The sequence below is a fragment of the Oenanthe melanoleuca genome, chromosome 15 (genome assembly GCF_029582105.1).
Source record: "Oenanthe melanoleuca isolate GR-GAL-2019-014 chromosome 15, OMel1.0, whole genome shotgun sequence".
Lineage (NCBI taxonomy): Eukaryota > Metazoa > Chordata > Aves > Passeriformes > Muscicapidae > Oenanthe > Oenanthe melanoleuca.
The window spans coordinates 13,247,456-13,315,231 of NC_079349.1; the positions used below are offsets into that span (position 1 = coordinate 13,247,456).

Sequence of the window (67,776 nt, forward strand, 5' to 3'; positions counted from 1 at the left end):
CCTGCACCTGGTGGGAGTGCCCCTTTAATTTACTCACACGTGCTCTGGATCCTGAATTCAACATTTAAATCTGTATTGCCCCAAGTATCCTCCTCTCTGTCAGTGGCAATTCTAATTTCAAAAATATTTACAGTTAAAGCAGATGCATGGCAATGACCTTCTGATTTTACAAAAGATGCTACAAAATAAAATTATTTTTTCCATCCACAGATATCAGAAATAGGAAAATTAACTGGAAGGGACCTCAGAGAACTATTCCAGACAAAATAAACTTAATAAAAAGGTTTATCATCTAAAATGAGTAGGAAAGACTGTATTCTTTTATGGTTGAAACTGCACATTTCTAAGATGCTGTGCCTGCTGAAAGCAGCTTCAGGTGGGGCTACCTGACATGAATGCACAGAAGCTTTATAATTTCTTCCTAAGAATATTGATTTAAAAATGTGGCGTACTCCAGGGGAGACGACACAAAGGAAAACTTCTCAGCCCTGGAGGCAAGAGGTGTACGGACCCATTTACACATCTTCCCACAAGGAAGGAGATGATTCCAGTTCCTGGGCGCTTCAAAGCAGTCTGCTGGCAAATCCCCTCTGCTGGCCGATATCACATCTCATGCGGTGAGCCCTGGGCTCTGGTAGGTCCCCGAATTTCCAGCAGGGCAGGCTAGAAAGGCTCTTGTCGTATCCTTGAAGTGAAACTTGAGGGCGGGGCGGGGCTGCGGCGGGGAGCGCGGGCAGCGCCTCGGGGCCGCCGTTCCCTCCCGGTGCCGCCGTTCCCTCCCGGTGCTGCCATCCCCACCGTGCCCGCCTTTCCATCCCGGTGCTGCCGTCCCCACCGTGCCCGCCTTTCCATCCCGGTGCTGCCATCCCCACCGTGCCCGCCTTTCCATCCGCACCGTGCCCGCCGTTCCCTCCCGGTGCCGCCATCCTCACCTGACCCCCTTTGCCCTTAGTGCCGCTTTTCCCCGCCCCGTGCCCGCTTTTCCCCCCGGTGCTGCCATGCCGGGTCCGCCCTGCGGGTCCCTGCTCGACTACAAGACTGCCAAGTTCTCGGTGACGCGGAACCGGCGGGTGGGGCTGCTGCACCGGCTGCTGCAGCTGAGCGCGCTCGGCTACCTGCTGGGGTAGGGACTCGGTCCAGACCTGGGGTGTCCGGTCCGTGCTGGGGTCGGGACTCGCCCAGCCCTCGGGGTGACCGGTCCGTGCTGGGGTAGGGACTCGGTCCAACCCTCGGGTGATCGGTCCCCGCTGGGGTAGGGACTCGGTCCAGACCTGGGGTGTCCGGTCCGTGCTGGGGTAGGGACTCGCCCAGCCCTCGGGTGACCGGTCCGTGCTGGGGTCGGGACTCGGTCCAACCCTCGGGGTGACCGGTCCGTGCTGGGGTCGGGACTCGCCCAGCCCTCGGGGTGACCGGTCCGTGCTGGGGTCGGGACTCGGTCCAACCCTCGGGGTGACCGGTCCGTGCTGGGGTCGGGACTCGCCCAGCCCTCGGGGTGACCGGTCCGTGCTGGGGTCGGGACTCGGTCCAACCCTCGGGGTGACCGGTCCGTGCTGGGGTCGGGACTCGCCCAGCCCTCGGGGTGACCGGTCCGTGCTGGGGTCGGGACTCGCCCAGCCCTCGGGATGGCCGGTCCGTGCTGGGGTCGGGACTCGGTCCAGCCCTCGGGGTGATCGGTCCCTGCTGGGGTCGGGACTCGCCCCGGCCCTCGGGCCCGCCGGGGGTCCCTCAGAGCCCCCGCCCGTCGCAGGTGGGTGCTGCTGCTGCGGAAGGGGTACCAGGAGCGCGACGCGGCCCCACGCGTGGCCGTGGTCACCAAGGTGAAGGGGGCGGCGGCGGCCGAGGCCGCGGGCCGGCGGCTCTGGGATGCTGCGGATCTCACCTGGCCCCCGCAGGTAAGAGCCGGGCCCCGGGCGGGGAGGTGGCACAGGCGGGCGGTCACCTCGGCGAGGGGACGCCGCGGGTGCCTCCCGGGCCCTGGCGAGGCTGTCAGTGCCTGTTCCACCCCTGGTGTCCCCTGGATCCACCCTGCTCGGTCAGCCCTTGGCTGAAGGCGCCTCCTTTGCTTCCCAGGGAGAAAATGTGGTTTTCCTGGTGACCCATTTCACTGCCACAGTCCAGCAAGTCCAAGGCACCTGCCCTGAGGTGAGTGAATGGAGCTGCCCCTGCTCGGCCTCACTGGGGTGGGATTGGTCCTGATGCTCTGTGGAATCCGGTGGAAGACCAGAAGGAAAATGGATTTATATTCCCACAAAACCTGATTCCCTTCATTCTCACTGCTTCATAGTGCTCCCCTTGCTCTGTCAATGCCTTCAATGAGCCAAGATGTGTATCTGCATGCTCTACCACATCTGTTTGTGGTGGCCAGGACAGGGGACATGGGGCCTCTCCAGCTCTGAACTCTTTGTGTGGTGGCACTGTATGACCATTCCAGGTTTTCTGCTGCCCTTGAACAAGGGGATGCCTTGACACATGGGTATTTGTGTCATGTTTCCTTGCAGCAGGTCTAACGTCCATCTTAGTGTCCTGTTTTTAGGAGGAATGGAGCACAAGGTCTAGATGGTTTTCCAGCCAGCCAGCACTTAATGGTATATGTATAAATCTTCCCTGTGAGGCTGGAGTCAGGCCAGCTCCTCTGCTGCACTCTCCTATGCTGGCAAATGCCAGCAAATGTCCTTTATGCTGAACCACTGCTGGCACTTGTACCCAAGCCAATTGTCCTAATGGTCCCTGCAGCTCCTGCTGTGGCCAAGGGCTGCAGGGGAGGAGAAATGCTGGGTTTGGGTCAGGGAAAATGGCACCAGTTATCCACCTTTAAAATGCTGAGAACTCCTGAAGTCCCAACAGGAGGGAAGACTAGTGCTGTGGGGCATTTTGGGGTTCTCACAGGCAGCCACAGGCACCTCTAGATGCTGGGTTTGCAGTGTACAAGCCAAGGGCACACAGAGCTGAGGATTTCATTCTGTCCCAGGGCTGTGGGGTGTGTGGGTGCCTGTCCCAGCCTACACCCTGTGCTGGTCTCACAGAGTTCCTCAGTTCCTGCCATTGGGGCTGTAGATAACATTCATATTTGGGAAGCTTTGAATATTTTGGCTTTGCAGGGAGTTTGAGCTGTCTTAATGTTCTTGAGGAGCAGAGTATTTGGTGCTGGTGGATGAGTGTGTCTGTGGCCAGAGGCAGCCCTGAATGTGAGCCAAGCTGTTCCAGCAGCTGTACTTGCACTTAAAGTCTTTGCATCCCTTTATGTTCCAGTGTTGGTGCTCCTTTTTAGACTACCAAGTTCCTCCTTCCCATGCATTCTCTTCCTCCCCTGAATAACCCATTCCCTAAACACCTCGTGCGACCCCCAGATGTTCTCCTGCATCCCATAATGACTCCAGACCCCAAGGCAGACCCCACCCAGCCCAAAGATGCTGCTCCTCAGGTCGTGTTGGTTGGTTTTACAGCTGAATGGGAGGCTGAGGCTGTCCTGGGGCAGCCCAGGGAAGGCCTGAACAGACCCTTGCTGCCTTTGGGGCTCTGTGCCCCCAGAGCCTGGGGAGGTTTCTTCTGATGAGCTGAGGTGGTGACTCCTGTCATGGCCTGGAGAAGCTGAGGGAGGTGTTAGTGGTGTTTCCCCAGCTTGAATGAGAGGTTTTTACTGCTCCTGACAATCAGGTAGGTCCAGAGTAAGGGTGTCTCTTGTAAAACTTGTGTTGTGCTGGATTTAGGACCTACTAAGCTCTCCCCCAGGGAATTCATTGTGGTGCTTTACAAGGTGCTTAATGGGTTTAGTCATTAGGGCCCTCCTGGATCTGTCAGTACTGGTTCCAGTTCCATCTGAAAGGTCTGGGGTGGCTCCTGAGGCTTCCTCTGCCACGGAGCAGCAGGACACAAGTGCTCTGGGGAGGCAGGACTGCCCCTTGGACCTGCCTCTCTTCTGCCTGCCTGGAGGCTGGTGAATGTTCACCTCCAGCTGTTTGGGAAGCCGTGGGAGAAGCAGTGCAGCGGAGGGGCAGTGACAGCATGGCTCAGGGAGCAGTGACAGCATGCTCAGGGAGCAGTGACATTTCTCTCTGTCCCTCCCAGAGCCCCTCTGTCCTCGATGGGATGTGCACAGAAGATGCAGATTGTCCCGTGGGAAGCCCTGTGGTTCATGGCAACGGTACTGGCTGTTTGATAAAGAAACAGAATTCTAGAATGGTTTGGGTTAAAAAGGAGCTTAAAGCTCGTCCTGTTCCACCCCTGCCATGGGCAGGGACACCTCCCACTGTCCCAGGTTGCTGAGTCTTGTCCAGCCTGGCCTTGGGCACTGCCAGGGATCCAGGGGCAGCCACAGCTGCTCTGGGCACCTGTGCCAGTCCTGCCCACCCTCATAGCCAAGAACACCTTCCCAACATCCCCCCTAAATCTGCCTCTGGCAGTGGGCAGCCATACCCCCTTGTCCTTCCCCTCCTGTCCCAAGTTCTTGTCCAGCTCTCCTGGAACCCCTTTAGGCACTGGAAGGGACTCTAAGGTCCCCCAAAGTCTTCTCCAGGTGATCAGCACTAACTCTCTCAGCCTGTCTTATTTCTTGTTTCTAGGGATAAGAACTGGGAAATGTTTGATGTTCAATGCCACCCATTCCACCTGTGAAATCTATGGCTGGTGCCCCGTGGAGAATGACACCCTGCCCAGGTAATCACACCTGAGACAACAGCAGATATTGGGGGCTTTGTGTCCCTCCCTCTGTGTTACCAGAAGTCTGACCACACTCACCCAAGGGCAGCCAGGCTTAGGAGGATCTCTGACATTGACCTTCTGGCCAGTTAAACTCAGAGCTTTTCTTGCAGCTGTCCGTTGTAGCCAAAATCCTGGGGTTGCAGGAGAGGCTGCAGAGCTTGGAAGATGGGCCTTGGCCACTGTGCAAGGCTTGACTGTGTTGGTGGTTGTTTTTTAGGAAACCTCTTCTGGCTGAGGCAGAGAACTTCACTGTTTTTATTAAAAATACTGTCCACTTCACCAAATTTAACGTCTCCAAGTAAGTACAGTACTTGCCAGCTGGGCATGCACCAGCCTTGGCACTGCCCTGGGGTGGGGAGCTGGAGCACTCGAGGAGGCAGTGGCACCAGGGCTGGTGGTGCTGGCAGTGAGGGCAGGGCAGGGGTTGGGGTGAGTGCAGGTCACTTCAGCTGAGCTGGATGTGCAGCTCCAGGAGCAGAGAGAGGGACTGCAGTCCATCCCCTTGCTGGGCACTGCAGAGAGCTGGACAAGGCCATTCCCAAGCTCTGGTTTGGAAGTGAAACTAATATTTTTGTCTTTTAGGCCTTGCAAAGTGGTTTCACAGAGGGCCAGTAAAGAGCTGCACTGGCCCCACAGCTCCAGGCACACCGGCTGTGCTGCCTTACCATGGCAGGGGACCTGGCTTGACCTGTCCCTGCTTGTACCCCCAGTGGTGACTCCAGCTGGGTGCTGGAGGGAAGCCAAGGAGCACAGAGAGGCAGAAGGGAAGACCAGGCACATGCTATAGAGGATAACTCCATGTGGCATTCCTCTGGGCTGATTTTTCTGCACCCTCTCTCCATCTGGTGGGCCCAGTGCAGTGGGAGGGTCCCTTCTGTAGCCCCATAGCTGGCCCCATGACCTCCCACACCCCTACCCCTCTTTCCTGTCTCAGGTGCAACACTTTGCAGACCTCTGACCCCAGCTATTTCAAGAGCTGCACATATGACCCAGTCTCCCACCCCTTCTGCCCTGTGTTCCGTGTCCGTGACATGGTGGAGGCAGCTGGAAAGAACTTTGGAGACCTTGCACTCCTGGTACTTGTTTTTTATATAACTATGGAACCTGTCTCAAAATTCCCCAATGATGTGAGCAAAAAGCAGAGGGCTGACCTGAACTGCTAAATGTGATCTGGGCATGTCTGAACAGAACTCAGCCCATCTGATCCCATGCTGCTCCTGGAATAAAATGTGTTTTGCAGGGGGGAAGCATCAGAGTTGTTATCGAGTGGAACTGTGACCTGGACCACCCTGCTCCCCAGTGCCAGCCACAGTATTCCTTCAGGCTGCAGGACACCATGTACAATTTCAGGTGAAGGTGCTGGGGCAGTGGCCACAGGCAGTTGTTTGAGATTTCAGGTGTGGTGGATGCTCTGAAAGGAGCAGCAGGGACGGGCAGTTTGCCTCAGTCCCTTCACAGGTGACACTGAGCTGGGTGGGAGAGGAGCAGCTGGAGGGCAGGAAGCCCTGCAGAAGGATCTGCTGGATCCATGGGCCAAGGCCAGTGGTGTGAGTTCAGGGGGTCGAGTGCCAGGCCCTGTTCTGGGGTCAGAACAACGCTGTGGAATGCTCTAGGCTGGGGGCTGAGAGTCTGAAAGCTGCAGGCAGAAAAGGACCCGAAGGTGAACGTGAACCCAGGTGTGCCCAGGTGAGCAAGAAGCCAAGGGCACCTGATCTGTGCCAGCCCTGGGGTGGCAGCAGGAGCAGGGCAGGGCCCCTCCCCTGTGCTGGGGCAGCTCTGGAACCCTCCTGACAGCAGAGCCTGGAGGGGCTGCAGCGTGTCCAGGGCAGGGACAGAGCTGGGGAAGGGGCTGAGCCCCAGCAGAGGCTGAGGGAGCTGGGAAGGGGCTCAGCCTGGAGAAAAGGAGGCTCAGGGGCCCTTGTGGCTCTGCACAACTCCCTGCCAGGAGGGGACAGCCGGGGGGGTCGGGCTGTGGGAACAGGGAACAAGGAGCCTTGTTGGAGGGAACTGGCTGAAGTTGCACTAAGGCAGTGCTTAGAATGTTAGAAAAAAGCTTTTCACTGAGGAATGCTGAGGGATGCTGAGGGATGTGAGGGGTGCTGAGGGGTGCTGAGGGATGTGAGGGATGTGAGGGGTGCTGAGGGATGTGAGGGGTGCTGAGGGATGTGAGGGGTGCTGAGGGGTGCTGAGAGGTGCTGAGGGGTGCTGAGGGATGTGAGGGATGCTGAGAGATGCTGAGGGGTGCTGAGGGGTGCTGAGGGATGTGAGGGGTGCTGAGGGGTGCTGAGGGATGCTGATGCCCCTGTGAGCCATCGCTGCCTGCGTGTGCCCAGTTCCCAGCCTGGAGGACACCCAGGAGCCCCAGACCCAGCACTCCTCTGGCACTGAATCCTTCCCCTCCCTGCGTGTCCTGGAGCTGCCTTTCTGAGCCGTGTCTCCCACAGAACTGCCTCCTACTCGCGGGGCTCTGAGCAGCAGCTGTGCCGCACCCTGCTGAAGCTCTCCGGGATCCGCCTGCAGCTCTCCGTGCACGCCCAGGTACTGCCAGCCCCTCACTCCTCTGCTCCCCCTCTGCCCACTGCTTCCCCCCACCTGCTGAGCTCTTCACCTCCTTCCTGAGTTTTCTAAGCAGAGCAGCAGAAAACAGTCTCTCCCATCTGAAGAAAAACCTTTTGTTCGTGCCCCGACGAGGGAGGTTTCCTCTCTGAAGGGTGGGGCTGGGAAGTGTTCACAGGCACGGTGAGCTGATCTGGGCTGGTGGGTGACTCTCCCTGAGGGTCTTAATGCTGGTGCCACCCTGACAAAGATCAATCTTGACTCTACTACCCTGGACAATCAATCCCTTCTGGATTAAAAGTGCCCTCAGGGGGAAAAGGAGCAGCATGATCCAGGCTGAAGTGCCCCAGCCATGAGCACTGAGAGCCCAGAACCCTCCTGTGCCCTGGACTCATCCCCAGCACTGTGGGCAGCAGGTTAAGGGGGATTCTGCTCCTCTGCCCTGCTCAGTGCAGTGCTGCCTTCAGCTCTGGTGTCCCAAATACCACAGGGATTGGAAGCTGCTGGAGAGAGTCCAGAGGAGGCCACAGAGACACTCCCAGGGCTGGAGCCAGGCTGGGAGAGCTGGGGGTGCTCACCTGGAGAGGAGAAGGATCCAGGGAGAGCTCAGAGCCCCTGCCAGGGCCTGAAGGGGCTCCAGGAGAGCTGGAGAGGGACTGGGGACAAGGGATGGAGGGACAGGACAAGGGCAGGTTGGGATACTGGGAAGAAGATGGGATTTGGTGAAGAAATCCTTCCCTGGGAGGGTGGGCAGGGCTGGCACAGGTGCCCAGAGCAGCTGTGGCTGCCCCTGGATCCCTGGCAGTGCCCAAGGCCAGGCTGGACACTGGGGCTGGAGCAGCCTGGGACGGTGGGAGGTGCCCCTGCCCATGGCAGAGGGTGGGATGAGATGACTTTAAGGCCTCTTCCAACCCAAACTATTCCATGTTTCCATGGCTGACACTGCTCTGTGCAGCATCACTCACAAACTAAGTGCTTAGCTTTCCAAAGAGGGAGCCTGTGCTGAGAGCCCTTCCCAGACAGAGAGACATCCACAGCTGCTCTCTGATGCTCAGCAATGCCCTTTGTACCTGAAGAGGGTGAAGCACACAGTGCAGGACAGGGTGTACCACTTCTAGGCTGAGAGAGCTGGTCTAGAAGCTGTGGAGTAAGAGAGAACAGCCAGAAGAGAAACCACCATTCTCAATTTGTGAAGGGAGGGACACATCACATCAGGGTTGTGCTTGCTGGGATGTGGTTCCATGGGTGGCAGCTACAGCAAGAGGGTGGTTCCTGCAGGTGCCTGCAGGAGCAGCTGGGTCACAGGAACCTCTGCTGCTTCCAGGTCATCAGCCAAAGGGGGCAGAACAACACAGAACAGCACAACAGCACAACAGCAGTTCCTGCAAGTGGGCTGGGAAAGCATCCCTGGGTCCTTCCATCACTCCTGGCCTTGAGCATGCTGCCCCACAAAGCTCAGCCCACAACCTTCTCACCCTTCTGAGCACCCTCCACCCTCTCTCTTGTCCTCTGCTGTTTCTCATCAGGCTGGGAAGTTCAGCATTGTTCCCACTGCCGTGAGCCTCGGCACCAGCGTCGCCTTCTTTGGTGCTGTGAGTATCCAGACACTCTCCTGTGATCCATGGCTTGGGCTTTGCACTGCTCAGCTGCTTCCCTGCCTGCCTGGCACCAGGCTTCCTTGGTGCCAGCCAGCACACAGGGGACATGGTCTGTCCAGGTGGTAGCTCAGGTCTCCCTGTGCCCATTAGTGATGACACCACTGGATTGGGTCATGCCTCATGGATCCATCTGTTTTTGTGTGGATCCTGGGGCAGAGCATCACTGAGTACTGCTGGCAGGAGAGACCAGCTCCTCTCTGCTTCTCCTCCGACTCTGAAGGGACCCAGTGTCCTGTCACTGTGGTGGGGCAGTCCCTTTCCCAGCCCTTCTGTGGCTCTTCCCTTCCTTCCCTCTTGCTCCCCCTTCCTCCCTGACGTGCCCATCCCCGTCCACATGTGACTGTGAGGGTGCAGGGACAGCCCTCCCTGTCCATCCACTGCACTCTGGGATGTTGTCTGAGCTCCTGTGCAGCTCCTGGGCTGGGCTGGGTCAGAGAGGAGCCAGTGGAGCTGGCTGGAGGCAGGGCTGGCTCACTGCCCACAGCTGGCTGCAGGGCTCAGTGTGGGGGAGCCAGGAGGGAAGGCCAGGCATTCCTGTGGGAAGTTTCCCCTTTCACTGTTTGTCTGTCTCCAGGCTACAATGGTCTGTGACCTGGTTCTGCTCTACCTGGATGCAAAGGCTGACCTTTATTGGAAGGAGAAGTTTGAGGAGGTAAGAATAGGGTCGCATGGGAGAGAGAAGGTTTTGAAGTGAATCATTCTGGATTTAATGATTTGCTGCCCTTTGCTTAAAACTCAGTTCCCCAGATCAAGGAAAAACCTGGTGGAACAGCTCTTAGTCTCCAACTTTTGGGCTTGGTTGCTAGTCTGAACTGGGAGAGGGATCCAGCAGGCAAAGTTGCCCCATGAGCTCAGCTGGATGTCAGAACATCCATCAGTGGGTCACCATGGGGATCCTACCTGGAAAACTGACCCAGCTCTGTGCTTTTCACCCTCTTCCAAATGGAATCTGCTGGGACTCAATGGAGATGGAGGCCAGCTCTTCAGCACACATCCTGTTCTGTGGTACACTGACAGGTTTACGAGCCAAGCATGATTCCACTGTGGGAATTCACTGCCCTGGGAGTCCCAGGGAGGCCCCTCCAGGCAGGAGAGCTGGCAGCCCTGCCTCAGGTCATCTCCAGCCTTGTCTGACCAAGTCTGGAGCCTCTGAGCACTGAGCTCCCCACTCCTGTTGAGCTGTCCCAAAGCTGCACCATTCTGTGGGGAGGGGGCTGGGGGAGGAAAGGTCCCTATTGCCTGATGCAGAGCAGAGTGGGGGTCCTGCACAGTGAACTGGTTCCATGGAGCCAAGCACAGTTGCCCTGGGCTGCCTGCATGCCAGCTCATACTGATGTTCCTTTTGCAGGCAATACCCCCTAAAGGCGAGCCCAAGGCCACAGCTTAGGGACATCAGGAGTGCTCCACCACAAACATCCCTCCCTCCAGAGACACCTCCAGGATGTGATGGGCACATGGCTGCAGCCCTGGTGGAGGTGGGCCAGTCCTGGGCACTGCTGGGGTTGGGATCTGCCTTTCCTGGAGAGGCACTGGCAGCAGTTCTGGGCTCTTGGAGCACAAAGCCATACCAGGGGCAGCTGCCAGCACTGACAGCTGATGCCAGAGCAGAGCTGCCTGCAGGGCTGGCCAGAACCAGCGTTCTGGGGGGCAGCTGGTGCTGCTTGGCACAAGAGGCTTAAAACATTTTGCATTTCTCCATGTTCCAGTGGTCATGGGTCTTGATTTCCCTTGAAAAACAGGGATGCAATGGAATAAAGCTGTTCTGGGACTGGGAGGAGGCTCTGCTGGGTCTCTGGCCCTGGAGGGACTGTAAGTTGTGGGGTGTAGCTCTTGTACCTCGTGGCACCCTGCATGCTTCCAGCAGGGGTGGCTTCATGTGGGTTCTCAGAAGCTCCCTGGGAGGCTCAGGGAGGGTTTGGGAGCTGATCTGAAGGTTCCAGCCCTGGACTGGTACTTCCTAGGGGTGTGCAGTGGCTCCTGCACCCTGGTTCCTGCCTCCTGCTAGGGCTGATGCTCAGCAAGGACAGGCACAGGCCTGGGGTGGGCTGGAACGTTTCAGAGGTGCTGACCACTCACTCCCACTGTTCCCAGGCTGTGTTGGCTGGTGCAAGGCAGGGATGAGCTGGGCTGTGCCAGGCTCTGCTCGGGGGGCTCCACAAAGCTCAGGAACAGTGTCTGTGGGTTTGAGCACTGTTTAATGCTCCCTGCCAGCAGCAGCTGTGCAGGGTGGAGGATCATCCCATGCAGCATCCCCCATCTCAGCTGCCTGTCACCCTGTGCCCCCCAGCCCGAGCTGGCCCCTCCCAGCCTCCTGCAGCTGTCTCAGGTAGAACTGTGCTGCCAGCTGCTTGGCCATGCTCCTCAGGGCCAGGAAGGCAGCCACGACCTCCAGGAGGAGGAAGGCCAAGAAGAAGCTGTGCATGGGCACCTCCAGCGGCAGGTGGATGACCTGGCTGTCTGTCAGCAGGAACAGCAGGAGGGGCAGCTGGATCAGGAAGGAGAGGAGCAGGAAGCCAGCCAGCTCGGGCACCTGCAGGATCAGAGCCTGCTGAGGTAGGGCAAGGAAGCAGGGGTGGGCTGGGGGGACCTCTGTGCCCCTGAAGCTTCCTGCATCAGCCTCTGGCCTCGGCACTGGCAGTGTCCCTGCCACGTGGAACTGTGCAGGTGCTGTCAAACCCCACCAGTGCTGAAGGGTTACACAGCAGAGACAGCAGCAGGGCAAGTGGGTCCCCTCCATTCCCCCCAAGTCAGGCCTGCACCCACAACTCTCTTCTGGGACAGCCCCAGGTAGAAGTCCAGAGGAAGGGCAGTGATGGGCACTCGGTCCCAAGTGAGGGGACAGGCAGCTTCCCCAGCTGGGCTGATCCTCTCTGGGCACAGAGGGCTTTGTGGCCAGGCAGACGGTGCTTACCTTCTCCTGGAGGTTCCCCAGGTAGCCCAGGTAGAGGCGGCAGCCCTCAGCCAGAGAGAGGATGAGGAAGGCTGTGACCAGCAGGAACTGGTAGTGCCAAGGCAGCAGGTGGTACTGTAATGGGGGCACAGCCTTGTCCCAGCCCAGCTGGCCATGCCCAGTTTCCCTTCCCCTGGGCACCATCCCCTGCTCCCTGTATCCTCCTCCCCATTCCCAGCTCTCCATGCTCTGCCAGCTCTCACCGTGCTGCTGCCCAGCTCTGCCTACTCTCCCCCCATTTTAACCATTCCTGCCTGGAAAGTTCATGGTGTCCATCTCTAGCAGAGAGAGATGAGCAATCTTTTCTCATGGGAGTCAGAGCATTTTGGGGTGCATTAATTCTGAAGAGGCTCCTCTGTTCCCTGCCCGCTTTGTCCCCCACCCAAACCCAGGGAGAGCAGCTCCTGCAATCCCTGTGTGCCCCATGGGACGGTACCTTCAGGTGCAGCATGATGCCCTCAGCCAGGCACCACACTGGGAAGTAGTAGACGTTGAAGTAGAGCATCACCTGGAGGGGCAGGCTGGACAGCACCTGGTGAGCTGGGCAGGACAGGCAGGGATGGGCAGGCTGCTCCGCACTCCAGGGCCCCCTTGCCCGGAGGGAACCCCCCTCACCGCTTGCAGGAGGCAGCAGCTGGCTGCCACAAGCAGCTGGCTGCAGCAAATGTTGTTATTCTTGCTGCCCGCCTTGGGTGCTGCTGCCTCAGAGGCTGAGCAGGGTGCAGTGCAGCTCCTGCCCCCTGTCAGAGCCCTGGTGCCCGTACCTGGCTGGTAGGAGGGGGCAGTGCCGCTGTCCCTCGTCCTGTTGCTGATGAAGAGGGAGCTGCTGACGGCCCCCAGGCCCCGGCGCAGGACGGGGGGCAGCGGGGTGGGCGCAGCCATGGGCAGCGCTGAGCTCAGCCCGCCCCGCTCTCGGATCAGCGCGATCACAGCCGGGATAATGCCCGGGGCCACGCAGCCATTGGCTCCCTGGGGCAGGGCAGCTGGGCTGGGACGGGCCAGGAAGGAGAATTCCTGCCCTGGAGCAGCCAGCCCACACAGCAATCACAGCGTGGAGTCGCAGGAAATCACACCCAGAGCGTCTCCCCTCCGCAGCACTTGAGGGGTGGCGGCAGGTTGTGCCTGTCACCGTGACCTGCAGCAGCCACACCCTCTGCCAGCCGGGCTCCACCAACACAAATACTGCTCAAACACCCCTGACAGACGAGGACGGGAAGGGTGCCAGGCATGGCCCAGAATCTGAGGAGCTGGTGGAGAGCTCAGATCTGGGGGCATCAGGTCTGCATGGGCAGGCGAGGTGGAGCAACCAAGGAGACACCTGGGCAGTCTGGTGAAGGTAACTGAGATGGGCAGTGCAGGGGAGTCACTGCCTGTGCCCCACCTGGGCCTCATTCCTCATGGCAACAGCCAGTTCCTTAAGAGGTGGAAACTTTCTGTACTGGGTGAGAGGTTGCAAGATGTGCCTGGAAAGGTGGCAGAGAACACAACCCAGCGTTGCCCGGTTCTAGGACAGACTTGCCATGGGAAGCATTTGGCAAGACACTGTATAAGGGGTTCAACAGCACCCACACCTGGGCAGAAGAGCAATACCCGTCAGAGCCAGCAGTGCCCATGACCTGGCACGTGTTCCAAGGAAAGCACAGTGCTGATTGTGGTGATCCCCAGTGGGATTTCTCGTGCCAAAGGTGATATTACCAGCCCTGGTTGAAACAACTCCTCTGTAAAAAGCAGAGAACGGGACTTGTTCCCCCCACTGCAGCTGTAGGTGACCCAAAGTCTTGGAATAAATCAGAAATGACCCAGACCCCAAGACTAGTATTGCTTTAATTCATAGGGTGTGAATCAAATTAAAAATATAAATCCTCTTGTTTGGGGCTCAGGGTAGAACACTGACTGCTGGGGAAGGAGTCACCCCCAGAATAAAGCACTGGAGTGTCTCCAAGGGGGGACCCTGAACCTGCTGGGCTGGTGGACACCGGGCTGTGGCTGGCCAGGTGCACTCCTGCGCTGGGGACACGGGGCAGGAAACAGGAGAGCAGAGCACTGGCATGGTGGGGTGGGAAATGCAGCCTTGTCACTATGCCAAGTGCTAGAGAATGGACAGTCAGAAATGCTTCCCCAGCCACTTTTCCTCAAATAACACCCTAGCAACAGCACTGATCCCATGAGAGCATTAAGGAGAGATCTTTCAAGGCTGGCTGGAAGGGTGGCCCAGCCCAGGGCTGCAGCTGAGCCATCACAGCTCTCAGGTACCCCTGCTACACACCCCAGAACAGGCCAAGAGCTGCCAGTGCCCCAGCCCAAACTGAGCCCTGGGAGGCAGGGAACACAGCCCAGCCCTTGGCTGCCCCAGGACAGGAGATGCAGGGATGGGAACTGATGAGCTCAGCACGGACAGCGACCCAGCTCTGCCGGGGGGGCTGCGCAGGAGCAGCTGCACAACACAAGCAGCAGCTGCACAGAGACCACCCAGCCTAAGCCCATCTCCTGGCCCACCCAGGTGCCCTCTGGGGTGGGTGGGCACAGGGAGAGCTGAGCAAACGCTGCAGCCATGCAGGAAGGGAGCAGGTGTCGGCTCCGCAGGGATGCACACTGGAAATCTGTAGGAAGCCAGGAGAATTTGGAAAGGAGCATCATGCATGAAAGCACAATATCTACCAAAGGCACTCATGCTGCTTGTTGGGGTGAGGGACATGCGTGGGGCAGACCCATCTGGGGACCCTCAGCCCGGTGGCAGCATCTGGAGCCATGTGGCACCCGTGCCCACTGCCCCTGTGGGCTGCTTTTCCAGCATTCCTTGGCAACTGCAACAGCAGGCACAGGGCAGAGGAGCTGTGTGAGATCCTCCTGGGAAGGTCAGTGCTCAATGCCAGGTTCATCCAGGTCTCAGAGGGAAATGGCTGAGCCATGGGGTTCCCACCAGCCCGTGGAGCTGCTGTCCCCTCTCCCCACGGCAAGTGCAGCATCAGGAGGGCTCAGCCATCAGTGGTGTTAGGAACCTTTCCCTGTCAGCCAGGACATGTCTCCAGTTCTAAAAAAGAGAAAAATCAAAGGGGTTTCTCAATGTGTGCAGGCAAATGCTCTTGGTGTGCCTCAGTGCTAATCCAGTACTTGGTGCCCACCCTAGCACCCTCCTCTCCACCACCTGTCACTAAACTGTCCAAAAAGTCACCTGCAGATCCTCAATTCTGTGTAAAACTGTGTTCAAACATTTTATCTATTTATACTTAAAAGTAGCCCTCCAGCTGAAAATGCATGGAAATGCACCAACCCCAGCAAAGCAAGGTCCCAGCCAGCAGGATTCGTGCCTGAGGTGGCTCCTGGCAGCCCCAGCCCTGCCCCCCGTGTGAGTGGATGCAAAACAAGGACACCCCTCATGTAAGCAGTGTCCCCACATGGGAATCAGGGACATGGCCCAGTCAGGAGGGCAGCTGTCTCTCCTGCCAGCCCCTCACACCCAGCACACTCAGGACCCCAACCCAACGTACTTGCCATGGCGAACAAACAGCCTAAAGTTGTGAGAGCAGCAGGAGACAAAGAGAGAAAAGACATTCAGATTTAATCTGAGCCCCACCACAGGGCCAGCAGCTCCTCCCCACCCCTGAGATGCCTACAAGATACCACCTCCCTGCCAGCCACAAAGTGGGACACCAGCAACCATTTCCTGAGGTGCTGGGGTGGTGGCACAAGAAATTCTTCCCCGTGAGGGTGGTGAGACCCTGGCACAGGCTGCCCAGAGAATCTCTGCCTCCCCATCCCTGGAAGTGTCCAAGACCTGACTGGATGGGGCTTGGAGCAACCTGGGATAGTGGGGGGAAAGGGTGCAGGGGGTGGAACAGGATGGGCTTTAAGGTCCCTTCCAACCCAAACTGTTCTGTCATTTTTAAAAGCCTGTCTCAGCTGGGGGGGAAGGAGGGGCAACATGCACCCCATCCCAGGGGTGCCCAGGGAGTCTGAGCTGGCCCAGAGCTACCTGGTTGGGAGTGCTCCTCTCCCTGAGCTTGTGAAAAGATCTGGTTTTATTCCAGATGTGGAAACACCCTGGGACAGGGACCCACATTCCCTCAGCAGCTCTGATTCCCACTCTATCACCTCCCTGGCATTTGCCTTCCAGCACCCACCCTCAGCACAAAGCTGGGCTCTTTCCACTGCACAGTCTTACAAACAAAGTGGAGGGAGAAAAATGCCCTTTGCCTATGAGCTCCACTCCAAGGAACCATGGGTGAGAAACCACCAGTTCTCTGAGCTGGGCTGTGCATGTGGGGTTTTGCACTGGCTACAGTCCCTCTCTGCAGTTCTTGACTGATTGGCTATCCAGGTGCACTCCAGCACAAGGCATTGCTTCCTTGATGATGTGCCAGTGCCCAAGGCAGGGATATCACCATCCCATCCTGTCTGTGCAAGGATTTGGGTCCTGGTGTTTAAGACAAACCCCACGTGTGGTGGATGCCACACCTGAGGGCAGCACAGGGGGAATGAAGCAAGCAGAAGAGGGAGGGAGGTGCAGGAAGGGTATGGAGAGGGGTCAGTGGGAAAGGCCCAGCTCTGGCCAGCACCCCAGAGCTGTGCTCAGCTGCTGGCTGGCCCTGCCACTCCCAGTGCCTGTACTTACTCCACGTCCCGCTTGCGGATGGTCCTGCCAGCAGCCAGCACCTCGGCCACCTTGGACACTATGGGGTCGTAGTTCATGCTGGCCACAGCCACCACCTCGTCACTCCTAGGGCCAGGCAGAGCACAGCAGTTACAGGGCAGTCTGGATGGCTCCACCACCCAAAACCCACCACGATGGAGAGAGGAGAGAGGCAAAGAGGAACAACCCAGAGCCAGGCCTGACCCCAAGGTATGAGCACCACAGGCATTGTGGCTGGAACAAGGACCAGGAGAGGGTACAGAGTGGCACAGCAGGCCCCATGGTCCCACTGATGTTCACAAGGATGTGGTGAGCATCACTAGGTGCCTAGGAGATGGAGACAGCTCTGGCACCCTGACATCTGTGGGAAAACACCGCCAAAGGCAGATCTGATGGTGGATAAAAACATGGACACCACCAAAGATGCCCAGCTGTGGTGCCTGCACTGCTGCCCTGTGCTGAGGGAGTGGAGAGGCAGGTGGTCAGGATCTCCTGTGGAACACTCAGCTGGGATACTCTACATCCCTTTCCTGATGCCCACCTCCAGCCAGCAGAGTGCCCCACTCTGAGCAGCTCCATAGGCACTGTGACAGCTGGGTGCCCAACCACAGCTCCAGCAAGGAAGGCCCCATGTGTATGGAATGTCCAGGCTGGCTGGCTGCTCCCCTAGCAGGATCCCAATGCAGCTTCAAAGGGTGAGTGGAAAACAAATGAAGAGGAAGGAAGAGGATGTAAAACTGCTGGAGGAACTTTGGCCAAGGTCATAGGCAAACAAGAAGGGGTTTCTCATTCGGGGCTTGCTGAGGTCAATCCAAGAGTAAACCTTCAAAGCCTAACTCATGGAGATAACTGAATGCACAGTGTGAGATCAGGGATGTAGGTAAGATTTTAAACTCTGGTGATATTGTTGAATAAACAGAAGAGTAGAAGCACCCCCTAAACCAAGATCTGCTGTTATATCTACTGCCAAAGAGCTCTGGGATTAACAGAGCAAAGAGCAGCTGGGGTGGGAGGGATGTGTTTGTAATTGACAGGACAAGGAGAGCAAAGCCACGTTTCAGAGGACACCTCAGCCCTGTGCAGCCATGGGAGCTAAAGCCATCTCTGGTATTTGTCTACAAAGCCATGGGGCAGCTCCACCACAGACTGCTTCACAAAACTCCCACTCCTAAATCAGCTCATGGCAAATAAAGGGAAGCAGTTTCCTTAGCAGAGCCAGCTCCCAGCTGGGAAACACAAAGTTGGAAAGAGCTGTCCATCAAAACCAGGGGGAGTTGTGCTGTTCCAAGCAATAAATAACCAAAAAATGTACTCCCACTGGCTCAGCCTCAAAGCCAGACAGTGCCCACAGGGGCCAGCAGGTGCAGCCCAAACATTTCTGTCAGCAGGACATGGGGCAGCTGCTCCTTTTGCCAAATAACTCATGGGGTGCTGGTGAGCTGGAAGCACACTGCATCAGAGTGCCTGCTCAACACTTGGTCAGGCAGGTGGGCAAACCAGGAGGAATCTCTCTGTTTCAGAAGATCTTCAAAGGCAAGGAGAATTCCCAGCCTGAACCTGGGATTTGGAGCAATCAGGAGTCTTTGATGAAGACTGAGGGAAGAGGGATGCACAGTCTGCATGTTCCCTTCCTCTGCAGGGTTCAGTGGGGAACAGTGAAGAAATCAGCCACAGCCACTCCCTGGTCTTCAAGAGCTCAGGGCAGGAGGACATCAGCCTGCTGTGAAGGGAGTGTCCCATCTGCAGAGTGCTGTCCCCTCCACCTCCCTGCACAGGGCCTTTCACTGGCCTCTACACAGCTCTGACAAAACAGCTTTCCTCTTCAAACCCTGGGGCAAAAGAAACCTCATGGTGAAAGGCAATGCTGAGGAAGAACCACCTGCAACAACTAGGGAGGATGAGGAGGAGAAGAGTCCAAACCACAGGGTGGGCACAGCAGAAGGAGGCAGGAGGACATGGTCAGCTTCACACTACCCTCAGTCCAAAAGCACTAGCCACAACTAAAAGAGCCACCACCAAAAAAGAGAAAGAAATGCTCCAGCGGCCTCTCACGGACAGGGAGCAGGGGACACACTGGCTGAGCCCCTTCCCAGTACCTCTCAGCATGGAATGCCATCCTGGTACCCACAAGGCATCTCTGGGACACCCTCCTGAGTGGCAGAACAACACAGTGCTCAGCAGGGACCCCAGTGCTGCCCACCAAGCCCAGCTCCCCTGGCAGCCCTTGTCTCCTGCAGCCACCATGGCACAGGGAGCAGGGCCTGGCATGGAGCAGGGATCCTGCATCCTTTGAACAGCCTCCTCAGATGTTTAATTAAAGCAACCTGACATTTCCTTTCCAATTAGGGTTGGGATTAAGAGATGGAAAAGCTGCAGGAGGGGAACATCCCCACAGCAGCTCTCCCCAGCACAGGTGGTGGCTTGGCACAAACCCAGCCCTTCAGGCAATTTCCACCAAGGTTCCAGCACACTCTGAGCTGCATCCAGGGTGCCAAGGCCCCTGGGTGCCAGCTGGAGCCCAATCCCTGCAGCAGGTGTTTCCCCAAGGTGAGCAGGTAGCAGGGGCAGGAGGGTGAGCACTGGGGATCCCCAGGGTGATGCACTGAGCCCCAAACCTCTTCAAGCCCAGTGTACACATCCAACCCCCCAGGCTCCATTCTGGAGCAACATGGGCAAGTGGCCACCCTCAGGGAGAGAAAAGGCATGGGGTGCCCTGGAGATGGGACAGGGGGGCAGTGAGATGGGGTCTGCAGAGCCAGAGCTGGCTCCTGATCCCTGCCTCCATGCTGCTGCCAAGTGGTTTGATGGCTGAACTGGGCAGCCCCTTCCTTCCCTGGTTTCCCTCTCCTCATCCTTTATATCAGAAAGCACTTGGAGAAACCTCTCTGGTTCCAGCATCAGCATGTTCTGTGGCTACTGGTTTCAGACTGGAATGGGAAAAGGTAACAGAACAAAAAACAGCAGCAAATATTTTTGGAATAAATTCATGGTGCAGTGACTTTCAAGTCTTAATAGCCAGCATGGCTCCAGAACAGCTGAGGCAGCAAATCCCAGCTGCCAACATGTCCCGAGAATGCATTCCCAGGTGGGCTCCCAGCCTAGGGGAGAGCTGCTTTTCACCACAGATGTAACAAAGTTCCTGAGTTCCTTCAAACCTTCACAGCTTGTGATAGACAGAAGAGTTTTTTGAGCTCAATTTGTCAAGCCAGAAGCAGAAAGAGTTATGCTTGAGCACTCTGTCCAGGAGTGGTCACAAATCATTAACATGGTGATGAGATGGGAAGGAAATATTTGATAGGAATTGCCAGTAGAAGCCATCATCTTCTCACAGAGACTGTGAGGACTAAGGGCAAAGACATCAAGTCTAAAGACTAGTTTGACTTGTTGTACAATCAGAACATCATTTCTCCAGGGCCTTGCACAAGTGTCCCACAAGCTCAGGGTGCAGAGGTGAAAAAAAACAACTGACAGAAGCTCTGGCAGAACTATTTTCCAGTCTATCAGAGTAATCTCAGATAAATGTCTTTGTAGGAACATGGATAAGATAAACACTTACTTGGTGTAAAATGCCACAAACTTCAGTTCATCTAAATCTCCCTGAATGACAACATCATCAAATCCTTCCCCATGGCCTGGAAAGCAAAGAAGAAGTGTATTCAGCAGCAATTCCTCCAGATACACCTCTAAGACAGGGTGTTTCATTCCAGCACTACATGGAAAACATCCTGCAGTGACCAAGAAACCAGCACCAGGAAATGCAGGTCCAAAAACCACGAATCACAGGAGAGTTTTGCGTTGGAAGAGGCCTTGAAAAAACATCTTGTTCCCACCCTCCACCATGGGCAGGGACACCTTTCACCATACCACGTTGCTCCAAGCTCTGTCCAGCCTGCTCTTAAACACTTCCAGGGATGAGGCACCCTGTGCCAGGGCCTCAAAGGGAAGAACTTCTTCCCAGTCTGTAATGGAAATCAATCCTCCATCCTGTTTAGAGGAGGGCACTTTGTGGCAGATGGTTTCAGAGGAGACACTGAACCCCTGGGGAGCCGGGCAGGGGAGCAGCCCTGTGGCAGAGCTGGTGGGGAGGGCTCCCAGGGCAGGAGTGTCTGTGCCAGGACAGCTCCAGCAGCAGCAGCACGAGCTCTCAGCAGCCCAGGGGGCTCCTCACCTGCGTATCGGATGCTCCTGCCGAACATGGCTGTCCACAGGTAGGGCACGGTGCTGATCTCCGAGCCGTGCGCCAGCATGTTCAGCGCGGCCACGCGCCCTGCGAGAGAGCACAGGGGTGGAGGGCCTGAGGCAGGGAAATGCTGGGCCTGGGTCACAGCACCAACAGTCACAGAGCACAGGGATGGAGGGCCTGAGGCAGGGAAATGCTGGGCCTGGGTCACAGCATCAACAATCACAGAGCACAGGGATGGAGGGCCTGAGGCAGGGAAATGCTGGGCCTGGGTCACAGCACCAACAGTCGCAGAGCACAGGGGTGGAGGGCCTGAGGCAGGGAAATGCTGGGCCTGGGTCACAGCACCAACAGTCACAGAGCACATGGATGGAGGGCCTGAGGCAGGGAAATGCTGGGCCTGGGTCACAGCACCAACAGTCACAGAGCACAGGGATGGGAGTGCCTGAGGCAGGGAAATGCTGGGCCTGGGTCACAGCACCAACAGTCACAGAGCACAGGGATGGAGGGCCTGAGGCAGGGAAATGCTGGGCCTGGGTCACAGCACCAACAGTCACAGAGCACAGGGATGGAGGGCCTGAGGCAGGGGAAATGCTGTGCCCTGGGTCACAGCATCAGCATCATCAGTCACAGAGCACAGGGATGGAGGGCCTGAGGCAGGGAAATGCTGGGCCTGGGTCACAGCACCAACAGTCACAGAGCACAGGGATGGGAGTGCCCTGCAGCAGGGGAAATGCTGGGCCTGGGTCACAGCACCAACAGTCACAGAGCACAGGGGTGGAGGGCCTGAGGCAGGGGAAATGCTGGGCCTGGGTCACAGCACCAACAGTCACAGAGCACAGGGATGGGACTGCCATGCTCTGCCCTGGATCACAGCATCAGCACCAGTCACAGAGCACAGGGATGGGACTGCCCCTGCAGCAGGGCCATGCTGGGCCCTGGGTCACAGCATCAACAGTCACAGAGCACAGGGATGGGAGTGCCCTGCAGCAGGGGAAATGCTGGGCCCTGGGTCACAGCATCAACAGTTACAGAGCACAGGGATGGGACTGAACTGCAGCAGGGCCATGCTGTGCCCTGGATCACAGCATCAGCACCAGCCACAGAGCACAGGGGTCACAGCATCAGCACCAGTTACAGAGTGCAGGGAAACCAAGAACTGCTGCTGAGAAAACTCACACAGCAACAAAGACAAACCCAAGGATGGGCTGAGATTCCTTCCCAAGGTGCAGCTCTTACTCACCTCCACTGCCCTGAGCCATGTGTCCATGAGACTCTCTCCCCCCAAAGTCAACTGGGCAACAGTGGCAGGGCTGAGAGTGTCTGAGCTCCTGCCCAGGTGGGGACAGGATGGACAAACCCCTGGAGGGCAGGGAGACTGCTGGGGTACACTCCCTGCTGCAGAAGTGTATCTGGACATGAGGGAGGTGTCCCCAGGCAGAATTTGAAGCTGTGCTTCCGAAACCTCCCACCCAGCACACAGAAAACCTCCTCGAGGGACTGGGGCCGTCACACAGGGGTTCAGGCTGACAAGAGGCCAGAAGGGTCAGAGCTCTGCTGGACACTCCTGGGCAAGGCTGGCAGGTGGGAAGCCCAGCTGGGAGCCTCAGCCCATGCTGGCATTAGGATGGGAGCTCCCAAGTGTCCCGAGGCAAGGAGGGGAGCAGGCTCCCTCAGCAGTGCCAGGGAGCAAAGGGAAGAGGGGAAAGCCTATCCCTGGGCCCCTCTGTGCTGGTGGTGAGGCACTGTTAGGCACAGCTTGGCAAGAATGCTGACAGATAAAGGCACAGATCAAAATGTTCAATACAACCACCCAGTCTCTCTGTTGGCAGTTATCTGGAGAGTTTGGAAATTTCCTAAAAATCTGGAAAAGGCTCTTTTCTGCAAAGTACCTACCATGCATGTGGGCCATCTGCCAGTGGGGTACATTCACCTTCTTGTTATTCCTCAAGGCCAATGGAAATGTGACAGCATCTCCAGCAGCAAAGACCCCGGGGATGTTGGTCTGCATCATCTGCAGGGGAACAGAGGTGGGCATTAGTGAGGTTTGCACCCTACATTAACAAACTCCAGAGCTGGAGGGGTCCAGAGCTGCCACAGTCCCTCAGAACAAAGGGAAAACCTCTGCCTGGCTGTGGGACCCCCAGGGGAAATTTCACTCAGCCTTCTTCACTTTCAAATGAGCACACACATGCAGGGACCTACAGTATCTCTTGGCCAGCAGGTTATCCAGTAAAAAGACACAGGGACTGGTGTTGTGGAGCCCCTCTCAGAAGTCTGGGGTTTGTAGGTGTTTGAAAGTAGAGCCCAGCTTATTGCAGGGATGAGCACTCATGGCACTGAGCCCCAGGCTCCTGACATGCTCCTTTCCCCAAGGCTCCAACACTGCTCCCATTGCAGTCACTGCTGCTGGGGAGAAAGGATGAGATCCTTTAGGATCCTTGAAAACATGGATCTATCTAATTGTTTTCCCCTCTAAATATCCATACCACTCCAGAACAGCTCAGAGCCAGAGCACCCAGGTCTGGGGTTTGCACACCCCCACTTGCACAGGGGGGTCCCTCCCATCCATTCTGGGATGCTCTGGAATCTCAGCATCTCACAGAATATCCTAAGATGTAGGGCAACCACAAGGGTCATTGGGCTGAATTCCTGGCCCTGCACAGCCCAACCCAAGGAATTCCAGTTCTGCCAATCTTGGCAGATAAAAGGCCATGAAAAGCCCCTGTGGCAGCATTTGGGAGCCCCAGGGAGGCTCACCCATCAGAAGTGACCCAGCTCCTCCTGCTCTCCTGCAGGGCTGCCCTGGGCTCACCTTGTTGACCACAATGAAGCCCTTGGAGTCAATGTTGATGCCACTCTGCTTGAGGAAGCCTGTTGCTGGGACTGCACCTGGGGGGAAAGCCAGAGGTTGCTGCTGCAGTGTCCAGTGTTCCACAGCCCTGGGGGCTGATCCTGAGGCCTTCCCCCTGCCAGGACAGTGGGGCTGTCCCCAGGGACAGGCAGCAGCTGTTCTGGGAGTGTGGAGCACAGCCAGATACCCTACAGAGCCCCCACTGCATCAGCCTCTGGATCCCTGTGCTGCCCAAGCCATCAATAACCTGCCCACTGCCCTTTTCTAGTGCTTGGAGATAATTTTCAATTTCATTTTCTGTAGATATTTTGAAAAAAATTATATTTAAAAGGGAACCTTTGAGTTTCCAGCCAGGGCTCCTCAGCCTCCCCTGTACATTTCTTTCACCTTCCTTCTCCTTTTGTCATTTTTTGTTACCTCCAGCCTTTTCACAAATCAGAGTAGTCAATAAAAACAAAAAAGACAGAATTAAATTAATTCTGTGATTCTTCAAGTCCACAGTATTTTGAAGAAGGAAGGAAAAGGAAATTTTTCCCCCTACATGTAAAAAATATAATGTTCTATGGGGTCTTTTATTTTATAGTATAGGGTACATTTTTAATGCTGACAGCAGCAATTAGAAAAAAAAAACACACTAAAAATTTGGTTTGGGAAGCTTTAATAAAAGCCAGCTTGAGAGTATGAAACTGCTTGAAACGTTTGTCTTTTCTACAAAAAAAATTATTACTTTTGAAACACATTTTCAGTTGCATTTTGCAGCGGGGGCTCCAGAAACACCTTTTTAGACATGCAGACTCACGTGTGGCAGCCCAGCACTGCCAGTAGCCCTGGCCAGCCAGCGCAGGATGATGATGCTGACACATCCCCCAGGTGCTGACACATCCCCCAGGTGCTGGCACATCCCCCAGGTGCTGACACATCCCCTCCAAGCTCCCCCTGCCCTCCCTCCTGGCTCTGCAGGCACACAGCCCTTACCAACACCCACGACACAGACGTCAGCTCGCAGGACCTTCCCGCTCTTCAGCACGACCTCCTTCAGCTGCAGGGACACAGGGCACACAGAGTTACTCCAGGGACAAAGCCCCAGCAGCAGGAAGCCAAGCTGGAGCTCACCTCCTTTGTGAAATGCTCAGAAAAGGAGAGCAGGTGAGCAGGAGCAGTGAAGCCACACACACCACACTGGCACTCATTTGTCCCTGGGGCCAAACCCAGGAGTGTGAATTTCAGCAGGCAGGAAAGAGGGGAGAGCAGAACCCCACTAGCAAAGAGAAGGGTGGCTCTGGGGGACACCAGAGTGTGGGAGACTCTGTGTCAGGATAGACACGGTCAGGGACAAAACTCATTCACTCTGTATAAACTAAAAGTTGCTGTTGCATTTATTGTAAGAGTGAAAGTACAGAGAGTCCTACTGAGTGTTGCCAGCTGCAGCACAGAGTAAGACAAGGAGTGAGAGGGGGTTAGAGAAAGAGCAATGGGATAAGAGGGTGAGGGGGTGAGAGAAGAAGGGAGAGAGAGCAAGAGGGAGGTAAGAGAGGGGTGGTAGCAGTAAGAGCAAGAGAAGAGAGTAAAGAGTAAAAGCAAGAGGGAGAGAGCAAGAGGGAGAGAGCAAGAGGAGTGAGAGAAAGGAGCAAGAGAGCGATTTCCCATTTACAATACAATAAATTTTCTTCTATGGTGAATATTCTAATTTCCACTAACCAATGTAATACAAGATACAAATTCTATAACATTTACATACGGCCTATAGGAATCCTTACATTACCATAGTGTGTTACACTTTAAACTCTAAAAAATTCTCTTTGGACCTAGCAGGGTCTTCTCTGACCTTTGGACTTGCTCTCCAGCAGAAGACATTGTTCTATCAAGAGGGGATCACCCCTAGCTGGCTATCCCTTTGTTTTATAGTTATTCAGTCACTGAGGCTTTCCTGTTTCATCTTCCCCAACACCAGAGCAGCTCTGCCAGGGAGCCCCTGCCCAGCACTTACCTTCCCCTCCTGCTCCCGCAGCTCCGACACCTCTGTCTGCATGTAAAACTTCACCCTGTTGTTCTCAAACATCTGCAGGGGGACAAGGGACAGAGCAGGGGACATCAGGACCCTGAGCCACCTGCTCCTGATGTCCTGCTGCCCCCACCCTGCAGGCTTGTTTCGACCTGCACAGCTCAGGGGGTCAGCATCCCCACATCCCAACACAGCTCTGGAAGAAGGTGCTCCACAGCACATGGAGCATACCAGGGAAAACACAGCACATGGACCATACCAGGGAATACACAGCACATGGAGCATAACAGAGAAAACACAGCACATGGAGCATACCAGGGCAAACACAGCACATGGACCATACCAGGGAATACACAGCACATGGAGCATAACAGAGAAAACACAGCACATGGAGCATACCAGGGCAAACACAGCACATGGACCATACCAGGGAAAACACAGCACATGGAGCATAACAGAGAAAACACAGCACATGGAGCACACCAGGGAAAACACAGCACATGGAGCACACCAGGGCAAACACAGCACATGGAGCATACCAGGGAAAACACAGCACATGGACCATAACAGAGAAAACACAGCACATGGAGCACACCAGGGAATACACAGCACATGGAGCATAACAGAGAAAACACAGCACATGGAGCACACCAGGGAAAACCAGCACATGGAGCATACCAGGGAAAACACAGCACATGGAGCACACCAGGGCAAACACAGCACATGGACCATAACAGAGAAAACACAGCACATGGAGCACACCAGGGAAAACCAGCACATGGACCATAACAGAGAAAACACAGCACATGGAGCATACCAGGGAAAACACAGCACATGGAGCATACCAGGGCAAACACAGCACATGGAGCACACCAGGGAAAACACAGCACATGGACCAGGGAAAACACAGCACATGGACCATAACAGAGAAAACACAGCACATGGACCACACCAGGGAATACACTGCACATGGAGCATACCAGGGAAAACACAGCACATGGAGCATAACAGAGAAAACACAGCACATGGACCATACCAGGGAAAACACAGCACATGGACCATAACAGAGAAAACACAGCACATGGAGCATACCAGGGAAAACACAGCACATGGACCATAACAGAGAAAACACAGCACATGGACCATACCAGGGAAAACACAGCACATGGACCATACCAGGGAAAACACAGCCCCTTCTCACCAACTGCTGCCATCACAGCTCTGTCAATAAATTAACTAGTGCTGTGGAAGCATGGTAAGGACAGACAGAAGGGAATTCTCTCCATGAATTACAGCTGCACTGAGTACCAAGGAATGGAAACAGCCTTGCCAAGGAGGATGGGTGTTTTTGGGTTAGCTGAGTTGGAGTCTGCTGGCCGTGCAGGGAGAAGGAAGGGTCATGTGTGCAAGGGACAGACAGGTTAGATGGCCATGCAAGGGGCAGGACTGAGTTAGCCAGTCATGCAGAAGGGAGAAGGAGGGGAGGAATCAGTGCTGTGTGGGAAGCTCACAGAGAGAAGGCACGAGGAGCTTTGAGGATAGCAAGGGACTGACACTGGTGTCAGTCATGTCTCCCCTGTCATAGTGCAATAAGAGAAACAAGCAAAACCAACCCCCCAGATGGGAAAGCAAGGTCACCTTCATGACAGCACGGCCAACCCTCTCCCCAAAGAACTTCTTGAAGGGGACGTGCTCCAGCTCCACCAGGGACACAGAGTGGGCCCTGTCGGCGAGGTAGGCGGCCACCTCCATCCCTGGGGAGAGGCAGAGCCATCAGCCACAGAACCAGCCAGCCCTGCAGGCGAGGAGCAGCCACACCCACCCTGACCAGGGAGGCTGAGCTGCACTCCTGGGAGAGCTGGGGAGCCACCAGACACCGGGGGTCACACCAGTTCTGGTGGTCCTAGATGGAGGTTTTAAAGACCAAAGGGAGGAACTGGACATGAAATCCCAAAGTGCCCTGAGAAAAATATGTAACAAGGGACCTCAGCCAAGGGAAACCTGCCTCCTATGGCTGGGACAACCTCAGCTGTAGTCTGGAAACAGTTCTGGGAGTAGCTGTTTTCTTCCATCAGAATAGTAGAATTTTGGTGCTGGGAATTGCATGGGAACTCCACCAAGGCATTTTCTGTCTGTGGGGGTTATTAGAAAGGAGCCTTTTTGATGACCTACAATTTGCAATTGGTCCCCCACACCACATGCTTTTCTATAGATCATATTGATTAAACCATTTTACAAGTTTATTTTTTACAAAGAAGAAAAACAAATAATGAACTTTTTATATAAATTCCGTGACTAATAAGCATTTAAGGCTTGCAGGACCCACTCTTATTTTGTTAGGACCCACAATAATTTTGTTGGAACCATATCAAGCAAAAATAAGAGCCATCAAAGAAACTACAAGATTTTTCCTGCATATTTAAAAAATTCACCACACTGCTAAAATGTAAAAGGGAATAAGCCCACAGGTTCCCAGCCACCAACAGGATTCTCCTGACCGAAGCCAACTCTTGGCACACCAGATTTAGACCCACATGAGCACCAGCACTTGTCTTGCCATGTGCTTTTCAGACTGGCACAGCAATATCTGTGCCCATGCCAACCCAGCCTCTGTGAAAAATCAATTTCTTTGGCATGGGAATGTCCTTACACACACCTGGGGCTGGAGGCTGGACTACCCCAGCTCCAGTTTTGTGAGGGTGTTAATTCTCACTGGGCAGTGACAGGACTTTACCCCTCTGCAGGCAGAGTGGAGAGCTGGGCAGGGACATGGCCAGGCAGGCTCTCACCCAGGAAGGAGCTCCCAGGGACATGGGCAGGCAGGCTCTCACCCTGGAAGGAGCTCCCAGGGACATGGGCAGGCTCTCACCCAGGAAGGAGCTCCCAGGGACATGGCCAGGCTCTCACCCAGGAAGGAGCTCCCAGGGACATGGGCAGGCAGGCTCTCACCCTGGAAGGAGCTCCCAGGGACATGGGCAGGCAGGCTCTCACCCTGGAAGGAGCTCCCAGGGACATGGGCAGGCAGGCTCTCACCCAGGAAGGAGCTCCCAGGGACATGGGCAGGCTCTCACCCAGGAAGGAGGCTCCCACAATCACCACGTTCCTGCTGGTGGCCAGCTTCACCACTCGGTTGGCATCCTCAGGCGTCCGGATGTTGAACACGTTCTCCATCTCCTTGCCCTTGCAGCTGAGAGTTTTGGGCCTGAAAAACACTGAGAGTGAAGCAGCTGCTTCTCTCAGCTCTGTGTGCTTCAGTGCCCAGTCGGGGCTGCAGAACATTAAGAACATTGAAGAACATTTAAGAACATTTAAGAACATTACCAACTTTCCCTTTTCCACCCTTCTCTTGCCTGAAGACACAACATGGAAAAACCTAGATGCTGGTGGCCAGTGGTGGAGCAGGGGATGCTGAGCAGCCACCCCAGACCCCACTGTGGACTGGTGGACACACAGGTCAAGGGGAGCTCCTTCCTGGAGCTCCCTACTGCACAGGACAGGCAGTGCTTTACACCAGGTTAGGTCGGGCTTTGTCACAGAGAACACAGTAATGTGGCCCCTCTTGCATGGTGCAAAAAAGAGTGATTCATTGAGGAAAACCACTGCTTTAAATAAGAGAGCTGATGCAAAACAAAATACAGAGGATTCATTGGTCAGAGAAAGAAACACCCCTTGTCCCAGGCTTTCTCACAGGTGTTAATCTTTTGTTATAATTCAAATTCTTACAGAATTATAGAGAGAGAAAGGTCTCTAGCTTGGGAAAAACCCTAGCTGAGCCTGAGAAAGCTGGACTGGAAAAATCCTTTAAGTTTTTCCCTGGGCCTGTAATGGCCACAGGGCTTGGAGAAACTTGGTCTAGTGGAAAGCATTCTCAGGGGTGGATGTATATTCATCACATACAGAGTGAATTTCAAGTTCCCTTCCAACAGAACCCATTCTGTGAGTCTATAATATATGATGTAGATATATATGAAAGAGATAGATGATGATATATAGATGTAGATACATACAGACATTCCCATTATCTTTCCCACACTCAGACAAATTCAGTGTTCAAGTTCACCTGCCACATTTCATCCCTTATCCCCAGGCACAAGCTCCTCACATTCTCAGATAAAACAGTTTATCTTGATCTTTAAGATGTTTGTCTTACATGTTTCCCGTTGCTATCAGCAGCTTGTTGTATTCCATCTTAAACCCATCCTTGAACACAGCTATCTTGCTCTTGACATCCACAGCCGCCACCTAAAATTATTCCTAAATAATGTTAAGGGAAGAAATCCCAGATTTTCACCCAGGTCCCAGCCCAATCAACTTATCTGTCAGATTTTGGTCTTCCATGTTAGTTTTAGTTTGTTATATAGTTGCTTTTAGTTAGTCTGTTAGTTTTAGTCCCCCCTATCCACAGCTTGGCTAACCCACACCTTGAATATTCCTAGTTGCCTTTTCACAAATCCTTGAAGATCTCCCAATAGAAATAAAATAATGGGGAGAAATATTTAAGCCATCATTGTCTGCACTGTCTGAAGGCTGATTGTTCTTACCAGATGGTGCCTGGCTCCCCAGATTGACAAGAGGAATGGCAGTAGCACATGATGGTCACCACAGGTGGCCACACCATGGCCATGCCCATGGTGCCCTTCCTGCCACAGGAGCATTGCACCAGCTGTGCTTGTACAGCACCAGGCAGCCTCTGCTCTGGGGCAAGAACAGGAGGCTGGGAGAGACCCAGCACTCTCACAGTGCCATCCAGTGAGCCAAACCAGAGAGGGCAGCCACATTCCCTAGACACAGCCTTTGCATGCCAGCACTTTCCTCAGGCACACACGGGGCTCTCCCCACCTGCATTTCAGTCAGGACCTCGATGTCGTAGGTGCAGAAGAACTCCTTGGGGCGCAGGGCGATCTGCTCAGGGTGGGAATCCATCGACTGCAAAGAAAACAAACATTGTTCTGTCTGCTGCTGTGGGCTGAACAGTGAGGGGAGAAACAGCTGCTACCACTGTCGAATGGGTTAAGAGGATGGTTCAGCAAGGCTGGAATGACAGCCTGTTCAAGTGGGAGTCGTAACAAGAGGCTGCTCTGAGCTCTGGTGCCTTCTCTGCCAGCTTGGCATGGGGCTAGTGTGGTGGCTCAAGCAGGATCATAGCAAGTGCCCTGGAGTGCCAGCAAAGCAGAACTGCAGCCCCTCCCAGCACATACAGCTTCACAGGAGCAAGAGAAAAGGCTCATTTCACACCACGGGTGGCCAGGCCCTGGAACAGGCTGCTCAGGGAAGCAAGCCCCATCCCTGGAAGTGCTGGGCTGCAGCAAAACCCAGTCTAGGAAAAGGAGTGCCTGCCCACTGCAGGGGGAAAGATATTGGGAATGTCTGTATGTATCTACATCTATATATCATCATCTATCTATTTCATATATAACTATAGCACAGGGTGCCCTTTAGAAGTCCCTTCCAACCCAAATCATTCTATGATTATTTGGAAAATAGCCAGTTACCAGGGCAAATGGAAGCTAAAGAGCAGTAAGAACAAGCAGCATTAACACACAAGGATACACTTTCAGAAGCACCCAAGTTATGCTGCACAGGCTCTATCTGATGCTGAAGAAATGGGGTGTGGCCCATATCTGTACATCTTCAGCTACAAGATAAAGGTTCTTGCTTTTCCCAGCCTTCCCTAATCACTGGGGTGAGATGTACATCTTCTTTACACAAAGGGTTGAGCCCGAGCTCATCTGTCCCCCTGACTGTCAGCACAAGCTCAGGCTCAGGCTAAGGACAAGCTGAGCATCAAGTGAGCTGCTGGGTGTGCAGGCTGCTCCCTGCTTGTGCACTGCCTGCAGCACAGCAGAAACAGGCACAGGTGCCCTGGCCAAGCCCTGCTGCAGACCAGCACACTGCCCAGCAGCAGTGCTCGTGCCAGGCAGTGATGCTGTTTGGGCTTGGCCCAGGAGCCGCAAGGGATTCAGGAGTCAAGGGCTCTCCTATTCACCATGGAGATGGATGTGCAAGACCCTTCTCCCTGCTCAGGGGCTGGAAGGAGCCCAACCAGACACTCCCTTACTCTGACTTCAGAGTAAGAATGCACTGCTCTGGAGAGACTGCTGTCACAGGGCTCGGGGCAGGGACACACAGGTTTTATTGAAATTCTTTGAATTCTCCACATTTACAGAGAGAAACAGCTGAACCTCTGTGACAGTGTGCAGGGAGGGCAGAACAGAAGACTTGACAACCATCACAACTTTTGCTGTTGCTTGTCTGGGGACAGTAACAGAGCTGTGGCAACACAGAGAGCACAGGTCATGGTCCAAAGGGGACAAAGAAAACAGCCTGGCAGGACCTGGGGACAGAACAAGCTTTCAGCAGGGCAGAGGAAGGGCAGTGCTGTAGTGCCAGGGAGCAAAAGCTCTGCTGCTTACAGAGTTAGCACTCCTTCCCCAGTGGCTTGCACAGGTTTAGTCCCACTCACAGCAGTTAAGAAAAATTCCATCTTTTCCTACCCTCTTCCCAAAAATTCTGCCTTCTCTTTCATGGGCTTTGTGCACCTTCTAAATGCAACTACAGCCAGAAGTGTTTAGTGGAGGATTTAACAAACCATATCCAACATCTCTGGCATGTGAAATGTTATTAGTATTTAACAGAGAGAAGAAGAGCCAGTCTAACACTCACACAACTGACTAAGTGCTCAGAAAAGCTGGGACAGGGACTCTCAGATTCTCTGAGCTGCCCAGAGCAATCCCTGTGAAGACTGGATGCAGGCACCAGGCAGCTGCTCCTCACCCCACACAGGACTCACAGAAGCACAGAAATGGCCTGAATGCTCCCAAACAGCCATGGACATGCCTGCCTGTCTTTGAAAATACTTTTTCTGGGTGCCAAAGCAGAGTTAAATGCTGTGATTGTAGCAGGCTCCAAGAGTAAGCATTTTCTGACATGAGCATGAACACATAATTCACCTTACGTTATCTCCAAGCTCCAAGGTCAAATGGTGCTGTCCAACTTGAGCTGCCATCTGACATCAAAGAAGGCTCAGGAATCAGCAGCAAGAAAATCTGATTAAAGATCATCCTGTGTCTATAAACCAGAATGCAAAATGGGATGTGTGCCAGAGAAAGTGACTTTTGCACTCCCATCAAGTTATCAACTTGTGATGATGGCTGAGAATCATCATCATTAAGGCACAGAGCATTCCTGGGCAGCAAGAAACAGGCACTAATAAAAACCCCCAGCACCATTTTTTCACATATTCCATTTCATTGCCTTAAAGATTTTGATACAGAAATACTTTAAGAAGACCCATCCAGGTAGAAGCTGGCTATGACAGCTGCCATTAGATCTGTGAAGAATCATCACATGAATTGTGGAATGGTTTAGGGTGCAAGGGACTAAAGGCTCATCTCATTTCAATCTGCAGGGATACCTTCCACTAGACCAGGTTCCTGCAAACCCTGTCCAACCTGGCCTCAGACACTTCCAGGGATCCAGGGGCTGCCACAGCTTCTCTGGGCAACCTGTGCCAGGGCCTGCCCACCCACACAAGAAAGAATGCCCTTGTTTTCCTGCTGGAATACTCTCAATTCAATCTGAACAACTAATTTTTTTGTATTTCATATTTCAGCCACAATGAGGAAAGAAAATTCAAGGGAAACAGAGGCAGGATGACTAAGGAAACAGAACCTTGATGCTGCAATGAATAACAGTGGGGAAAGGTGCTAGAGTAAATTTTGAAAGTGGGGAGGAATGTGGCATAAGCAGAGTGGTACAAACCTTGCTGAGCTTTGGTCTGTCATAGGGCAGGTGTCTGTCCAAGGTGCACATCACGATGCGGTCAGAGAAACCCTCCTGGCGCAAGGTCTCTGCACAGACCAGCCCAGCTGCCCCTGGGGGAGGAGAGCAGTGACAGCCATGGGTGTGGGAGCTCTGTGCCCTTCACTGCAGAACTTGGGGCTGGCTCCAAACCACCCCCTGCCCCAGCCCTCTGTAACCCAAACAGCTCCCACGGGGTGGAGATGACAAGGCACGGGAAGGGATGCTCTGCCCATGGCCCATGACATAAATCCTCTGGTGTGTCCCTAAACTGTCACAAACCCCAAAGAGCACACCTGAGGAGTGCTGCTGCTGCCTACACATCTCTCACAAACTCCAGAGCACGAGCTCAGACCCTTGGACTTCTTCAGTCAAGGAAGGGTCTGCACAAGCTGCTCCTGGTGAATATATGGCCAATTTGTGGCCAAGCACAGAGAGCAGGGAGTCCTCCCTTCTCCATGGCCAAGGTGTTGGTTGTGTGACTCACTGCAGAGCATTCTCCATGCTATTTCTTTAATGGTTTTTTGTTCACTTGTTTCAATCAGAAGGAATTAAAAAAAAAAAAAAAAAAAAAAGGTTAAATCGAACAAAAAGAACAAAAAGCTGCCTTGAGACATGCCCACTGCAGAACTGGTGAGATTAGAGAGCTCAGGTGAGAAGTGTCTTCTCAGCCAAAGAAACCTCATTCCTTGATAAGTGTTTTTAGGGCCACAAATTCTGTAACACCACTGAGAGATGATGGACCTGGACCATATCATGGTTTGCTCCATCAACGAGACACTCCACTGATGGAGCTGGGGGACAGTGGAAGAAGAGACAGGAGGGTGGACATCCTGTGTGTGCTGCCAAGAGCATCCTGAGGCAGGGATGATGCTGTACTGGAGAGGAGAGGAGAGGAGAGGAGAGGAGAGGAGAGGAGAGGAGAGGAGAGGAGAGGAGAGGAGAGGAGAGGAGAGGAGAGGAGAGGAGAGGAGAGGAGAGGAGAGGAGAGGAGAGGAGAGGAGAGGAGAGGAGAGGAGAGGAGAGGAGAGGAGAGGAGAGGAGAGGAGAGGAGAGGAGAGGAGAGGAGAGGAGAGGAGAGGAGAGGAGAGGAGAGGAGAGGAGAGGAGAGGAGAGGAGAGGAGAGGAGAGGAGAGGAGGTGTATATCAACACCACAAGGTCCTGAAAAGACTTTACACTCATCATCTGTTGGAATCAGGGGTTGCTGATGCAACTAGGAAGGCAGTAGCAGGAAGAGGATTTGGGGTTCACTCCAAAGCATGGCAACAGGGAACTACAAAGCTCCACAGATTGGAACAGAGGGCATCTTTGGATCCTTAGCATGTAGGACAAAAAGGCTCTCTGGTGTGACAGGCAGGAGACACACACAGTGGTCCCACCTTGTGCCACCCTTACCTGCACCAATGATCAGCACGTTGGTGCTGCTCAGGTTGTAGTTGCTCAAGGAGATGCACTTTGCCATCACCTTTGTTCTCCTCTGTGTCTGAAGAGCCTGTGTCACCACCAAAAAGAAAAAGAAAAGCAATTATCTTTACTCAGCATTACCCTGGGCAGCCGGGCAGGGATGGGGACAACTGCAACAGTGTCATAAACCAGCCTGGATAGAAGGGACAGCCACACCCGTGTACTGAACAAGAACTCCAAACCCTGCTCATCCAAATGCCATTCCAACGTCCAGTGCACTACAAGGTACAAAAGACAAATAAATCCATCATCTTCTGCAAACCATGCAGCTACTCAGAGCTGGAGTGGTGGTGGAGCAGGAGAAAAGGCAGGTGTGTCCTTGTGCAATTCTGCACTAAGGGTGAGACAAGAATGAAGAAGATCTGTCAGGAATTTTATCCTGAACCTGAGCAGGGCTTGTAAACCTAATATCCAAATCTGATGGACTTGTCCAGCTCACCAGAGCACAGGCATGGACCTGTGCCAGTGTAGTAGAGCCAAAATCTGTTCCTAGTAGAGCAAATAGACTCAATTTCCCCTCATCACATCCCCAAATCACTGAAGTGCTGCCATTGAGGGGACATCTCTGGATCTAACCCAAGTGTTCTAAGGGCCCACTGGGGCTCTGAGCCACTGGATTTGCAATGTGCACATACACCATGTATCCAAAGAAGGCTTTTCATGGAAAGAAAGATGATAGTGGTCAGAGTGGGCTTCATTCTGTATCCCATCAGGGCAGGAGAGCCCTTTCTACCCCAGCATCAGGTTCCTCTCCAGCAGGAGCTGAGGGGTGAAGAGCCCTCTGCCTTGCCATATTCAGACAAGGCCGAAAGGCAGAAGAGGCCTCTTTCTATGGGCCAGCTAAATTAAAAGTTTCTCTGAGCTTAAGGAAACATAGGACAAGTGCAGGACAAACACCTGTAAGGCCTGAAAGAATGGACAGCCCAGGCCAGGTGTCCTGCAGCTGCAGGAGGCCGGATGGGAAGGGACCCCACAGCTCTGTCCTGCTCCACCTGTACCTCCAAACTGGATACTCACACATCCCTCTGCCCAGGCCTGAGGACCAGAGATAAGCATTTCCCTCCACCCCCATTCACATACAGCAAAAAATGGAAGCATTGGCCTTGATTTTTGGATGTCAGTGGTCCCTCACCTGCTTGCTTGCTCGGATGTACACCTTCTCCTTCTCAATCTTCACCTGAGGGTGACAGAACAGTCACTTTGCTGGTTTGCAAAGCAGCAAGGGCTCCCTCTGGGCAGAGCTAAGGAGGGGTGGTGTCAGCAGGTAACCTGCAGGAGCAGCTCAGGCCATGGCAGGGCTCACCCCAGGGCTCATCCCAGGGCTCACTCCAGGGCAAATCCCAGGGCTCATCCCAAGGCTCACCCCAGGGCTCACCACAGAGCTCATCCCAGGGCTCATCCCAGGGCTCACCCCAGGGCTCATCCCAAGGCTCATCCCAAGGCTCATCCCAGGGCTCATCCCAAGGCTCATCCCAAAGCTCATCCCAGGGCTCATCCCAAGGCTCATCCCAAAGCTCATCCCAAGGCTCATCCCAGGGCTCATCCCAGGGCTCACCCAGGGCTCATCCCAAGGCTCATCCCAAAGCTCATCCCAGGGCTAATCCCAAAGCTCATCCCAAAACTCATCCCAAGGCTCATCCCAGGGCTCATCCCAGGGCTCACCCTGGGCTCTTCCCAAGGCTCATCCCAGCTCAAGGCTCTGGGAACTCCTGCCTCCCATCAACCACACGCCCACGCTCGCTGTACAACCTGATTTCCACCCCAAGTTTACACATTCCCACCCCTCCTGCTCCAGACACCTCCCAGACCGGGCACTCCCAGGCTCCCAGGAGGTGTCTGGTGCCCGTGGGTGGGCACAGGGAGCTGCAGAGAGGAAGGAGCTGGATGAGCAGCTGCTCTCTGCTGGCTACACCAGAACATCTCTGGAAAGTATTTGGTCCAAGCCATACAGAATGTTGCTTATCCCAATAAAAAGAGTCATTTTGTGGGTGACACCAAACTGAGTGGTGTGGTTGATGCTCTAGAGGGAAGGGATCCATACAGAGGAATGTGGCCAAATGGGAATCTCATGAAGCTCAATAAGGGAAAATGCAAGCTGCTGCACCTGGATGTGAGCAATTCACTTCATCACTCCAGGCTGGGGGAAGAAGGAATTGAGAGCACCCCTGAGGAGGACTGGTATTGTTCAGCCAGGAGAAGAGAAGACTCCAGGAAGACTCAGGAGCACTTCCAGTGCCTTAAGGGGCTCCAAGAGAGCAGGAGAGGGACTTTGGACAAGGGCCTGCAGTGACAGGACAAGGACAGGACCAGGGGATGGCTCCCACTGCCAGAGGGCAGGGTTAGGTGGGATATTGGGATTCCCTATGACATTGGGGAAGCCCTGGCACAGGCAGCCCAGAGAAGCTGTGACTGCCCCTGGATCTCTGAAAGGGCTCCAGGCCAGGCTGGAGTGGGCTTGGAGCAACCTGGGAGCCCATGGCAGGGGGTGGAATGACATGGGCTTTAAGGTCCCTTCCAACCCAAGTCATCCCATGGTTCTGTGGTTTTTGCTGCAGGGAGAAGGGTCTCACCTGGAACCTGGGTAAGCTGTCCAAGCCAGGGAAGTCCTCGATGTCGCCTGTGCTGATATTGAAGCAGGCTCCGTGCCAGGGACAGCGGACTCTTCCTTTGGACAAAACCCCTGCAGGAACACGGCAGAGCAGGGCTGGTGCTGCCCCACAGCTGCTCCACCCTGTGAGGTGGCACCTCTCCTAGAGGACACGTGGCAGCTGAGTGGCGTTTTCTCACCATGCACACTGGGATGTTTGGGACCAGCTGGGATCCTCCATGAGCAATTCCTTCTAAAATGCCCTGGATGGAGGATCCTCCAGTACCTCTGGGCACAGTTCAAAGCTGTCTGCTCTGAGATATAACCCTGCTCTCCAGCCAGGACGGGGCTGCCATCCCCAGAGGCTCATGGTCATCCTCACAAGCCCCAGTACTACCCAAAACAAGTGGTGCCTCCAGCAGAGCATCACTGATTTAGAGTACATGTGTTCCAGAGCAGAGCCTGGCACAGCAAGGCACCTACACACACTTGGGAGGCACAGGCATGTTCAGTGTTCATTTCTGCAGCTGCTGGCTCATAGGCTGCTGCCTTGGACTTGATTTTTCCCTGCTGCAACACTGGGGCAGAGCACAGGCTGGTCTTGAGCTGGTGTCTGCTTGCTGAGGCACAGAGTGCCACATCCCATCACCACCACGTGTGGGGTGCAGGGGCAGCCCCCCCACACCTGTGGCTGCAGCAAAGTGCCTGGAGAGATCCCTGTGTGACAGCCAGTCTGAGGAGTACACCACAGGGCTCTGAGAGGGCAGTGAGCTCTCACCTCCAGGGCACTGTGGGGCTCCTCTGCCCTGCTCAGCACCCAGGGGAGTGGCTGAGAGCATGGCTGCTACACCCAGCACGACTGCTGGCCAGCAATGCCCAGAAGACACTCAGAAGGATCTTCCCCAGGATCCCACCTCCAGAAAAGTGCCCTCCCAACCCCAGTTTTGGAGATGCACATCAGCACACAGCCTGCTGCCACTGCTTAGGCTCAGGGCAGAGACCTGCCTGAAGCCTGTGCTGACAAAGTGCCAGGATGCATCATTTTAGGTGCCAAGATGGGAAACCAATCCACCTCATCCCACTTCAGTCAGTAACAAGAGAAACATTCATCCCAAAGAGAGTGCTCTTCCTCCTCCACGAGAAGAAGCCCCAGCCCTGTGATCAGCTAGAGCTGACAGAGTGCTCTGGGGAGTTTTTGCAGCTCTAGCTTGCTGCCCTCCCCAGCCAGGAGATGCCCAGGTGATGCTGGGTGTGCAGTGCATGCTTGGCAGCAGTGCAGGGGCTGGCCCTGCCCTGTGATGCCCTTGGCTCTCTCCAGAACACGGTGCAGGCTGACCTTTGACCAGAGGAGCCCCGTAGTGGGGACACTTGTGTCCCACGGCGTGGAACTCGCCGCTCTCCTTGATGAGCAGAGCCTTCCCACAGCCCAGGTCCACTTCCCGCATCCTGGGGAGGAGGAACATGCAAACAGATGGCACAGCATCCCCCTCACAGAGAGGCCAACACTCCACCCTGCACTTCAGCCCCAGTCCCACCAGGCTCCACTTCTCCAGCCTCTCACTGCTGGCCCCAGGTGACTACAGATGTGGCTCATTCCTTGTCACCCAGCCAGTTCTGCAGGTGGCTCTGCTGTCCCAGCCTGGGCCACATCCAAGCTGGGCCATTGAGTGCCAGCATCTAATTTATCCCTCACTGTGCCAAGAGGAGGCTCAAAGCACCTTCCCAGCTGCTGGGGGAGCTGATGATGGGAGCAAGAAACCAAACTGGTTTTACTTTGACATCAGTTCCCACCCTGGCCCCAGCAGCTCAGCAGGCCCCTGCCAAGCTTGTGTTCAGTTTTTCAAACCAAACACAACTTCTCCCAGAGCTGAAAACCAGGAGAGGTGATTCTGACCTCAGGGTCTGCCTCCAACACCTCAGGGGTTTTTGCTCTGATCCTGGCCATGTCCCAGGGTCAGTTTTCCTGATAAATCCCTCAGGACAGGGCCTGTGTGTGACCTTCTTGATGTTTTCCTCAGCTGTTTGTGCAGAGTGGAGTTCACACAGTGAGCTCCTGCTGGCATCAGGCTCCTGGCCCATCTCTGCTGGGTTCAGCTCTGCTCTGCAGAGGAGCCAGCAAACTTCAAGCCATTCCTTTGGAGGGGTTCAGGTTCTCTCTGAAATCTCTCCCAGTTGCTCACAGAACAAGGAGGAATGGTCTTAAACTAAAAGAGGATCCCTTTAGATTACAGATAAGAAAGAAGTTTTTACAATGAGAGTGGCATTTTAGCAGGATGCTTTGCCTGAGTAAGATCTTTTTGTCTAATCATTTACGATAAGAAATCATTCATTTTTATGCAAATATATCTGTTTTGCCATCCTTATCCCTGCAGGACAAAGTTGTACAAAGGTTCAATCACACATTTGTAGTTCCTTAGATTTAAAACTTGGCAGGGATCCAGCTACACCAAGGCTTCTCTTGGAGAAGGAATTTAAAAAGCCAGGGGGTCCTTTCTGCACCTCCTGACTCAGCAACAGCTTCTCCCACAAACTTGGTCTGAAACTCCCACTCCACCCAAAACAAATTGACATGGTGAGTAGGATGGCAAATAATTCTGAGAAAGAGACAAAAGGCTTAATAGAATATTTACAGCAGCACAGGACACATATTAACACTTACAATCTTTGGTCAGTGAACAATTGATATGAGTGGGAAAGGATACAAGGGAAATTAAATAAAAAGAGGGATCACTGGAAGATTAAAAAAAGGAGGTATCATGTGTCATGTACTGGGATTTTACTTAAAGATATTTCTGCAGCTTTGCAGGGGAGTACCCAAGCACTGCTGAGTGACACTGATGTTGTTCTGCACTGAGCAGACATTTACCCTCTGCCCTCTCACTGTGCCTCCCTCCACCAGGTCTGCCAGACCTTCCTCTCAGCACATCCAGTCTCTTCTCACATCTCAGATGTTCCCTTTCCAACCAATGGTTCTGATACATTCTGTGCACTCCATGGTCTGCCTGAGGCTCTGAACCTCCTTCCAATACAACTTTCAGCAGATGCTTCCTCAGAGGAGAGTCCTCCAGAGAACCATGGAGGAGAGTACGAGTTGAGGAGAGAGCCCTCACTTTGTACAGAGCTGGACAGGGACACAGAGGTGCTGCTCCCTGGAGACTTCTCCTCTTCCAGCCAGAAAGCCTCTCCCTACACAGCTTGATGTTTGTCTGGAAATCCTGGTTGCTCCCCCTGCATGGAGAGGACTATCCCTACAGCTATCCCAGCACACTGCCTTTGGGGTGCCAAACACTTCACTGTGGCCATAGCAAACCCCACCTGCTCAAAGAAGTCACTGTGATTCCAGAATGCCATTCATGCACACCAGGTGCCAGGGTCTCAGAAGAATGGGACAGACTTGGCATGCTCATTCCTTCTCAAATAACATCCCAGCCCAACCCCATTACTTGCCCTCAGGCTACAGAAACACTTGCCCCACTCTGCTTTGAAGCCATAAAGATGAGAACAGGCTCAACCCACCAACACTTCTCTTCCACCCTCAAACCCACTTCAAGCCAGACTCTGGGCAAGTGCTTCACCTGCATCAACTGCTCAATGACAAATGCTCACTTTACCAATTTCCTTGGGTGAAAAGCAGCAGGGCTCACCACACCTGCCCTTTGCCCCATGAATTCAGCCACCTTGCTCCTCAGATCCAGCTCTGCTCTCCCCAGGCTGGGCACTCAGCACTTGGAGCTCTTCCCTCTGCACAAGGGGAACGGAGCAGTACGAGTCCTTCTGCATTCCTCAGCTGATAAAACCTGCTCAATGGCAACCATAACTCCCTGGGAAGATATGATAAGATAAGTTAAAGAATTTACAGCTTGCCCAAGAAGATGTGTGAGCTGAGAGAGTCAAAAACAAGACCTGGTCTCTTCAAGACAGCACACAGCTACCTGCAAGGTTCCCACCCTGCATCACTCCAGACTAATCCAGAGAATGATTTACACTGCCCTGCACCCTGCCAAGCTGTTTACTCAGTTAGGAATTTGTCCTGTTGTCCTACCCTCTTCCCCACCTGGGAAGCAGCTCTGGTCTGCAAAGGACCTTTGCTCGAGAGCTGTGAGAGGATTGGGGGCTGTTTTCTGTCCTTCCAGTTCCTGCTGGGTTTATCCTCCAGTATCTTTCTGCATCTCAGTTCTGCTGAGACTGTGCTGGTAGCAGAAAACACAAAGGTTGGGCAGGAAGCAGACTCTGTGCTTGCAGACTCCACCAAAGCAGGGCAGCAGTGCCCAAAGCCTCATGCCCAAAGCACCCTGCACTGCTGCCATGCCCAGCACACTCCTTGGGAGAATCATCCCTGAAAACCCCTCTGGGTGCCAGCATGAGGAGGTTCCTTTGGCTTGCCCTACTGCTCACATGAGTTGTGGGACCCTCTCACAGCACTCACCTGCACTCAGCCTGCTGGAAAACAGCTTTTCTCAGCCCAAACTGTCTGGTGTTGGCAGGTCTGCTGTCACATTCGTAGCACGTGGCAGCAGCTGATGCACACGGGACCAGCTCCCAGATCACTGCCAGCTCCTAGCCCTGGCTTCAGCTGAGGAGCTCCCTGCTATGGCCACCTGCACTCAAGTATGTTCTCACAGGCTGCAGCCAGAAGAGCTCTCCATATCTTCTCATCTATCATACTCTCTACTCCCCAGTCAATCTAGCTATTCACAGAATCACAAGGTGGCTTGTGTGGAAAAGGACCTTAATGACCCTCTCATTCTACCCCCTGCTATGGGCAGGGACATCTACAGACCAGGTGAGGCTGCACTCGACCCTGGAGTAGAACCCTCCCTGTGCAACCAGTATTTCCCAGGACAGACTCCCCCTTTTCCTTCACTCTGCCATCAAGGCAATTCTGGCTGCTGTCTGTGCTCTGCCCTGCTCCTCTCCAGCCCTGCTGCCACTGCTCACCTGCACAGATGCAGTAGGTCACCCACACCTCCACATGTCAAATCTCCTTGAGGGATACTCTGCATCACCCACCAAAGGCACCCACATCCTTGAGCAAAAACAATCCCACAGATGGGTTTGTCTTTTCTTGAGGTGGAATGGATCCAAACTCACCTCCTTAACACCTTCTTCACATGCACCACAGGGACTTTATCCCCTTCTACAGTACAGGTTTTGATTGGGCAGGGCCAGCCCCACTGGGGGACCCTCTGGTGCTGACTGACAATGTGGTCTTCACTAAATATAGATGCCAGTGTCTGAGGGCTCCACCACCCTTTGATTGCAATGTAGTTTTTAACAGTGCATTGCACCATTCCACTTTCCCAGGGGCTGGTGCATGACAGGGAATGGGGTACACCCACTCACTACCTTGTTCAGTCCAGAACCTTTAACAGAGCCCAGGTGTTTGTAAGGAATTTTGGAATTAGTCCCATTGTCTGACTCCATTCTTCCAGTGCTGCAGTGTTGCCACAGGATTTGTTTTCCAAGAGTCACAGTGGTGCTCCAGACAGTGGTACAAGGCATGGGCTGTGTCTCCAGCTATCCAGCCATGCCTCCTACCACTGTCAGCACCTAATGCTTGCCTTGGCAGCAGGTTTGCAGCAGTGTGATGGAATCCATCTGCCAGGCCTCTCCATGCTCACATTGACTACCCTCCCTCCCTATCTGTGGGTGGCTGGAGAAGAACTGGAGTCACAAAAGGCAAAGATCACAGGCTGAGATAACAATTTACTGGAAACAGCAAAGAGATAAGAAAACCAACAATATCAGCAAGAACATTAATAATACAAGTGTACAAAAGAGAGAGAGAGCCACATGCCAAAATGCTCACCCAGAGCTGAGAGCTCACTACCCCACTCCCTGTGGCTTGGAACCAGCATTACCCCCCTTCCTGTGCACCTCTGTCCCCCACACTTACTCAACCAGAAGGAACCACTTCTGCCCACAAAAGCTCCCTTCCCTTGCCCTGGCAATGAGATGAGGCTGTGTAGAATAACCTCCAGGTTCTGGCCATGCACCTCCTGGCTACTGCAAAAATTAACCTTGTCCTGGTTGGAACCAGGATACAAGCCAAGCAGCCTCAACTGCTCCACATCATGTGAAGATTTAATTCAACAGAATCCAGTCCTTTGTAGAGTGGTATAATGCATAAATTCCCATTGCAATGAAAAAAACCAAAAAAACAAAAATGTTTATTCCTGGATGAACTTACATAAGAAAATGAATTTATGGCCCATGAAGCCCCTTAAGTTTAGCACAAATAGTCCATAGTCCATGGATTGTTCTTGGATACTATCACAGGCAATACTTCAATTTAAAGCAAACAGCTGCCAGACTCCTGCTGTGTCCCACACACCTTTTGTTGCTGCCTCACTGGAACAAAAGCTGTTCCAAACTATTTTCTTTTACAGATGGAGCCCTCTGAGATATCAATGGAACTTGTACTTCTGTCCCAGAAAAGAGGCACCTGTAAAGCACAGTGACTGGGACAGGCACTCTTTAGACTTCAAAAATTAAATCAGGGCACTGAATGTGCCCAGCTGAAATGTGCTCTTATTTGCAAAAGGATCTGAAAAGCTGCATCCTTACTGAAAGAGCAGATTGATGAGCTCAGCTGGAAGAGCCAAGCACTGCAGGCAGGATAGAGCACATGACCCCCCCCCATCAGCTCCACCCTTGTGCTTCTCCTGTTGTTTTGTAAAATCACTAAAACTGTAAATTTATTTTAAAAAGTCTAGGTTGGTTAACACAAGTTGAGCAAAGCCTCCTGAGAAATTCTTCCACAGAGCATCACCTCTTTCTGAGACAAGTCCCAGTCCAGATCATGCAGGGAACAGCAGACCTCCTGGTAAAAACAGTTGTTACTTGCCCATGATATGAAAAAGCTTACAAAGCTAAATTATCATCTCCAATAACTCTAAAGAACAAGAGAGGTTAGGTTAGAAGGTCTCTCAAGTTTTACCTGCAAAATCTTTGAGTACTTACTGCCCATTCTCCAGGTCCTTGACGTGGCACACGGATGCCTCTACCACGTCCTTTGGGTTGTGGTAGGGGTTGCTGGCAATTGGGTGCTCCTCAAGGTGGTAGTGCCTTGCAGTCCCATTGACTTTGTAGATCAGAGGGCTGGCTTTCCCATTGGGTGACATCTCTTCCTTGCTCCTCTCCTTTTCAGGTATCACAACTTCAATTTTCACTTCAACTGCAGGAACAAGCCAAAGCCTTTGTTAAAATGAAGCCAGAGGTTTTGCTGCTCTTCACTGTTCTATCCTTCCCTGAACTTGGAAACAGACATCAAAACAGAGATTTTTGTTAGCTTGGCTTGGAAGATAAAACATTTAACATCAAGCTTGGCTTCATTACCTGAGCCCATTATTCCTCTGTTCTTTCTGCACTGGGCACTTTGCACTCATGAAATATATATTCTTGAAAGCAGACACGAGTCATTGGTGCAAAACAACCTCTCAGGTACAGTTCTTATCCTGTTTAGTGGAAAACAGCTTCAGGCAGCTCCATATGAGGCATGCCAAGGTCTCTGGAGCTCAGACAGACTTCAAAAACCCCCTTAATTCTTTGTAGGTAATGTTAACTGAAAGAGAAAGCCAACACTGCATGGTGCATAAAGCTGTTTCATTAGATGGAGACCAATTAATAAGGAACTAGAAATATCTGCAATTATTTCCAATGAGGTTTTGAGTGTAGAGTGACCCTACAGCAATAGGTGAGACAAGCAAGTGTGGTCCATGGGAGCAAAGTGCTCCCTTCAACCACCCAGGTGAGGACAGGCAGAAGCTCCTGTGAGGGGGGTGAGGCCTGGGCAGCTCTGCTCAGAGCAGCTGTGGCTGTCCCATCCCTGGAAGTGCCCAATCTGTGTAGAAGATGGAGTTCACAAACTAAACATGTTAAGGAAAGGCAGAGGAAAGGTAAACACAAGCCCTTCAGCAAGGCTTGTTAACGACAGGGATGCTGGTCCTTCCCAGCTTCATCTGCTGTCCCAAACCTTTTATTGCAAGAATAATGAGAGAACAGTGGAAGAACAAGTCTGGGAGAAGGATTGTGAAAGGCAGAAAAGCAAGTGGCCATGGCCATGCAGGCCCCAGAGGCAGGCAGCTACCTCACAAGTCCTGCACACTTCTGCTGTTTGTGCGTGCTCAGCAAGGCAAGGGGTGCACAGCTTTCTGCCAAAGTGCCAGATCCCTGTGCTCACCCAGGCAGGATTCACCAAGGGCAGTGACAGACAGATCCAGGAAAGTGATTTTCTGTGTATGAGCACTGAATCAACAGAAAACATCACCTTCTGCTGTGCTCTTGCAGCTGCAGGAGTCAATGCAAATGAACAGGCCCAGAACCATGCATTAAAAACCCCACATTGCTATGAGCAAATCTGTTCCTGAGCTCTAGGGAAGCAGCCCAGCTGCTGCAGGCACCCAGGGAAGAGGCTGCTCTCCATAAGCACTGCTTTCCTAGGGCACTGGGAGAAGAAGATAAGGATTTTCCAGGACAGAGTTTGGAAGTATAATGAATGCCCATTTATGCCAGTCCCAGTGAAATATTTTTGGCTCAAGAAACAGGAGGCTGATATCATATGGTTTCACAGTCAATCTGCAGAAAATGTGGCTGTGCATCCTTGGAGCCAGACTGCAGAGCCAGACCGTGTCACAGGATGAGAAAAAGGTTGGACAAAGCTGGTGGCTCTGAACCCTGATGGTGAGGGGGACTGGATATCAGTGAATCCATCCTGCAGGAAACAACTCCCATCTCTCACCTGGCTGATGCCCCAGGACTTTGTTTTCCAGAGAGTTTGGGTCAGGTGAGCACATGGAGTGCCCACTGATTCTCAGGCAAATGAACCTGCAGAGATGAAGATGGAAATGTAGCTCTAAGCTTTTCCCTTCTTCCTCAGTTAGGAAAACATATGCAGGAAGCAGCAGGTCTCTGGCACTCAGCCATCCCCACTTGGCACCTACCAACACTGCTGGACAAATGTCCAGAGGAAAAGAAAAAGGATTATAAAATCTTCCCTCTGCTATTTTGGGCCACACACTTCACTGCTTGCCTCTGTGAGGGGCAAATCCCACTTGCCTCCCAGCAACCCTTTGTACCCCTATGCCCTCCTCTTCCTCATGCCCCTCAGCTCCTCATGGGGTGTCCATGTGGCCTGAAACCTGCATTCCTGAGGGATGATCCCTCCAGGAATCCAGGACTAAGCAGCACCTGAGCTGATCCAGCAAACTGGTTCAGTTGCCAAGAGGGAAAATGACATTTAAATGAAATACTTATAAACCAAAGTTTATTCTGAAATCTGATTGGTACAATGGGGCTGGGGTTAGTGTGTTCCAGCTGTTTGACAGGTATCTATAGCTGCTAGAAGAGGGTCTGGACCTTAAAGCAAACTGTTTGGAAAGTTTTAGGCATGTTACTACAAATCTAGACAGTAGGCAACTCCTCAAGAATATAGGTAGAGATATGGATATTCCTACACAGGTATGGGCATAAAGAGATGATACAGATTAAAATATAAATAGAGATTTATATATGTATAGATGATATAGATAGATATAGATATAGATATAGATATAGATATAGATATAGATATAGATATAGATATAGATATAGATATAGATATAGATATAGATATAGATATAGATAGATATAGATATAGATATAGATATAGATATAGATATAGATATAGATATAGATATAGATATAGATATAGATATAGATATAGATATAGATATAGATATAGATAGATATAGATAGATATAGCTCTGTCAGCAAGTGGAACAGTCCAAAAGCAGGAGGTAGGACTTACCAGCCAAGGCTGGGGACAAGCTCAGAGCCAAGCTCAGGTCTCAGAGCCAGTGGCACTCCTCCAGCAGTGGTGGGTGGGAAGGGAGCACATTTCCTGCTAAATGCATCCTCCAAGCAAGGCAAAGCCCAGCCCAGACACCCCATGTGCTGGGAAGCAACTGCTCTGCCATCAAACACTGAGCCCAGCAGAAGAAGAATGACAATTTATAGGTTTTGAAACCACTCTACCACACCCAGCACAAGAGACTGAGCTGCTACAGCTCCCACAGCTGGCACATGATGCTTCCTGTCACACACTCTCCTGAGCTGGCTGTGCTGTGGAAGCACAGGATACCACCCAGGCTGCCAGCTGGGCAGCTCATCCCCAGTGCATCACACACCTGAGACAAACCCGGGGAGAAAATGATGCAGAAACTGAGAACTGGGCCTTCAGAAGAGGACTCAGCATCACAGGACTGCAGCAGCAATTATCAGATTACTTCACTCTTTGAACATAAGTTCTTAATTCAGACAGGGATGGGTGCTGCAGCAGCAGTCAGTACAGTCAGCACAGCTCTTTAGGGATCCAGGACTCCACTCCCCAGAGCTCTTGTATCGCTCATCTGCCCAGCAAAAGGTGATATGTGCACAGTGCCAAGGTTATCTGGAGGGTGCTCAGGGCAACTGAGGGTCTTTCTTATCATGAAGGAGATGGAGCAGATAAGGACCTCATGTACACCTTGAAAAATGCCAGAATCAGTTCTGTTCACTTCAGGCTGCATCCAAAATATTCCCTTCATGTGGAAACAGCACTGACAGAGCAAATAGCTCTGTTCTGTCCCTGCTTCTTATTCAGACAAGGAACAGGTGAATTCCTACAAATAATAAAGTCCAGCACTAATACTGTACAATTCCCACATGAATACCAGTTCAGCTCTAATACTGTGCAATTCCCATATGAAACATCAGTGAAACTCTTTGCTACAACAATCAGTATCCTCAAATGCCTCTGTTTACCTCCTTGCATTTGCAGGTTTTATAAGCTGGGATGAAGCCCTGCAGTCAGTGCTGAGCTACCCAGGGGCTGTGGAAGGCTTGTGCAAAGCCTTTGAGGATGCTAATCCAAACCAGAGCTAAAGGATGAAGGTGTGTTGCAGGGTGGCATTTTTCAGGCATTTGTCCCTGCTATGCAAATCCAGCTCTCCACAAAAATCTGCAGCTCAGGAAAGAGGTCCCCAGAGTATTGGTGTTCTAACACTGGCCCAAGATTTCACAGTTTTGCTGATACGATACAAAATTAAGTGGAGCTCATAACAGAGTTTGTCACAAGTTTAGTCAACAAAGGCATTTACTCCTGGATGTGTTTTTACTTCTCAAACATCTTAAGGAAACATGCAAACAAGGGTTTCAGAGAGAAACTTACAGGTCAGAGTGTCCAGTGCCCTATTACCTTGGTGCTGACCCATAACATAATCACAGCAGAGGTCAAAGGCAGAAAACCACCTTTATTTTCTCATTGTGCCTTGCATGAAGGACCTCATTCCATGGATGCTCAGTGAGTGTCAACTTCTATGGCCCTTCTGACCCGTTTAGTCCTTCAACCTGAAATCCCTTCTGGCTCAGGCAATGAAGACAAATTGCCAAGAAAAGATCCCCAAAAGTTATCTTTCTACCCACAAAGGCTACACAGGGATGCTGACTGGGCTGATAGATCATCACCATTCTCTGATTCCCCTTGCCCTGGGGCACAAGCAAGTAACAAGGACAAGGTCACCCTGAGCACCCTCTGAGGTGGCCAAAACAAGCTGCAGAGCCCACCCAGCCCAGCCATGGAAAGAATGTGCCAGGCAAGGGGAGAATCCTGGATGTCCAGGTGTTGACAGCTGCCTTCCCCACCAAAAGCAGTACAGACAAGCTTCACCAAGAAAACAAAATCTCAACAGCAGAGCAGCTCCAGGACCTGGCCTGCTCCTTCCCAGGTCATTCCCTTCCAGCAGGGAAAGAAATAAGGGCTGGCCAGTGAGTGACAAAACTATGGCAGAAGGAAGGTGCTGGAGGCCTGTGTGTCTGTGCTGGGACAGCTGCCACCCTAAACTTACACTGGAGCACGAAGGGGGCAGCCCTGCTCCAGGTCCAGCAGAAAGGTAGAAGCAGGTGGGTGGTGAAGAACACGGAGATGTAACCAGGCAGAGATATCTCCCTTGTGGTGGAGGGTGAGCTCCTCTCCCACCCACCCACCAACGCCCCTGGCACTGCTGCAACCCCCCACAGCTCCCTGCCTGGGAGTGGAGCACTGAGGAATTCGGGGGGATTAAGAGCCCAGTAATCCTCCCTGCAGGAGCCGAGCATTAACATTCCCCTGGCCAGCATCCACCGCTGCCCTACTTCTCGCAGGGTGACAGCGGGATGGGGGCCCGGCACGGGAGGGCAATCACCTGGCTTGGGCTTGGAGAAGCATCCTCCCATGGCGCCGGGCGGGACGGACAGCGGGGGCCGCGCCGGGCAGCTCAGCGAGGGCGCGGCCACATCCTGGCATGCTCCGGGAGCTGCGCGTCCAGCTCCGTGTACAGCTCAGGGTCCAGCTCTGTGTACAGCTCAGGGTCCAGCTCAGGGTCCAGCTCAGTGTCCCAGCTCCGTGTACAGCTCCGTGTACAGCTCAGTGTACAGCTCCGTGTACAGCTCCGTGTACAGCTCAGGGTCCAGCTCAGTGTCCCAGCTCCGTGTACAGCTCCGTGTACAGCTCCGTGTACAGCTCAGTGTACAGCTCCGTGTACAGCTCCGTGTACAGCTCAGGGTCCAGCTCAGGGTCCCAGCTCCGTGTACAGCTCCGTGTACAGCTCAGTGCACAGCTCCGTGTACAGCTCAGTGTCCCAGCTCCGTGTAGAGCTCAGTGTCCCAGCTCCGTGTCCCAGCTCCGCGTCCCAGCTCCGTGTACAGCTCAGTGCACAGCTCCGTGTACAGCTCAGTGTCCCAGCTCCGTGTAGAGCTCAGTGTCCCAGCTCCGTGTCCCAGCTCCGTGTCCAGCTCCGTGTACAGCTCCGTGTACAGCTCAGTGCACAGCTCCGTGTACAGCTCAGTGTCCAGCTCAGTGTCCCAGCTCCGTGTCCCAGCTCTGTGTAGAGCTCAGGGTCCAGCTCCGTGTCCCAGCTCCGTGTCCAGCTCAGGGTCCAGCTCAGTGTACAGCTCAGTGTCCCAGCTCCGTGTAGAGCTCAGGGTCCAGCTCAGGGTCCAGTTCCGTGTCCCAGCTCCGTGTACAGCTCAGTGTCCAGCCCCGTGTAGAGCTCCGCGTCCCAGCTCCATGTCCTGGCTCCGTGTCCCAGCTCCGTGTCCCAACTCCACGTCCCAGCTCCGTGTCCCAGCTCCGTGTCCCAGCTCAGTTCCCAGCTCCGTGTCCCAGCTCCGTTTCCCAACTCCAAGTCCCAGCTCCGTGTACAGCTCAGTGTCCAGCTCCGTGTCCTGGCTCCGTGTCCCGGCTCCACGTCCCAGCTCCGTGTACAGCTCAGTGTTCAGCTCCGTGTCCAGCTCCGTGTCCTGGCTCCGTGTCCCAGCTCCGTGTCCAGCTCCGTGTCCCGGCTCCACGTCCCAGCTCCGTGTACAGCTCAGTGTCCAGCTCCGTGTCCAGCTCCGTGTCCCGGCTCCACGTCCCAGCTCCGTGTCCCAGCTCCGCTCCCAGCTCCGTGTCCAGCTCCGTGTCCCAGCTCCGTGTCCCAGCTCCGTGTCCAGCTCCGCTCCCAGCTCCGTGTCCAGCTCCGTGTCCCAGCTCCGCTCCCAGCTCCGTGTCCAGCTCCGTGTCCCAGCTCCGTGTCCAGCTCCGCTCCCAGCTCCGTGTCCAGCTCCGTGTCCCAGCTCCGTGTCCCAGCTCCGTGTCCCAGCTCCGTGTCCAGCTCCGTGTCCCAGCTCCGCGTCGGTCCCACCTGCGCCGAGCAGAAAAGCTCCGTGAGAGCCGGTCCGGCCGGAGGGAAGCAAAGCCATGACCACGGGCACACACCGTGGGCACCCCGGTGACCCGAGGGACATGGGGACAGCGAGCTGCTGGGGTCACCGTGCTGGGAGACACCACTGATTAATTACAAAACCCCTCATATCATCTGTGGCCAGAGTTTAATAACTACCCAAAGCCCTGCCTTTGGGAATTAAAGCTCTAAGCATACAGGTCATGGCCCAAATACAATGACTGAGCCATAAATACGTTTCAGTTGGGTTTTTTGTGTTATTAGTAGGAGATTGAAAAAAAGAAGTTTGCTCTATTGCACAGTCCTGCAAGTTCCCTTATGCCAGTTATGCTCATTCCTGCAGAAATGTCATTGGCTTAGGAACAATTAATTATTTAGAGAAAGTGTTTTTTATATTAGACCATTTTGCATCAACTGCCTGTTTTTACACTATTGAGATTTTTTTTTTTTTTTTTTTTTTTTTTTTTTTTTTTTTTTTTTTTTTTTTTTTTAAATTTTTATGGTCAGGTTGTGTTTCTCTTATTACCTTTGTCTTGTGGTGCTCTCAGATTTGGTACAGACTAAGAATTTAGATAAACCTTTCCAATTCCATTCCATGCTTGAAAACAGCAAAGAGTCATCAAACACACTGGCAATAAAATAGTACATTTCACCCATTTTACTCATTCCCACCTAAATTGAACTGATTTACTAAGGTTTTGCCAAATATTTTTCAAAAAGCTCTCTGATCTGGGCAGGAAGTTAAAAACAATTTCCAAATTATATTTTGAGACAGGCAAAGTAGGTTTTTCTGTAGCTCAGAAAATGCCTCAATGTAAATGTAAGAAAGTGCATAATGCACAGGAAGATTTGGGAAGAGTGGGGGAAAACAGAGTGGGGACGTCATATGCAGTAACTGCTGTAGGGCCCTTTGCCAGCAGCAGGAAAAAGAAAGGGAAAATGGCTTTGTGCCAGGCAAACCAAGTGTTGAGTCACTGGTGTATCAGTGTTACAGGACAACAATTCAGTGCATATAATAAAATTCTGCCACTGGTGCCTCAGGAGCAAACCCAGATCAGCTCCTTGCAGGTGATTTCCTGCAGCAGCAGTGGATACTGTGGTGCCAAGAGAGGATCATGGCCCAGGCAAGCAGTGCCTGGCACCACTGCAGCATTCCCTGCACATACAGGAGACCACAGCAGGGACCCTGGGCAGGGGATGGCTTGGATGGAGAAGGATGGCTCCCAAATGTGCCTCACCAGAGAACCACTCCAACTTCTCCAACCATCCCAGCAATGTTGATGTGGGACTGGTTTCTAGATGTCTGGCTGATTTTAACAAGGACATGGAGGGATGTCAGAGTTCCTGAATGTTGGAATGTCAGCCACTCATCCGAGATGCCTTTGCTTTGTTTGGACATTAAAGATGGCAATCTGCCCTCAAGCCCACTTCACATCTCCTGATTTCTGCACTGATGATTCCTCCAGCCTTTCCAAGGCACACAGACAAACACCTGCACCTCCCAAAGTGGGTCAGAGGGAAGTGTTTGCCATCAAAGGTGTCCCTTTGGCAAAATCAAAATGGTAGGATTCCAGCTGATGTCATCAGAGGAGAAGCCATCTGGCTGCTCCTAGCCTCAGTCCCAGCAAGCACAAGATCCTTCAGAGTCACTGAGACTCAGCTGGCTGAAGAAAGGCACCAGCCTCCCCTGTCAGGCCAACTCAGGGGGCACAACAGGGCCATGTCACTGCTAGTGGCATCCAGAGACATTGATCCAGAGCTGCATCCTGCAGGATTCATGGCCAAAGCCTAAGCTCTGTTAGGAGAAGGAAATAAGCCTATACACAACATAATGCAGCTGAACCCAGGATCACCTGTAAAACCTTGCTGGGTCCTGAAGGGCGATGGCCTGACCTAAACAAGGTGTCCATGCTCAGTAAACCAGTTCATCATCTGCTCCCTGAACAAAACAACACTCTGTGGCACATGGCTGAACAGGAACACCTTCAGCATCTGCTCAGAGAGGGCAAGAACGAGTGGTCTACCAAAATATGAAGCAACTGAGGAACATACTAAGTGCCATGCCTAAAGGGTCTAGTGTGAATGAGGAACCAGCCCTAGACCAGGCTGTCTGCAGAGCTCCATCATCCACAGACAGCACTGCCCAAGTACACAACCAGGGACACCAGCTTGCTCCCAAACAGGAGAAACTGGTAAAATGATCCAACAGCAGAAACATGGAAAACAATCTAGTGCTACTAACAGTGAGCACTTCCCCTGCATGGCAGTGAAATATGCAAAATTTGGCAACATCAAGCTTCAGTGCAGGTCAGGGATATCAGAGCAGACAGCCCACCTGGCTCAGCCCAGTGCCCACTGCCTGAAGGTGGCCAGCAGCAGCCATCTGCACAAGCAGGCAGGAGCAGGGTGGGAGGGCAGGGACACACTCTGCACTGGGCTCAGAGCAGGATCCAGAGCCTGCACCACTGCTGAGCAGTGCAGAGCTGGCAGAGCTATTATTAGCACTGTGCTTCTGCTCTCTGCAGTGCCCCAGGCTCCTCTTTTAATCAAGTGCTCTGCTGTGACTCCAAAATCCTTTCCAAGAGCTAATGTGGCAACTATATAACTATGTAAGTGTATTAGCACACCTTAGGTATAAATAATGTTTTCCCCTGAGCATCAGCTTGTGCTTATTGTCCCAGTATCATTTCCTCACCAGGCACCCAGGTCCCTCCCATCCAGCTGCAGCATCTGTCAGCATCTGTCCTGCTGCTGTAAATAACCCTGCATCACCTGCCTAGAAATCTGGTACAGATATGAGCACCAAGCCATGCCCCCTGCTCATCTCCCAGAGAGGAGTTCCAGCTAGCTCCAGCTAGCTCCAGCTGGAGGGTTTGCAGTCCAGCTGGAGACCTCTGTGGAGCACTGAGCAGAGACACACCAGTGTGGAGTCCCCTCAGCCGTGATTCACCTGCTGTGTGAGGGGGACCTGGTGCACAGGGACAGCAGCTGCCCCTGTGGCCTCTCCAGGCTCCTCCAGACCTCACTGAGCTGCTGGCTGCACACTCACCTTTCTGTGGACGTCACCCTGACCCCTGTTGCCCTGGCCAAACCAGCCCTGAGTGCCACCAGAGGAAGAAGAGGCGAGAGGACTGCTTCTCATTCCCTTCTCACTTTTCCAGCACAAGTCCCCTCACCGGTGGCTTGGACAGATAGAGGGGGGTTCTCCACCTCTCAAGGCAGCTCTATCCCCTCCCCATCCCATTGAAACCCTCTTCCCAAGCCCTGGTCCCAAATTTCCTCTCCTCAGTGATGTGGGAGCTCCCAGTGCCATCAAGAAGATGACTGATGCGATCTCCTGGCACCAGGGGTTGCTCACATGCTCAGGGAACAGCTCATGGCCAGTTTGGGGTCAGGAAGGATCTCCCTTGGAGACTGGCATAAGTGCCAGGGGGCTCTTGCCTTCCTCTACAGCTCTGAGCATCACCCCTTGCCAGGCTCCTCAGGGCTGTTTCTGGCCAGGGACTCCCTGCTGGAGCAGGCCAGGAGTCCAGCTGTGTGTGATCTCTCCACCTCTCCTCCCCATGGCAGCTTTGTTTTTCTAGCTTTCAGTCTCTTGTAGCACAGGTCTCCTAAGGCAATGTCCAACAGCTCCACACTGAACAGGAGTTGCCTGTTTTTAACTGCCCTTGCATACAATAAAGTTTCCTTTAAATTGAATCTGGGTTCTGTTGTCTGCAAACATTTGCTTATTTCTGCCCTGAGAACTTTGTCCTTCAGGAGCTTTATCAGTTCCCACAGATAATTTTTGGACTCAGAATGATGTTGCAGCTATTTGAAGAGCTCAGCACTTTCTTACTGAGACATCCTTCGTGGATGTTTCTAAAGGGTCCAGGTCAAGTCATTTCTTTTCTGCTCTGTTTAAGGACTGAGCTCAACATCTGGAAAACTTGCTTGTCTGCTCTGCAGAGTGAAGGGTGCTGTGTGCCTGTTCCAGCCATCCACATCCAGCTCTGCAAGCTGGTTCACACATCCCCCAAGCAGGAACAAGAGAAGGGGGCAGCTGGAGCCTCAGAGCATCTAGTGTCACCATCCATGCTTGTAGGGAAGAGCTGTCTCTGACTCTGGTCTCTGCTGTGGGAAAAAACAAGCCCTGATCCCAAACCATGGCCTATCCACTACAGCGCTGCCAATTCTCCGTACATGCAAAATATTGTCTTTAACACAAGACCAGCAGGAGCCACGGAGCAGTCCCAGCAGCAGAGCTGTTTTGGTCACACCCTACAACCAAAGCACAGCACAGATCCCACCACTACAGCCTCTCCAGTCCACCCCATAAAGCATAGTCTGTCCAATGGGGCAGCCCATATTCCGGTCCTTGGACACAAGGATTTTGATCCACCTGGTCCTGAACATCACAAGGACCCAGAGCATTCTTTCCCACCTACCTCCTCCCCACACACAGTGGCCCCCAGCAGTGGACCCCATCCCTCAGCCCCACCACCAGCCTTTGTGGCTCCATCCCACCAGACACACACTCATCCCGACCCACCACACACCCCTGCCACATCACCAGTCCCCATGCCTCCCAGTCATGGTGTGCTCTTACAAGGGCTGCCCATTTCTCTCACTTTCTGGGGATTTGCTCTAGTTTGACTCCCACACTGTTCAGTCAAAACTAGGCAGTGGGCCACCACCCTCACCAGATTCCTCCACATCTGTGCTATTATTAGAAAGACTTTAGAGTGGTGACTCCACATCCCCCTGTCCTTAATGAGTGCACCCAGACTGTCCTTCTCCATCTCCTGAAGGTCCACTCTTGTCTCACATTAGTGCCACAGTCTCGTGTTCACTTCTCCTCCATCTCTGCTCAGTGGTGCAACTCCAGCCACCAGTGGTGCTCTCCACCTCCAGCTCCTCTGCCAGTTCCAGCTGCTTTGTGAGCAGAAGGCATTAATAAAAATATATAAGGTGGATCCCAAGAGTCCTGCAGTTCACCAAGCAGTACACGTGCCTCTGCTCCAGTGTCCTCCTGGACCTACTGACCCTGCCAGGAGCCAGGCTTCAGCCCAGAGCTGCACCAGGACTCTCCCACTGCTCACCTGCCCTCTCCAAAATCAGCCAGTCTCCACTGGTGTGGCAGAGTCTCAGTCTGTCTCCACAAAGCCTGTCAGAGCAGAAGCCAGCGCACACCCCACAGTGGACACACCACAATCCTCATGGTGCAGAGTAGTGGTGAAACAGTATTTGGGTTCCAGCTGTTGTCCAAGCACAGCCACACTATCAGTGTCTCACAGCCCACAGGCACCTTCCTGCCATCCTTACCACCCTGCAGAGATCAATTCCCCCAAAAACCACTGGCACAAAGTCCTACTGACACCCTGAGTTGCCTGCAGCTCCCCTCTCTGCTCACCCTGGGGTCCATCCTCCATGTGCTGCAGCTCCCTGGGTGCCACAGCTCATGATCTCAATGAGGAGCCCCCATGCTTCCCTCAAGGTCTGGCTCAGCAAAACCAAACTGCCCTGTCTCCAGGGCAAGCCAGACTGTGCTGCCAAAACAAGCTGCTCTCTCCACTGGACACAGGACTCTGAACATGGTTGGAGCACTGGGGAGCCCAAGGCTCTACCCCGAGCCCGTGGACCACGCTGTGCACTCTGTGTTATCAACATCACCCGCAGCAGCCCTGCCCTGACCCCAGGGAGGGGCACAGAGCTTGCCTGCCAAGAGAAAAGGAGACAGTGGGAAGAGAATCAAGTCACACACAAGAGAGCATGACAAGGCATGATATTTTTAGGGCAGGGAGAGCTTGTGTTTTTAAAGTAATATGAGGTTGAAAACAGATGGTCTCCATCCTGAAGTTAACATTTTTGTCAGGAATCACACTACAAGGGATGAAAAGAGATTTTCACAACCCCTAGCTGTTGTTCCCAGACCAAATCAGTACATCAGCCTTCCAGAATGGGGTGCCCAACTGGAGGGCCACCCCTGTGCTCATATCACTGTTTCTTGTCCCTCCACCTCAAAGATGCTGCACACAGGACATGGTAACGCTGCTTGTGCAGACATGCAATGCAGAGCTGCACACCCTCTGCCCATGGAGCAGATGAGCCAAAATCAAGAGGTCTGGAACACAGGAATCCCATTTTCTCATCTCCCTGGCACCCCAACCTCCTCTTTACCTCTCGAACTTTTCACCCCATTCTTCCCCCTTGATAGCTCTCTGGCTAGCTTCCCTTTCCCTCTGCCAAACCCTCCCATTTCCATTTTCCTGCCATTTCCATACCCATCCCGAACCTGCTGCCTGGCTTCTGCTTCAGGCTCCCCCACCTGCTGACACACAGTGAGTCTGACACCCTCCGAGCAGCACCGGACCCCTCCTTCGCCTCCTGTTTCGTCCTCCACCTTGCTTGCCCAGCCCTCTCAATATAGCCCTGCCTGCCAAAGCTTTACCTCTCCAGCCATTTGCTGATGGGGTCCAAGATTTGCTTTACACTCACCGGGAGAGAGCAGCGGGCTTGGCTTTGCCGGGTGATTTCCTTTCAAGCGCTCCCAAGAAACAAGCAAAAGCCAAGCTGCAGAACGGCGAGAGCAGCTCACGGCCCCGTCCCGGCGCGGCCGGAGGGATGCGGGCACAAGTGACGTGCCCGGTCACTTCGCCTTGTCACGAGGAGTTTGTGTCAGCGGCAGCGCAGGGAGCTACAAAGCTGCCGCTTGGTTCATGCACCCCGCTGACTCCCGAAGAAGTGCAGCGGGAGCGCCGTGTCAGAGAACAATCAGACAGGATTGTTTTCCTGTCTGCTGCTTCAGCAATTTACCGGCTCCAGGTTAAAGGCTCCTTCGGCAGCGCTGTCACTGCCATCCCTCCAGACACCTCTGTGAGCTGGACTGGAAACCATTAATCATGGTGTTCACTTCAGATCGTAAAGATTCGCCAATAAAAATCATAAATGTTGGGAATTCTCTCTGGATGAAGAGTGCTCGATGCAAAAATCAAATCATTTCACAACACGAGAGACCTTTAATTCTCATTTGCTCCACCACAGGCAGTCAAGCCCCTGCTGTGCTGTCACTGCCAGGTCCCCATTGCAATCTGCGCTCCCCCTAGGAGCTGGAGCAGGGAAGAAGGAATTTATCCCGGCAATGTTTTCCAAGACTAACAGCTACAGTACAACACCGTAGTCCAGCTCCATTCCACCACACTCAGATGCTCCCTCTCAAAGGAGACCATGCAGTTCATAGAATCATAGAGTGTCCTGAGTAGGAAGGATCACACAGGGATCACGAAATGGCTTGGGTTAAAAGAGACCTTAAAGCTCATCGCTTCCTACACTCCTTGCAGGGACAGGGACACCTTCCACTATCCCAGGTTGCTCCAAGCCCTGTCCAGCCTGGATTTGGACCCTTCCAGGGATGGAGCATCCACAGCTTCTCTAAGCAGCCTCTGCCATTGCCTCACCACCCCCACAGTGGTGAATTTCTTCCTAGTATTTAATCTTATCTACCTTTCTTCAGCTTAAAGACATTCACCCCTGTCCGGGCGAGATCATGGTCACCCGAAACAGGGACAAACAAACCTGGAGAACACGCTGGCGGGAGGACATGACACAGGGACCTAAACCCCGTTCAGGACAAACCGGGCTTTTCTCCGCGACCCATTTTTTATGCCGCTTTGATTTCCTGGGCATTTGCTGCATCTCAGAAGAGATGCGGAGATACGCGGCGCTCTCGCACCGTCTGCCCGCGGCTCCGACCCCGGCCCCGCGGCAGCTCCGGCTGCAGAGGAGCCCCCGGGCCCGCGGCGCGCCCCGGTAATCCCGATCCCCGCGGTGCTGTCGCTGCCGGGGGCAGCGGCGCCCCACCGACCGCTCCCCGCGCCGAAGGTGCGGTGCGGTCCTGGACAGCGGGCGAACACTGCGAGCTCCCCTCGCTTCACATCTTCCCCGGGACGGGTCCCCTCCGCCCCCGCGCTTACCTGGGCAGCAGCGGCGGTGCCGGCGCGGCGGGCGGAGCGCGGCCGGTCCCGGTCCCGGTCCCGGTCCCGGTCCCGGTCCCGGTCCCGGGGCGGGGCTGGGCGGGGCGCGGGACACGGGACACGCCCCCGCAGCGGCACCGGAGCGGGAGCGGAGCGGGAGCGGAGCGGGAGGTCCTGCCGGCCCCGCTCGCCCTCGGTGCTCTCGGGGCGCGGGTCCCCGCCTGCCCTGGGCGCACCGGGGAAGTTATTTCTGCTTGGTCTCACGGGGCCTCTACTGCCGGGGCTATTCCTACCCACCTGAAATACCCCGGCCCGGCCCTTCCCTTCCCAGGTCACTTGCTTTACATTTTCATTCTGGATTCATCTCTCTGCTCCCCCCTCGAAGACAAAGATCTGCACCACCCTCCTCTTCCTCTTGCCTGGAACCTTTCTTCTCCCCAGAAAACTCTTTCTCCCCATCAGACCATCTGGAAGTGTCAGCATCTCTCCATGCCTTTTTCTATTACATGCCCCAAATCTGTTCTTTATTTTCAGTGGGTGACTTTTGAGATTACCCTGAGTATAGAAGAAGGTTCCCCCCCCACCCCAGATAATTTGTGCCAGCTCTCTGCTCTCTTACACCCCAAATATACAACCTCCGAGGCTTTCTAGGCAGATCACGGCTCTTGAATATCCAGCTTCAGTTCCCTGCTCCAAGTGGGATGAGATGCTTAACTGGGCTGTTCATCTGCAGTTCTCACAGCTGCTAAAAAATAAAAAATACCCAAGGATGAAACATTCCAGCATAGAAGTTCCAGGAACCCACATGCTTCCAGAGCATTGGGAGGTGAAACTGCTTAACTTTCTGGCTGGAGAAGGGGGCTTGCAGTGTCTGAAGGGATGGTAGACGTGATGGAGAGAAAGGTTGAATGTTTGGGGCATCTTCTGGCTGAAGGCTTTCAGTGTGTGGGCCCAGAGGGGGTCCAGGGAATCTTGGAAGTGCCATTGGCCAGGACTGAAGGGGAGCTGTGACAACTATTAAGATTAATAGGGTATTACAGGACCTGGATTAAGGACTTTTTATTCTGTGACTTTTTAAACTCAGATACCCCGAGTGCTGTGGTATGGACACCAGAAAGAGAAAAACTTTAGCCAGACTCTGAAAAGGAATTTGAATTGTATGTGCATATTAAACAGGGCTCTGCCAAAGGAATTCTAGTGCTAAAACATTTGACCCATTGGCGAGGGGGTGGCCCCACTATTTACTCCAAGGGTAACTGAGGCTCTGTTGTCTGCAGAATTGTGCAGCCACAGCTTTGATGGTAACTGGTGGCAGGATCGTTAAAGTCTGGCATCAAGTTCTAAATAAATGACCAGCACTAGATTACAGCTAGTTACAGCATGAAATCTGTCTAAAGGAACAGGAGGATTTAGAATTGAGAAGTGGGTGAGGGTTTAACCCAGCCTCCTGTTTAACTGATTCCAAGGAAGGAAACCCAAAGGAAAGTCATGGCTGTATCCAGGTAACAGACCTCCAGATCAGAGCTAGGGAAGATTTACAGGATACTCCTTGGCCAAATAGGGAAAACTGTTTATTGACAGATCTTAGAGTCAAGAGTAATAGCAGGATAACGAGTTTCTGGATATGGTATAGTAAAAGGGAGGGAATTGCAAGAAGAGGGGGAGCTACCATGCACATGATCAGCACAGACCACAGAATTGTATGCCTTAATAAAAGCCTGCAAAGTGTATCAAGGAAAGGTAGTGAATATTTACAGATTCAAAGTATGCATGTGGGGTGGTACCTGAGCTTGGAAAACTGGGAGGAGAGAGGTTTGTTAACTTGCAGGGGAAAAAAAGCCCACTCATGAAAGCTCAATTACTTGCCTATTGGAGGTGGTGAATTTAATAAAAGAGGTAGAAATAATACGTGTTAGGGGACATCAGGCAGGATACTCAGAAGAGACAACAGGTAATCAACTGGCCAATGGAGAGGTTCAGAAGGCAGCTGGATCCTCCATTTGCTCCCTGTGGCTCAGCCATTGCCAGGGGGAGGGGGAAGTGATGCTGGTGGTGTTGTCTTTCCCTCCAGAGGAGCTGGAGATAATTTAAGGTGGTGGGCCAAAAGAAAAAGGGGTATTTGATTTACAGAGGACAGTAAACGGTGAATGCCAGCAGCTTTGACCCTGCAAATGTTGAAACAACTCCATGAGGGGAGATATTGGGGCTCTCTAGGATTGGCAGAGACCTTCCTCAAGATGTTCTGCTTTGGGTCTTCTTTGTTTTAGCGAAAAGAGCTATTGAGGGCTGCCTGGCTAAAGTTAACAGCCAGACTGCAAAGGAGATTGCAAGGCAGAGGAGTGACCCTGGGCTATAAGTCCTTCCAGAGGTGTCTATTTGAGATGCCCTGGGCAAGAGAGATTAAATAACCTCTGATAGTGGTATGCTGGCTGGCAGGCTGGCCAGAGGCATATCTAGCCACTTCAGCAACTTATTTGATCGTTACCAAATGATTTCTGAATATGGGATTGTGAAGGCAGTGGACTCAGACAGGGGAACTCGTTTTACAGAGGGATCCTTCAAAGGATTATGGCTGCTTTAAGAATTCAGTGGGACTTCCATACCCCCTGGCACCTTCAGAATTCAGGTCAAATAGAAAGGATGAACATGTCACCGAAACTGCAGCAAAAACAAAAACTCCCCCACAACTACTTTTAGAGAATGTGCAACAGAAATAATTTCACTCACACATTGCCTGGACGTGTAGAGCAAATCATTCCATGACACATAAATTTTACTAGATTTTCCCCATATTTTATACATGGGGAAATTAATTGGTTCAATGTGCATTGGTCCCAAGTTAAGCAGGTTTTAGTATTTGGTTTCCTATTGTTTACTGATTTCTTCACCTCTGAGGCTAATTTGGCCCTCATTCCTTGGTTCTTATCAATCTTTTCCAGACCAGGTATCTCTAACTGTGCCGGGGGCAGTGCCTGGGGTTGATGGTTGATGTCCTGGCAGTGCCTGGGGCTGATGGTTGATGTCGTTAATGCTCGTTGAAGGTTGCCTACCTGCTGGTATCTGTGTCTGCTGGCTATTCCCAATCTATGTAGGTGTTGAACTCATCAGTTTTGCCCCGGTGAAACAGAGTCATTTGAAAATAAACTTCAGCTCCCTTTTCCCAGGACAAAGGCGAACTAACCTGACTAAAGCTACGTTAAAAAATGTTAAACTTTGTATAATTTCCAACACTCTGTCTCCTTTAGGTACACTGGCTTTTCATAGTGTGATTTTCCATACAAAGAGGGGATACTAATCCATGGGTTATCCAGAAACCGATTGGGGTAAGCCCTTCCAGAATGATCAGCCTGGGCTTTGCTACTGCTGAACATGTGAACCGGGAGGACACCAGACACAGGGAGGGTGACAGCTGATGACAGCACCTTGCAGGTGGCCGTCCTGTGTCCGGTGCCTGTGGGTCCCGGGTGTCCCGTGTTTGCATCCATGTGTGTGTCTCTGGGACCTGTGTGTCTCTTGAAGCCCAAAACTGGGCAAGAAAATAAAACTCTGTAGTAAAATGGCTACAGAGCAGTTATTTGTTTATTCAGCACTGGGAGGGAAGGGGATTTCTCTGACAAAAACTTACTAAATCTTCTTTAGCCTTCAGTTACGCTTTAAAAGTCCTTCCGTGCAACATCATAATTACAACGTATCATTACCATACTCATATTTGCATAAAGCTGTGTCATGGTTTTACAAGTTTGTTGCTTTCGTGCATGTATCAGTTCCTTCTGTGGCGGTCGTCAGTCTTCTGGTGGTCTTTTGACGAAGGCTTCCGTAGTCTTCCTCACATTTGAACTTCATACCTCTACAGCGCATGCCTTGGTGCTTCTTGTTTTTCAGTCTAACTTGTTTTTAGCTAATTTTGTAGTTCGCAAGTTCCGTTAAAATTTGTTATCTTGATGGTGTTTGTTATCTCATTTACCCCGCTACCTTGCTTTTCTTTGCTATCTCGCTTGTTTTACCTGCACATCTTGTTCCACTATTACTTAAGGTTAACCTTTTGTTACATACCGCTTAGGATTCACTCTGGGACCTGCTCTCAGCTTCGCTGCTACTTAAAACCACAAGGCGGAAAGTAGCAGCCACACCCTTGGCCTGGGCAGGAGCCGGCTCCGGGGCTGAGCAGGCGGCTGCGGGGCTCGGCGGCCCGCAAGGGGTCCCCGCTGAGGGCTCGGGGCCGCCCTCCCGCCGCACCCGGGGAGCCGCGGAGGGGCGGGACGAGGGGCGAGAGCTCCGCCTGTCATTGGTGGGATGTGCCCGCCGGGGAGGCGGGGCCGCGTTCTGATTGGTGCTCTCGCTGCGGGGCGCCGTGAGCGGTTCGCTCTCGCGAGAACTGGGCGCAGCGCGGGAAATTCCTCCCGCGGCGCCGCTGAGCCGCCGGCCGGGATGGGGCTGCGGGACGGCGCTGAGCCCGAGGCGGCGCGTCGGGGGTGGCGGCCGGGCGGGCACCGGGAGCTGGCTGACGGCGCCGGGTCCGGCCGTGACGATGGCCCCGCGCTGTCTGCAGTCAAGCGCCTGGAGCGGGCGCAGCGCACGGACCGGCTGGACGCGCTGTTCGGCTTCGAGCGGCCCGCGGAGCCCGGTGAGCGGACGGGCTGGCTCATCAACATGCACCCGGTATGGGCCGGCGCGGCAGGAGGGGCACGGGGCGTCCAGTGGGGAGACCCCCGATAGGGCCTGGGGAGGGGTTTCCCACCGAGACACCCCAGCCGTACCAGGAATGGGAGTCCCACCGAGCTATGGCCGGTGGGGCTGGGGGCAGGGCTCCTATGGGCAGACGTCCGATACAGTGTGGGGTGTAGGGGGAATGCCCCACCGAGATACCCCTGATGGGGCGTGGGGGAGTAAGTCCCCTGGGGAGACCCGAGGTAGGGCCGGGCGGGGCCGTTCCCACTGACAGACCCCGGCCCTGCTCGAGGGAGGAGGTCCAGTGTCCCTCCTGGGCCCCCCGTGTTTCCCTGGCCCTAGCGGAAGGGAAGTCCCGCACAGAGACTTGCGGTGAGATCCGGGGGGAGCTGTCCCGTGGCGGGGTCCCGGGGTAATCTCATGGTGTCCATGGATCCTGATACCCGTGGACAGACGGAGGTGCTGGATGAGGACCGGCGGTCAGTGAGTGCAGTGGACTACTACTTCATCCAGGAGGATGGAAGCCGCTTCAAGGTGGGTACCAGGGCAAGTGGGTGTGCTGTCCTAAGAGGGAACCTGTCACCATCATCTGTCTGCTCCTTCCTAGGTGGCCCTACCCTACCAGCCCTACTTCTACATTGCCACCCAGAAGGTGAGGAGGGCAGGGCTAAGCTCTCCAGGGGAGGAGACAGCATCTTGGGGAGCTCAAGATCTCCTGGGCAGTCTGCTTTGGGATGATCTCCTCCCAAGGACAGAGACACACTGCTCAGCCCCAGGTCTCTTGGCAGGGCTGTGAGCGGGAAGTGTCTTCCTTCCTCTCCAAGAAGTTCCAAGGGAAGATTGCGAAGCTGGAAACTGTCCCCAAAGAGGACTTGGACCTGGTCTGTATCCCTCTGTGCCATTTTTTTGGACCTTGCACAGCTCTACTAGGAAGGGATGAGTAGGAAGGAAAAGCAGCATCTCCTGATGCTGTGGCATCTCACAAATGTATTTACTATGGCTAATTGCTTATCAGCAGTAATTACATTCCTCTTCTTGAAAATATCAGCTGTTTCAGACAATGTGTTCAGGATATTAATTTCTGAAATTAAAGTGGCTGGAGGAAGAAGAATACTGCAGAAGGGGGATGCTGCTTATGCTTGACCCTTTCTTCCTCTTTTTCCCTGGGTAAATTCCACTTGTGGGTGCCTGCACAAGCAGCAGGACTGGCTGGGCTCTTGCTGTGCTGCTGTTGTGCTCTTGACACCCAGCAGAATGTCTCCTTGATGCTTTACTGTCAGTCCTGTTGGCCTTCCACCCTCTCATAGTGCCCATGCCTGAGCTGCTGTTCTGCTGCTTTTCAGCCAAACCACTTGGTGGGCCTGAAGAGGAACTACATCAAGCTGTCCTTCAACACAGTGGAGGACTTGGTGAAGGTGCGGAAGGATATCTCTCCTGCTGTGAGGAAAAACAGGGAGCAGGACCAGGCCAGTGATGTCTACACGACCATGCTGTCGAGGTGGGAGCTCTCCACAGGGGATTCAGTCAGTCTCTTATGTTAATAATTCATAGAACCATGGAGTAGTTTGGGTTGGAAGGGACCTCTAAAGGCTGTCTAGTCCAACTCCCCTGTGATAACATCTTCCACTCTCCCAGATTGATCCAATCCCTGTCCAACCTGGCCTTGAACACTTCTAGGGATCCATGGGCAGCCACAGCTTCTCTGGGCAATGTGTGCCAGTGCCTTACCACCCACTTAATAATTAGACCTCTTGATTATTTCCCAGCTGTCCTCAGAGTTGTTGTCTTGCCTGTGTCTGTGCCCTGCTATGCCTCTCTACCACCCATCTTCAGTGTGGTTCTTCCTGCTCTGTGCTGCACATCAAGAGGCCCCAGAGCTGATGGAATGGGATGTGGTGGTATCTCTGGTTTTCTGTCAAAGTTTGCCTGTTCCCTGTGAAAGGATCCAGAGAAGCAATGGGCAGCCTTACTTCTAGTTGTGATCAAGACAGAAATAATCCAACGTTTTCTATTTCTCTCCTGTCCCTGACTCCTGCTAGTGTCACCTGTGGCAGTGGTCATTCTTGCCGTGTACTCAGCACTGGTGAGGCTTCACCTTGAGTGCAGCATCCAGTTCTGGGCCCTCAGTTTAGAAAGGACATTGAGACTTTGAGTGCGTCCAGAGGAGAGCAACAAGGCTGGTGAGGAGCTTGGAAGACAAGCCCTGTGAGGAACAGCTGAGGGAGCTGGGGTTGTTTAGCCTGGAGAAAAGGAGACTCAGGGGTGACCTTATCACTCTCTGCAATTACCTGAAGGGTAGTTGTAGTTTGTGGGGGTTGGTCTCTTTTTCCAGGCAGCAAGTGGCAGACCGAGAGGACACGGTCTTAAGCTGCACCAAGAGAAATGTAGGTTGGATGTTAGCAAAAAGTTTTACACTGAAAGAGTGGTAAAGTACTGGAATTGTCTGCCCAGGGAGGTAGTGGACTCACCATCCCTGGATGTGTTTAAAAGAAGGCTGGATGTGGCACTCAGTGCCATGGTTTGGTTGAGGTATTAGAGCATGGGTTGGACTCGATGATTTTAAAGGTCTCTTCTAACCTAGAGATTCTATGTGACACATGGGTAAGGCAGTTGCTTCCCTTTGCTCTTGCAGTGCTCTGAGTGGGGGCAGTCTAAGCACAGATGAGGAAGGAGCCTCCAAAAAAATTGCCAATCAGATGGACAACATTGTGGATATGCGGGAGTATGATGTGCCCTACCATGTTCGCCTTTCCATCGACCTGAAGATCCATGTGGTGAGCTTTGCTTTCCCAGTCACATTCCTGAAGCACAGTAAAGCTCTTTCTCTCCAACACCTTTACAAAAGTATTGGTGATAATGACTTCATGTCTAGAGCTCAGTTCTGTTCTGCTGGGCTTCTCCTTAGTTAATGGCACACAGAAAAGCTACCTGGTTAATGCACAGCCATAAGTTGAGCCTTTCTTCTGGGCTGCCTGTTTGCCACAGTTCCATCCCCAGCAGCTGGACAGTGACGTGGGGATGTTTCCCTGCCATGAGGCACTGCCCACCCTTGTCTCTCCCCAGGCTCACTGGTACAACGTGCGGTACCGGGGCAGCACCTTCCCCCCCGAGATCACGCGCCGGGATGACCTCGTGGAGCGGCCGGTGAGCGCTGTGCGCGTGTGTGCCCAACAGACTGGTGTCTGACGTGCTGCCAGTGTAGAACCATGGTGGCAGGGGAGCACTGGGCTTGGGGAGTGATTTTTGGGTTGCTAAAGCACTCAAATGATTAATGGGGATGTTCTGGTTCACTTACTGGACCAACACTGGGTTTTATGGGGAGCTGCCCTTTCAGTCAGCTCTGGAATATTTTCTAATGGATTTGGTCCTGCTCAGGATCCTGTTGTTCTTGCCTTTGATATTGAAACAACCAAACTCCCTTTGAAGTTTCCTGATGCAGACACAGACCAGATCATGATGATCTCCTACATGATTGATGGACAGGTAAGGATACCAGGGTGGTTTCCTTTGGGCTTGGGCAGCAAAGCCAGGAAGCAACCCAGCATTCCCCTCCAATCCTGCTGTCTCCAGGCTTGCCATGCTGTCAGCTGCATGATGTATGGTTGTTTGAATAGCATTAAAGGCTGGGTGATGTACTGGATACAGAGTTTTGTGGAACCCAGCCCAGGTTGCTGGTGCTTCTCTTCAGGAGAGAGACAGCACCGGTGTCCCGTGTCGTCTCTCCATGGCCACATTTTCCGATGGTCGATGATGCTTCAATGAATGACTCCCAAAATGTTGTTACCTCTTGACAGAAGCTCTGGCTTTCAAGAGGAAAGCATCCCATTGCTTGGGCAGCATTTTTGAGTTATCTGCACCCCCAGTCCTCCTCACTGCCTCCTTGTTGCCTCCTCAGGGCTACCTGATCACAAACAGGGAGATTGTCTCAGAGAACATTGAAGACTTTGAGTTTACTCCCAAGCCAGAGTATGAGGGTCCATTTTGTGTCTTTAATGAACCAGATGAGGTAAGTCAGTTCTGCTCTGCAGAGTTATATCTGCCTGGAGCTTTTCTTGCCC

The 67,776-nt window shown here is 53.3% G+C and overlaps 4 protein-coding genes across 7 annotated transcripts in view; 2 read left to right on the forward strand and 2 right to left on the reverse strand.

The window, feature by feature from the left end:
• Positions 1 to 562: 562 nt before the first annotated feature.
• P2RX6 (purinergic receptor P2X 6) lies at positions 563 to 12,678 on the forward strand. 2 transcript variants are annotated; one of them, XM_056504462.1, is made up of 12 exons: positions 563 to 634; positions 1,748 to 1,892; positions 2,071 to 2,142; positions 4,066 to 4,141; positions 4,560 to 4,653; positions 4,916 to 4,996; positions 5,633 to 5,774; positions 5,939 to 6,048; positions 7,143 to 7,236; positions 8,781 to 8,846; positions 9,487 to 9,564; positions 10,261 to 10,707. In XM_056504462.1, the coding sequence occupies exons 4-12, from the start codon at positions 4,087 to 4,089 to the stop codon at positions 10,297 to 10,299; spliced, it is 759 nt and encodes a 252-aa protein (XP_056360437.1). In that variant the 5' UTR covers positions 563 to 634; positions 1,748 to 1,892; positions 2,071 to 2,142; positions 4,066 to 4,086; the 3' UTR covers positions 10,300 to 10,707. The 2 variants fall into 2 exon arrangements, with proteins under 2 accessions (XP_056360437.1, XP_056360435.1); XM_056504460.1 differs by lacking the exon at positions 563 to 634 and adding an exon at positions 718 to 1,123 and having other exon boundaries at positions 10,261 to 12,678.
• LOC130259787 (transmembrane protein 17B-like) lies at positions 11,090 to 12,837 on the reverse strand. Its single transcript, XM_056504463.1, has 4 exons — positions 12,627 to 12,837; positions 12,299 to 12,402; positions 11,824 to 11,937; positions 11,090 to 11,442 (listed from the first exon to the last, which is right to left on the reverse strand). The coding sequence occupies exons 1-4, from the start codon at positions 12,742 to 12,744 to the stop codon at positions 11,182 to 11,184; spliced, it is 597 nt and encodes a 198-aa protein (XP_056360438.1). The 5' UTR covers positions 12,745 to 12,837; the 3' UTR covers positions 11,090 to 11,181.
• An 832-nt stretch (positions 12,838 to 13,669) lies between these two features.
• On the reverse strand, positions 13,670 to 59,117 carry AIFM3 (apoptosis inducing factor mitochondria associated 3). 2 transcript variants are annotated; one of them, XM_056504458.1, is made up of 21 exons: positions 59,051 to 59,117; positions 49,581 to 51,059; positions 44,344 to 44,557; positions 38,717 to 38,826; positions 37,364 to 37,473; positions 35,926 to 35,970; positions 34,725 to 34,821; positions 33,290 to 33,402; positions 30,368 to 30,454; positions 29,679 to 29,770; positions 28,600 to 28,730; positions 27,167 to 27,282; positions 25,514 to 25,585; positions 24,502 to 24,565; positions 23,488 to 23,564; positions 22,569 to 22,686; positions 20,661 to 20,759; positions 20,049 to 20,124; positions 16,475 to 16,579; positions 15,351 to 15,371; positions 13,670 to 14,893 (listed from the first exon to the last, which is right to left on the reverse strand). In XM_056504458.1, the coding sequence occupies exons 2-21, from the start codon at positions 49,609 to 49,611 to the stop codon at positions 14,854 to 14,856; spliced, it is 1,818 nt and encodes a 605-aa protein (XP_056360433.1). In that variant the 5' UTR covers positions 49,612 to 51,059; positions 59,051 to 59,117; the 3' UTR covers positions 13,670 to 14,853. The 2 variants fall into 2 exon arrangements, with proteins under 2 accessions (XP_056360433.1, XP_056360434.1); XM_056504459.1 differs by lacking the exon at positions 59,051 to 59,117 and adding an exon at positions 57,576 to 57,662.
• A 4,356-nt stretch (positions 59,118 to 63,473) lies between these two features.
• The window catches only part of POLE (DNA polymerase epsilon, catalytic subunit), a 29,942-nt gene continuing 25,639 nt past the window's right edge, over positions 63,474 to 67,776 (forward strand). For both annotated transcript variants that reach the window (XM_056504532.1, XM_056504533.1), the window contains exons 1-9: positions 63,474 to 63,709; positions 64,172 to 64,252; positions 64,326 to 64,370; positions 64,507 to 64,599; positions 65,062 to 65,216; positions 66,351 to 66,492; positions 66,782 to 66,862; positions 67,094 to 67,201; positions 67,614 to 67,724. In XM_056504532.1, coding sequence (XP_056360507.1) covers positions 63,479 to 63,709; positions 64,172 to 64,252; positions 64,326 to 64,370; positions 64,507 to 64,599; positions 65,062 to 65,216; positions 66,351 to 66,492; positions 66,782 to 66,862; positions 67,094 to 67,201; positions 67,614 to 67,724 — 1,047 coding nt within the window. In that variant the 5' untranslated portion in view covers positions 63,474 to 63,478. The remainder of the gene's footprint in view (positions 63,710 to 64,171; positions 64,253 to 64,325; positions 64,371 to 64,506; positions 64,600 to 65,061; positions 65,217 to 66,350; positions 66,493 to 66,781; positions 66,863 to 67,093; positions 67,202 to 67,613; positions 67,725 to 67,776) is intronic.

What these genes read in the sequence shown, in the direction of transcription:
- P2RX6 (XM_056504460.1), top strand. Translation starts at nt 999, where the DNA reads ATGCCGGGTCCGCCCTGCGGGTCCCTGCTCGACTACAAGACTGCCAAG. An exon ending in CCCTGTGGTTCATGGCAACG is followed by an intron (nt 4,142 to 4,559) that starts GTACTGGCTGTT and finishes TCTTGTTTCTAG; the next exon opens with GGATAAGAACTGGGAAATGT. An exon ending in TTGGAGACCTTGCACTCCTG is followed by an intron (nt 5,775 to 5,938) that starts GTACTTGTTTTT and finishes TGTGTTTTGCAG; the next exon opens with GGGGGAAGCATCAGAGTTGT.
- AIFM3 (XM_056504458.1), bottom strand. Translation starts at nt 49,611, where the DNA reads ATGGGAGGATGCTTCTCCAAGCCCAAGCCAG. An exon ending in CGTCTGTGTCGTGGGTGTTG is followed by an intron (nt 23,565 to 24,501) that starts GTAAGGGCTGTG and finishes CTTTCCCCCCAG; the next exon opens with GTGCAGTCCCAGCAACAGGC. An exon ending in ATCCGCAAGCGGGACGTGGA is followed by an intron (nt 15,372 to 16,474) that starts GTAAGTACAGGC and finishes TCACAACTTTAG; the next exon opens with GCTGTTTGTTCGCCATGGCA.
- LOC130259787 (XM_056504463.1), bottom strand. Translation starts at nt 12,744, where the DNA reads ATGGCTGCGCCCACCCCGCTGCCCCCCGTCCTGCGCCGGGGCCTGGGG. An exon ending in GCATCATGCTGCACCTGAAG is followed by an intron (nt 11,938 to 12,298) that starts GTACCGTCCCAT and finishes CCCCCATTACAG; the next exon opens with TACCACCTGCTGCCTTGGCA. An exon ending in TGGGGAACCTCCAGGAGAAG is followed by an intron (nt 11,443 to 11,823) that starts GTAAGCACCGTC and finishes CTGATCCTGCAG; the next exon opens with GTGCCCGAGCTGGCTGGCTT.